The sequence below is a fragment of the Coregonus clupeaformis genome, chromosome 29, assembly GCF_020615455.1.
Source record: "Coregonus clupeaformis isolate EN_2021a chromosome 29, ASM2061545v1, whole genome shotgun sequence".
NCBI classification, from domain to species: Eukaryota; Metazoa; Chordata; class Actinopteri; order Salmoniformes; family Salmonidae; genus Coregonus; species Coregonus clupeaformis.
This window is the reverse complement of record NC_059220.1, coordinates 8467286-8525160: the sequence shown is the minus strand read 5'-3', so window position 1 is coordinate 8525160 and position 57875 is coordinate 8467286. Positions and strand designations below refer to the sequence as shown.

The window sequence follows — 57875 nt, the reverse complement described above, 5'->3', positions numbered from 1 at the left end:
TCTGAAAGTTCATCCTGTACGACTTCTACACAGCTCATCTCCCTCTCCAGATCCAACGACCACCTCAGCTTCTTCTTCTTCTTCTTCTTCTTCGCACCTTCATTGTTTAATGCTACTACTTCCAGAGGGGCAGCGTTGGTCTTGTCCGTTGTTGTCTTCTTGTGTACAGTCTTCTTCACGGTAGCCCTCTCCTCTTCCTGTGCCATCTGCAGCTGATACTCATGGAGTAACTCGTCCTCAGCTTCCACTGCAGCCCCACTCTGGTCCCCAGACACCTCCTCCTCTCCTCTTTTACTCTTCCCTTTATTACCCTTTCTCCTATGTATATTCCCAGGGTCTTCCGACTCCAAAGAGGCCTTGGATTTGGGTATTTTGGCATTTCAGCAGTATTGTCAGTCTGGTCGATCTGAATTATAGAACTGTCCTCCTGCTGCACTGAGGCCACACCCTTTTACTCTTCCTCTTTCCTTTGATTGGTTGCTACTGGTTGGTTGCTCCTGGTTGGTTGCTCCTGGTTCGATGCTCCTCCTCCTCGTCCTGGTTCCCGTTGTTGTTGTTGACCTTCTCTGCTACCTCCCTCTCCCTGCGCTTGTTCTTGGTGAAACGAGGGCTGCCCTGGTCGGTGTCATAAGTGTTCTGGAGGATAGTCTCATCGTCGTCCTCTGTGTCTTTCACGAGGTCAAGGTTTTGTTTCAAAGTCTGGAGCTGAAAGATAAGAGTGGGGATGCAAAGGTGAGAAGAGACATTTATGTGCATGGAAGTTAATTCACAGGTACCATGCACAACAAATATTGTAGACTACAACATTATCCAATTTAAAGGGATTTCAGCCCCCAAGCCTTCTTGATCTGACCTATTCTAACGTGCCTCTCCTGCTCTGGCTGAGCCGGACTCTTCTTCTCTGATGAAGACCTCGTCAAATCTGGCCCTGGTTTTAGCTCGGGCTTCACTTTCACCTGGATAAAAAAATATATAGTCTGTTACTATGTTTCCTTTATTCATAATCGATTGAGTTATTAACCTAGCTTCGTACCCACAATACAATCAATGTTTGGCAAAGACTGGGATTGTGTGTATTCACCTGCTGGCATTCTGAAGTGACACTCATTCTGCTTGCAAAAGACCCAATGGAGATTTTCCTCCTGAAAAATGTATGGCAGCAGATTAATCAGATACATTCATGTGGTAGTTAACGTACTGTAATAAGTTAGCTAGCTAATTAGCTAACAGGGTACAATACAATGTTATGGGTCTGACTGCAAGCAACAGACGTTTTCTAACTTTGTATTTGAACAGTCTGCAAGCTAGCTTGCCTAGCCAGTCCATCTTGACCACATAGGTTAGGCCTACTCAACTGATGAAAGACAAAACATAGCTAGCTAGCTAGTTATCTGCTTTGCAAAAAGCTGTAGCTAGCTGGCTGGCTAGCTGACCGTTACAGTATAGCTAGCTGCTAACGTTAGCTAATGCTAGCTACAAGGGTCACCACAATGATGCCAAGCTTTACAGTGTCTTAAAATATTGTTTATTTAGGTGAATTGACATGCAAACTAACATCGACAACCTGGTAAACATACAATTTACCACCATATGTGAGTAAACGACAATGATTGTGACCACCCCGCCACCCACCGGTTCGGTTCCGTTGCGTTGGTTGTTGTTGTTGTTGTTGTTGTTCTCCTTCTTCTTCTTGTTCTTGTTCTTGTTCTTGTGCTTGTTCTTCTTCTTCTGTAGGTTTTATGGCGGACTACGTCCAAACGTTATATTGCCGCCCCAACTGGAGGGTTAGAGAAGGAAAAAAGTAATGTGGATGACGTTTCAGTTATGGTCTTAGATTTGATTTCACTTTTTTTTTTTTTATGTGTATATTGTTACTTTTTTTCAGATATAATGTTTCCCTGGAGTTTACATTTTAAAATGTATCCAAGACATTGCATATATGTTTTTTGTTTTGTTGTAATATTATTATTATTTTTTACAATAGACAGAAACATACATAAACAAAAAACAATAGACAACTTAACATTTACATACAAACATTTCAACAAAAATTGCACATATGTTTTCATCAGCCATTATTACCCATATCTGAATCTACTCTACTTTTGGATAGCAATTAATTAATAGCCAAACTTATATGCATTTATATTTTATGTATTCATACGTTTGTATTTCAAGGAACGTTGAATCATATTTCGTTGTATATACACGCTCAGAATGACACAAAGGAACACGCGGTCCAGTGGGCGAGAACAATTATGTCACGTGGCGTCTTAAACTCTCCATTCACATTACAGGTAATGCTTTGGCGCTGTCAGGCAGGTGCATGTCTTTCTTTGTTCTACCAGACACACACAAAAGATGGCTTGCGAAGAAACTACTACTTGAGCACTGCTACTAGAATTCAACGAATAAGTAACACAGCCTATTTAAAAATTTATTTTAACAATATGTATGTTTTACTATAGTGAAGGTTGATATCACTTTGCTTTGGAGATGGCCACTGGAATATGTGAAAAGTGTGCACAACTGCTGAAGGACTTCGTTGTTTATGTGAAGAGATTGCCATCTGAATTTGTACAGAAGATAACGGATTGTATAAAGGACCTGTCAAGATGCAGCTGTCTGCGGAAGAAGAGAGCAACTTCTGCATCCTATATCTCAGAGCAGCACGAGAGACAGGCTGCTCGTGCACTACTGAACCACCTGGACACAGGTATTGGTATTCTAAATGGATGTGTAGTTGTGCACACTAGTCTAATCAAAGTTTTAACTCCACTGCTCAATCCAATATTGTATTGTCTACAGGCATTAAATACATAGCATCAAGAAGTCATGGGTCAGCATTCATTTATTACACAGCAGTCAAACACACCTCATTCAGTGTACTGTTTAAGGGTAATTCTAAGTAGCTGATTGTGTCATGTTTTATTTGAGACAGATGGTTATTATAAAGCTTGCTATACCATTGTAATATTCGACTGTTTTGTCGCGGCTGTGCAGTACCGGTCTCCCATCAGTTTATCAATGCTGTTGTAGTGATATGCTTTGTGACAGTTGTGACCAGTATTATGAAAATGTCTGACCAAATGTTTTCCATGAGGGCAGGACGATAAAAATGGATTCCCCCTGTTACATGGAGGCAGCCAATAGGTCTGTAGGCAGAAAGATATCCTGTACAGCCTATAACTACCTTTAGAGAGTTGAAAATAAGGGATATGATTGGTGACATGATTGCCTCTCATCCTGTCTTGTTGCAGTGGATTATCCTCTACCTGTTGCTCTCCTGGAGCCATACACAACCCTACTGCTCTCTAATGATCTGGAGGTACAGAGGATCACCACTCGGTCTCTGGTTCATCTGCTAGTGAAGAACAAAGGTATGTACACACAGACACACACACATGCACACGCACTGTCTCAAGGTCTAACACTGTACTATTGTCTTCCAGTGAGTAAGGAGCAGGTGATTGAGACAGGGTTGCTGATGCCCCTGCTAGAGATGCTCCAGTCTGGGGACCCCACTGTCCAGTGTAACTCCTGTCAATGTGTTGCCTCACTGGCCTCCTCAGGTTGGTGGACTAGTGTTTACGTTTGATTTGATTTGAACTATATTGATCCCCAGAGGAAAATTAGATGTCACTGGCTGAGAGGTTACAACACCACTACACACGTCAACATTACAACATTAGTGCAACAAAGTGCTGGTGCTATTGTCAATGCATTTGACAATCGATAGGATCAGGTTTCTCTAAATTTGCTTTCTCTGCAAACTGATCTACTCTCAGATAAGAAACTAAGCACAACATGTATGATATCCCTGCTGAAAGATGATCACGGCTTCATTCTGGCTGGTTAATGAAAGGTGAAAGGCATGGCACATATGTGGGACGTCGTGTTCCATTTGTTCTGTCAACATTCTATTCCAACCCAACATTATTTTCTAACCCAACATTCTTTTCTAACTCAACATTATTTTCTAACTCAACATTATTTTCTAACTCAACATTCTATTCTAACCCAACATTCTATTCTAACCCAACATGACTCTGTTGTCCAAACTAGACATGACATTTAATCTGTTTTTTTGTTTGTTATTGCCTCACATTTATTTAGACTCAAACCGGGAAGCTATCGTGTCAGCTGATGGGGTGATTCCACTACTGGTTTCAGCCAAGTCTTACGATCCTCGAGTCCAACAGAATGCAGTCTGGGCCCTTTTAAACCTCACACAGTCTGGTACGTCTGCAGAGAACTATGTCCACCAGTGCATAATGTACTTTACACCATGTACTATGCACACATCTCAGGTTGCTGCCACATTCTGGGTTGTTGCTGTGTGGATATGAACACAATGGGTGGTGTTCAAATGACACATTAGCTGGTTTGTTGACATTTCAAAACAAGTGACGCGTGTCAATGTTAACCATAGAGATCAATCAAGAATAGATGGATAGATTTATTCATGTGGTCCCAACATTAATTCATAACCCTCATAACTAATTCCTAGACAAACTGTACGTCTCCATATCTGGCCATTCTTTTGTCTGCCTTCTTTTACCTTTCCATTAATCTTGCATTACATTAGCCTTCATTGCTGTACTTCTTTCTAGAGAGGACGATGAGAGTGTTATGTCAAGAAGGAGCCATTCCTTTACTGGCACTTCTGTTGCAGTCCTCCAACTATGAGGTCCAGGTAAAACATCCACTGTCACTGTCACTGTCTCCTGCCCTCTAGCCAAATATTGCTGCTTTTAAACCACATCAAAGTATCTATGTGCTGCAGTTTTTTAGTATTTATGTATTTATTTAAAACCGTTATAGCATGATGACCAAGCGTGTACTTTTTTTGTCCCAGTGGTCTTCAGTCTGAACTTCTGTTATGCTCTGAACTAAACTGATATTCTGTCTGTACTTTAGTTCTACAGCTGCTCTGCCCTGAGCAATATAGCCACTGTCCCGGACCATCATCCAAAGATGTTGGGCATTGGAGACCGTTTTCTGTTGAAGTCTCTACTGACACTCATGTCCTCATCAGTGCAGAAGGTAATGGCTGGTCTTAAAGGGATACTTCAAGATTTTGGCAATCAGGCCCTGTATATACTTACCCAGAGTCAGATTAACTCGTGGATACCATTTCTATGTCTCTGTGTCCAGTATGAAGGAAGTTAGAGGTCGTTTCACGAGCCAACGCTAACTAGAGTTAGCACAATGACTGGAAGTCTATGGATATCTACTAGCATGTCCAACAGATGTTACACTCTTTCACAGTGAAATGTTTTCTTACTCAACCTCAGCCCAAATGTTTTATATTTTATTTACAGAATGCATCCCAAGCTTGCAGATGCCTCCAAATCCTTTCAGGGAATGGTAATTATAACGTTTAACCGCAGAACACACTCTGTTTAACATTTTAGGCACATATTCAACCCAGATTGTACAGAGCCTTGTGGATTGGATGCAGTGTTGTGCTTTGTTTTGTAGTTGTGACCCAGGAGCAGCTGATGCACTTGGACTGTGTGTTGCCTCTGAAAGCCCTGCTGTGTTCCCCTACTCCCCCTCTGACTGAGTCTGCCATAGCTCTACTGTCTGGGCTAGCCACACACCAACCCAATAGAGTAAGACTTTTAAAACTAGATGTTGATTTGTTGCAGCAGTAGCCTCAAGGTGGTAGGAAGTAAGAGGTGGACTAGTAACTGGAGGGTTGTTGGTTCAAATTCCAGGTTTGACATATCTGACAAGATTCGATCTATTATATAATGATGATAATGGTGGTGATTACAATGGATGTGTTAGCAATCAGTAGTCCTTGTGTTTCCCTCTAGGAGGGCCTGGTGAGTGAGGGCCTGGTTCAGGTGATAGGGCAGCTGCTCCTCTGTCACAGATCCAGCTCCATCATCAACCACAGTGTTGTTATCATCACCAACCTGAGCAGCACCAGCGAGGGACAGCAGGTAATAACAGCTGCCATGTCACTCACTCATTCACTCACTAGAATATGAGGCGCTGTTCCAATGTCCATATTATGTAGAATGCATGTCCATAACATTGCTTCATTCTTACTGGTCTGCTAGTATGGACATTGGAATGTAGATGTGGTTTCCATCTATATGTTCAGTCACATGTTAACTTTTAGCATCCCTAGAATGGTCCTTTTTAAGATGATTATCCAGACTCTGACCTGGTCATGTGATGTCATTGTAAAAACATCAAATGAATGCAGTGATTATTGGAAGCCATATTAAATGAATTTTCATTCATATGGACATGTGATGATCAAGCCTTCTTGTGTTGTCTACAGGCTGTTATGGACAGTGAGTGTTTAACAGGACTTCTCAAGGCCCTTGTGTCCAGTGTGACCTCAGAGGAGACCGTTCTGTGCGTCACTTCCTGTTTACATCACCTGACAAGCTGGGGTGAGAATACAATTCATAAGCCAGTTTAATTTATCTTATGTCACCTCACCTCTATTACAACTTTTGTCTTCCCTTTTCAGACTTACTTCAATCTCATTTGGCCACAAAGATTACTCCTGAACATGTTTCAAGTCTGGTGAAGTTCTCTGCACAAATGGACAATCCAGAGTTGTCCTATAGGTCTGCTTCCATCATCAGCAAACTAAAGATGAACGGTAATATGCATGTATTTTGTTTGTTGTCTAGTCCCTTTATTTTATCTGTGACTAGCACAAATATTGATAGTGTAATACTATCAATAATACATATATTTTCTCTTAAATGCTATACTGTGTCTGTATAAGCAAGATTGTTCCATATGTGCTCATACAGATGTAAGATCTTGATTTGATCACTCTTTTGTTGCTGGAAATGCAGATGAGCTTTGTGATGTACATAAATTCCCTGAAAGCCCACACTTACACATGGTTATATTAACAGTATTGCACTTTTCATGTAATTGCTAAAAGCCTAACCACCGATCAAGTAACATTATGGACTAAGCATTCAAATCCTGTTGCTGCAGGATTATTTTGCTTTGACAATATAGGTCACATTAAGATCCTACATCTGTACATGCGTTTTTCTTGTTGCTCATATACAGTGAGGGAAAAAAGTATTTGATCCCCTGCTGATTTTGTACATTTGCCCACTGACAAAGACATGATCAGTCTATAATTTAATGGTAGGTTTATTTGAACAGTGAGAGACAGAATAACAACAAAAAAATCCAGAAAAACGCATGTAAGAAATGTTATAAATTGATTTGCATTTTAATGAGGGAAATAAGTATTTGACCCCTCTGCAAAACATGACTTAGTACTTGGTGGCAAAACCCTTGTTGGCAATCACAGAGGTCAGACGTTTCTTGTAGTTGGCCACCAGGTTTGCACACATCTCAGGAGGGATTTTGTTCCACTCCTCTTTGCAGATCTTCTCCAAGTCATTAAGGTTTCGAGGCTGACGTTTGGCAACTCGAACCTTCAGCTCCATCCACAGATTTTCTATGGGTTTAAGGTCTGGAGACTGGCTAGGCCACTCCAGGACCTTAATGTGCTTCTTCTTGAGCCACTCCTTTGTTGCCTTGGCCGTGTGTTTTGGGTCATTGTCATGCTGGAATACCCATCCACGACCCATTTTCAATGCCCTGGCTGCGGGAAGGAGGTTCTCACCCAAGATTTGACGGTACATGGTCCCGTCCATCGTCCCTTTGATGCGGTGAAGTTGTCCTGTCCCCTTAGCAGAAAAACACCCCCAAAGCATAATGTTTCCACCTCCATTTTTGACGGTGGGGATGGTGTTCTTGGGGTCATAGGCAGCATTCCTCCTCCTCCAAACACGGCGAGTTGAGTTGATGCCAAAGAGCTCCATTTTGGTCTCATCTGACCACAACACTTTCACCCAGTTCTCCTCTGAATCATTCAGATGTTCATTGGCAAACTTCAGACGGGCCTGTATATGTGCTTTCTTGAGCAGGGGGACCTTGCGGGTGCTACAGGATTTCAGTCCTTCACGGCGTAGTGTGTTACCAATTGTTTTCTTGGTGACTATGGTCCCAGCTGCCTTGAGATCATTGACAAGATCCTCCCGTGTAGTTCTGTGCTGATTCCTCACCGTTCTCATGATCATTGCAACTCCACGAGGTGAGATCTTGCATGGAGCCCCAGGCCGAGGGAGATTGACAGTTCTTTTGTGTTTCTTCCATTTGCGAATAATCGCACCAACTACTGTCACCTTCTCACCAAGCTGCTTGCCGATGGTTTTGTAGCCCATTCCAGCCTTGTGTAGGTCTACAATCTTGTCCCTGACATCCTTGGAGAGCTCTTTGGTCTTGGCCATGGTGGAGAGTTTGGAATCTGATTGATTGATTGATTGATTGCTTCTGTGGACAGGTGTCTTTTATACAGGTAACAAGCTGAGATTAGGAGCACTCCCTTTAAGAGTGTGCTCCTAATCTTAGCTCATTACCTGTATAAAAGACACCTGGGAGCCAGAAATCTTTCTGATTGAGAGGGGGTCAAATACTTATTTCCCTCATTTAAAATGCAAATCAGTTTATAACATTTTTGACATGCGTTTTTCTGGATTGTTGTGTTGTTATTCTGTCTCTCACTGTTCAAATAAACCTACCATTAAAATTATAGACTGATAATTTCTTTGTCAGTGGGCAAACGTACAAAATCAGCAGGGGATCAAATACTTTTTTCCCTCACTGTATCAAACAGACCATGTCATCCAACTACTGAAACCACACTATGCTGCCATCTCTGAATATATCCTGATGTACCTCAAGAACCAGGAAGTGAGATTCCAACAGCTGAGTATTGTTACTCTATGCAACCTCAAGAAAGGTTGGTCATGGTTTTGTAACAACACTTTTACCAGTCATGCTGTCTATGCCTAAAATAACACATTTCTGTGCTTAACGTCAATAACACTACTTTCTAGTTATTTTGTCCTGATAAACTTAATAAACTGAAGTGCATTAACGGAAGGGCAGGTACATGAAGTTATAGTCAATGGCTTGTTGTTGTGTTATGCAATGTAATGCTATGTTATGCTATGCTATGTCATGTTATTCTTCAGACGGAGAGTTTTCAGTGGTGATGAGTGGTGGTGTGCTGGAGGAGCAGCTGAAGAGGGTGCATGCACAGACTGAGCAGACCAGGCAGTTACTGCAGATGATTCAGATACCTCCATCCTCCTGACCTGTCCACTGGGGCCCTCTCTGCTTCAGGACACGGACTGACACCTCTCTGCTTCAGGACACGGACTGACACCTCTCTGTCTCAGGACACAGACTGACACCTCTCTGTCTCAGGACACAGACTGACACCTCTCTGTCTCAGGACACAGACTGACACCTCTCTGTCTCAGGACACAGACTGACACCTCTCTGTCTCAGGACACAGACTGACACCTCTCTGTCTCAGGACACAGACTGACACCTCTGTCTCAGGACACAGACTGACACCTCTCTGTCTCAGGACACAGACTGACACCTCTCTGTCTCAGGACACGGACTGACACCTCTCTGTCTCAGGACACAGACTGACACCTCTCTGCTTCAGAACACAGACTGACACCTCTCTGTCTCAAGACACAGACTGACACCTCTCTGCTTCAGAACACAGACTGACACCTCTCTGTCTCAGGACACAGACTGACACCTCTCTGTCTCAGGACACAGACTGACACCTCTCTGTCTCAGGACACAGACTGACACCTCTCTGTCTCAGGACACAGACTGACACCTCTCTGTCTCAGGACACAGACTGACACCTCTCTGTCTCAGGACACAGACTGACACCTCTCTGTCTCAGGACACAGACTGACACCTCTCTGTCTCAGGACACAGACTGACACCTCTCTGTCTCAAGACACAGACTGACACCTCTCTGTCTCAGGACACGGACTGACACCTCTCTGTCTCAGGACACAGACTGACACCTCTCTGTCTCAAGACACAGACTGACACCTCTCTGTCTCAGGACACGGACTGACACCTCTCTGTCTCAGGACACAGACTGACACCTCTCTGCTTCAGAACACAGACTGACACCTCTCTGTCTCAAGACACAGACTGACACCTCTCTGCTTCAGAACACAGACTGACACCTCTCTGTCTCAGGACACAGACTGACACCTCTCTGTCTCAGGACACAGACTGACACCTCTCTGTCTCAGGACACAGACTGACACCTCTCTGTCTCAGGACACAGACTGACACCTCTCTGTCTCAGGACACAGACTGACACCTCTCTGCTTCAGAACACAGACTGACACCTCTCTGCTTCAGGACACAGACTGACACCTCTCTGCTTCAGGACACGGACTGACACCTCTCTGCTTCAGGACACGGACTGACACCTCTCTGCTTCAGGACACAGACTGAGATGTGGGACATGCATATCACTGTTTGAACTGACTTGCTATTATCTTTGAACCTGACAATGATTATTGCTACTGTGTCATGATTATGTTTGTAATGATATTGAGGCGTTTTATTTTCTGAGTGATTACACTGTTGTGTTCTAAGCGTTTACATCCATATTGCACTTGTGAACAGGGGGAAAAGAGGTGTATTATATTTTCAAATTTTTATACAGATTCAATGCTTTTACAGTTGACAAACCATTATTTAACGCCACATTCAGGTGCTAGTCGGAACTAGGAAACTCGTTCATTTTAGACTTGCTTACTGGTTGTAGTTATACACATGCCGCGTTCAACCAGTTAGCAAGTTGGACATTTCAGAGTTTCCTAGTGCATTCGGAAAGTACTCAGACCCCTTTACCTTTTCCACATTTTGTTACGTTACAGCCTTATGCTAAAATGGATTTAAAAAATAATAATCCTCATCAATCTACACACAATACCCCATAATGACAAAGCAAAAACAGTTTTTTAGAAATGTTTGCAATTAAAAATAAACTGAAATATAACATTTACGTAAGTATTCAGACCCTTTACTCAGTACTTTGTTGAAGCACCTTTGGCAGTGATTACAGCCTTGAGTCTTCTTGGGTATGACGCTATAAGCTTGGCACACCTGTATTTGGGGAGTTTCTCCCATTCTTCTCTGCAGGTCCTCTCAAGCTCTGTCAGGTTGGATGGGGAGCGTCACTGCACAGCTATTTTCAGGTCTCTCCAGAGATGTTCGATTGGGTTCAAGTCCGGGCTCTGGCTGGGCCACTCAAGGACATTCAGAGACTTGTCCCGAAGCCACTCCTGCGTTGTCTTGGCTTTGTGCTTAGGGTCGTTGTCCTGTTGGAAGGTGAACCTTTGCTCAGTCTGAGGTCCTGAGCGCTCTGGAGCAGGTTTTCATCAAGGATCTCTCTGTACTTTTCTCTGTTCATCTTTCCCTCGATCCTGACTAATCTCCCAGTCCCTGCCGCTGAAAAACATCCCCACAGCATGATGCTGCCACCCCCATGCTTCACCGTAGGGATGGTGCCAGGTTTCCTCCAGACGTGACGCTTGGCATTCAGGCCAAAGAGTTCAATCTTGATTCCATCAGACCAGAGAATCTTGTTTCTCGGAGCTGGTTGTCCTTCTGGAAGGTTCTCCCATCTCCACAGAGGGACTCTGGAGCTCTGTCACAGTGACCATCGGGTTCTTGGTCACCTCCCTGACCAAGGCCCTTCTCCCCCGATTGCTCAGTTTGGCCGGGCAGCCAGCTCTAGGAAGAGTCTTGGTGGTTCCAAACTTCTTCCATTTAAGAATGATGGTGGCCACTGTGTTCTTGGGGACCTTCAATGCTGCAGAAATTTTTTGGTACCCTTCCCCAGATCTGTGCCTTGACACAATCCTGTCTCGGAGGACAATTCCTTCGACCTCATGGCTTGGTTTTTGCTCTGACATGCACTGTCAATTGTGGGACCTTATATAGACAGGTGTGTGCCTTTCCAAATCATGACCAATCAATTGAATTTACCACAGGTGGACTCCAATCAAGTTGTAGAAACATCTCAAGGATAATCAATGGAAACCGGATGCACCTGAGCTCAATTTCGAGTCTCATAGCAAAGGGTCTGAATATTTATGCAAATAAGGTATGTTTTTTATTTGTAATAAATGTACAAAAAGTTCTACAAACCTGTTTTCGCTTTGTCATTATGGGGTATTGTGTGTAGATTGAGAATGTTATTTTATTTAATCCATTTTAGAATAAGGCTGTAACGTAACAAAAATTTTAAAAAGTGAAGGGGTCTGAATACTTTCTTAATGCACTGTACATGGACAGGAGGGCAGTGTATGAAACAAATGACAACCTACTCATACCAGATCACAGATTTATCAGTGCATTGCTTTATTTGTTTTTACACCTTCTTAATAAACAGACTTACATTTTACACTTCAGACCCTTTTTATATATAATTTGTTTTCTAAAATGATTGCACAATTTCCAAGTAAGGAACTGCCAAAATACTTTGCAAGTGGTCAACCCTCAAGTGAGTAGAGGACTCTAATACTACAAACCACACAAGTTCCATAGCAGCTTTGAAAAATATTATTAGATTATATCCACAGAAATAGGGAAAGTAAGACAGAAAGTGGCGTTTATTTGAACTAAAAACAAAAGCTTTTGGTCAGAAACTAGCACACCACTATCCTACTAACTGGAAGGCAAAGTGCTCAAATAGCAGCATAGTTAGGAAAAGCTTAGGGAATAAGCTACAGCACATGACTAAAAACATCAGTCAAGATTGTGAGACCTTCAGCACCAATACAGTAAAAAATGTATAGACAGAATACATCTTTACACAATGTATTAATGTATCTAACGCCCACCATATCAAACTATTAATTTAATCACTTTAAATCTACAGCTAGGAGGCATGGACCCTCATTTACAGAGTAGATAAGACATTGTCATTGCAGCAACACTGAACAAGCTCCCCTGTCTAGTGTTTCAGAATGTAGATGGTGATGCCACATGCAGCTCGTGCCATTTTGGATTAAAGAGAAATGTGACCAAACGGTGGTGATCTCCTTTCGAGATAGGAAAGTCCTCCAGAGAAATGTTTGTTTCTTATCACATGCTCTCTCTAAAAGTGCAGGGCAGGAAAAAAATGCTGAAGTTATTGCTTTCTTTGTTGAAAAAGGAAAAAACACCACAGCTGTGGAAAGATTCGTGGATGGGTTGTCTCCCCCCTCTGATCTGTACGATACTCAGATAACTTCTAAGGAGTACGTGATAGAAATGGGTTAATAAGATCAAATCAGTGGATTCAGTTCATACTTAGACTTAGAGGCACATACCAAAAAATGATTGAGAGACCTTAGCTATGTAATCAGCTTCAGGGTTCGAATCACACATTGAATATTGAGAGCCCATAACCTCTTGGCGTTGCCCGAAGTAGAAATCTTGGACTTTTGGGGGGCTCATTCGTTCAGGACTCTAGTGTAATATCTACATAGCATAGAGAGTATAGATGAGCTGATGGAGGATGTGGTGATGAGTTCTCACCTGTACTCTGATGGGACTGGATCTCCTCCATGCCTGTCAGAGTTATCAGGGACCTGAATGAACGAATGAATGAACGAACGAACAAATTAATACATTAATGTCCCATAGAAAGAATAGCTTGACGACATACAAGACATCACTTCAGATAACATTATATATTATATCACAGAACATACATCAAACAGACATAAATATACTGTAGATATACAGTACCTCCGTTCTTTGAAGGCCACGACAGGAACTATGTTGTCTTCCACGCCACTCAGACCTAGATTGGACAGCTTGGTCCCCGTCCCGACCCCTAGGTTGATGACCTCTTCTAAAGTGCCGTTGCCGTTCTTCACAGGCTCAGTGTTCTTTTTTGGTTGGGCTTCCTCTGGAGAGGAGGAGTTCCTGTTTGACTTCCCATTCAGGACAGGCTTCTGCATGAAAACAATCATGTCAATTTGTTTAAGGCAAGGGAAAGTTCTGTTTGTTTTGAAAAAAGTAAAATATGGTTCCGAAGGATGGTATTTGGGGCAGGAAAGTGCAAGGGCTTTTTGTTTAGTTTTAAACTAAAGCCACTGTACCTTTGAGATGGATTTCTGCATGAAAGCAATCACATCATGAAAGCAATCACAGCAATTTGGTGAAGGACAAGTTTGTTTTGTTTTTAAAAAACAAAATATGCTTAACAACGGTGGTAATTAACTTTTTTTTTGCTTAAGAGGTTAACTCTGGTACTTGTGGCAGAAAACCTGAGTGCTTCAGGGCAGTGTACTGTTCCTCTGAACTAGGCTGTTGTACTGACTTTTTTATCTTCAGTTGTGGTCTTCCTAGTCCTCCTCATGATCAACTCCAGTCGCTGAAAACAAAAAGAGGTCTGTGAAAAGTCTTGAAAGCTTTCATTTAAACTATCATAACACCCTTATGAAAACAAATGTTTCATAACATAACATTTCACCCTTATAAAAATAATGTTTTTTTTGTGAAACACAACAACAATTACCCCTAACATCCCTCTACCCCATGTATTGAAGTTAAGCTCCACTGTATAAAGATCCTGGGTGCTCCTTGTTGTCAATTCGACACTATCTGGATCCCCAAGATTATCCTAAAAAGCATTTCAGTATGATAAGAATATGACACATAATGACCCTCATGTTTCTTGTAACTGCCTAGAGTTCAGAGTTCACGTCTTCCCTCCATTATCACCTTTTTCCTCTCCTGTCGTTGTTCCTCCTCCTTCTGGAAGTGCTTCTCTCTCTGCAGCCTCTGCTGCTCTGCCTTGTCCCTGGCCTGGGCCTCCTCCTCCTCTCTCTGGGAAAGGACACAGAGAACCAGAGCCATTACGGAACAAGATGCTGCATTATTAACACTGATACAAACTTTATATACTGTACATAAGTGGACGAAGTTGGGCTTCTACTAAAATTGTATTTATAGACTACATCCCTCACCTGTTTCTGGAGGAGAGCAGCTTCCTGCGTGGCTCTGAGGGCTCTCTCCTCCTCTACATGTCTCTGCTCCTCTTCCTCCCTCCTCTTCCTCTCCTCTGCCAGCCACTGGGCCTCAGCCTCGAGCCGTGCTCGTTCCTCTGCCCTCCTGCACTCCAGCTCCTCTCTGCCTCGCCTGTGATGCCACATAACATGCCATAACATAACACGTGCATAACACCACAGCACATCACCATACAAATTAATCTATCCTCTGAACATGTGAAATGCTCCCTTAGACCAGGGTTTTCCAAACTCGTGCACCCCCCCAGGTGCACGTTTTGGTTTTTGCCCTAGCACTACACAGCTGATTCAGATTTTGCTGATGAGTTGGTTAATTGAAACAGCTGTATAGTGCTAGCGCAAAAATGAATCGTGCACCCAAGGGGGCCCCCAGGACCGAGTTTGGGAAACCCTGCTTTAGACTACTGGTGGTCCTCTGTAGCTCAGCTGGTAGAGCACGGCGCTTGTAACGCCAAGGTAGTGGGTTCGATCCCAGGGACCACACATACACAAAAAATGTATGCACGCATGACTGTAAGTCGCTTTGGATAAAAGCGTCTGCTAAATGGCATATTATTTATTATTATTACTACCTTGGCAGGTCCGTCGTAAAAAAAAAAAAAAATCACAACCACATTTTTGACTTTTAAGCAAAAAGATTACTCAACAGGTTTTATTTTTCTACTGGGAAGATGAATGTTGGGTCAGTAGAAGAGAGATGGGAAGATGTAAGGTGCTCCTCCGTCCGTACCTCTCTACCTCCTCCCTGCGCAGGCATTCCTCCTCCTCTCTCTCTCTCTTCAGATGGGCCTCTCTTCTCTTCTCGGCCAGGAGACGTGAGGCCTCCTCTGGATCCATGGTGCCAGCAGAGGACCTGGGGCAGGAGGGGGCTCCAGGAAGGGGGGCTGAGTAGGTGGACATGTCATAAGAGTCCAAATGCACATTGAACCAAATTTCCTGATTGTTTTTTAATGAGTAGAACTGGACTTCCTGCATTGACTGAACTAAAATGGAATTGACCCCACCCTACACTGTACATTATAATATCTGAAATGTATCTAGGGAATTCCAGAAATAAATAGTAGTTGATGGTGCAGTACCTTGCACTTTTAGATGCTGACTATCACCTGTATCGTCCTCAGGTGAGCCTAGGAATGGTTGGACCTGGTCCCATGCTGCTGCTGAGATCCTGATAGGTCGTGAGTTCCCGGGGGAGAGGGTGTGATTGGGGACTGGAGCCCAAGGAGAGATGGTCTGGCTGGGCCGTGAGTTTCCAGGGGAGAGGGTTTGGTTGGAGACTGGAGGACCATCCTCCTCCGGAACAGGGTCCAGTTCCAGCCCAACCTGCTTTGATGGAGGCTGTCTGATCACAGGTTTGTGTCTGATCACAGGTTTACTGAAAAAAAGAAGAGGAGAATACTTTTGTTGAGATAAATAAGCAAACAATATCAATTTACTGGACAGGTTACAAGTATTCTACAAAAGACGTGTGGTTGGTTAAATTATGCACAACAATTCTCAAGAGAGCTCTCACTGTATGAAATAAATTAGGTACATGATAAGTAGTTTGTGTGACACAACATCCAGACATAGTAGCAGACGGACAGTCACATACCGTTCTGGAGAGGGCACTGCATCTCTGCTCTGTGGGTTTGTGGGTAACACTTTCACGGGAGCATTGGTTATGTAAGGCTGCTGTCTGACCGTCCTCTCACTCTCCTTCTGCTGTGCTGCTTTTAACTTAATAATAAATCAACAGCCATGTTACAAGATCATTTTACTGCAGTCTTTTTGGGACTGCAGAAAGACATCAAAGTGATTTAGGCTTATAACCAATAAATGTTGTATCTTAGAAAATGCATAGAAAATTGTGACTCTCTGGTAGAGTATGACAGTGAATATCGTCCAATAATCCAGTTTACATGATGAATGGATAGAATAGAATATAGAGTTTATTGTCTTCCTCCAAGGAAATCATTTCCCACAAGTTCGTACATTACATGGAGGCAAACCAACACCACCATCCCACCAACCCAGTCGACCCAAGCATTTAGCAATCATTGAGGTTCAACTATCTATCTCTATGTTTACAATTACATTTCCAGAAGGTATTACCTGTGATGTTATATAACCTGTGATGTAATATTACCTGTGCCACGATGATGGGTCTGTTGCCGGTACACTCTTAGAAAAAAAGGTTATTCTAGAACCTAAAAGGTTCTTCAGCTGTCCCCATAGGATAACTATTTGAAGAACCCTTTTCAGTTCCATGTTCAGAGGGTTTTACATGGAACCAAAAAGGGTTCTACCTGGAACCAAATAGGGTTCTCCGAATAGGGTTCTCCTCTTTTTCTAAGAGCGTATGGCTGGGACTGGTGGAGGCGGCTACCTGGTAGTTTGCCCGGATGATAGACCGGTAGTCTGCCCGGAGATTTGCCTGGAAGAGTGACTGTGCCCGGTGGTGATCAGGTGGTCCAGACCGGGAGTCTGCCTGGAGGCCTGACTGCACCCAGTGGTGGTCAGGTGGTCCAGACCGGTAGTCTGCCTGGAGGCCTGACTGCACCCAGTGGTGGTCAGGTGGTCCAGAGCGGTGGGGTGATTTGTGAGAGTTGGTGGCAGTGGCAGACATGGAGTGGCATGAAACTGAACGGGGACAAACATGGACAACTGAACCAGTTTGTTTCATTGTTGTGGAGCAATGGGGTGGACGGTTAGCAAGTGATACAGTGAAAGGATGTAAGTGTGCCCAAAAATGGTTGAAAAAGAAGAGGAAAGGAAGCAAAGAGTTAGTAGATCATTTTAATTTGCTTGCTAGCAACGATACTGAGCTTTTCATTTTGGTGGGAAATCTGGTCATGTAAATAAGTAATTACAGTGGGGGGAAAAGTATTTAGTCAGCCACCAATTGTGCAAGTTCTCCCACTTAAAAAGATGAGTGAGGCCTGTAATTTTCATCATTGGTACACGTCAACTATGACAGATAAATTGAGAGAAAAATTTCCAGAAAATCACATTGTAGGATTTTTAATGAATTTATTTGCCAATTATGGTGGAAAATAAGTATTCGGTCACCTACAAACAAGCAAGATTTCTGGCTCTCACAGACCTGTAACTTCTTCTTTAAGAGGCTCCTCTGTCCTCCACTCGTTACCTGTATTAATGGCACCTGTTTGAACTTGTTATCAGTATAAAAGACACCTGTCCACAACCTCAAACAGTCATACTCCAAACTCCACTATGGCCAAGACCAAAGAGCTGTCAAAGGACACCAGAAACAAAATTGTAGACCTGCACCAGGCTGGGAAGACTGAATCTGCAATAGGTAAGCAGCTTGGTTTGAAGAAATCAACTGTGGGAGCAATTATTAGGAAATGGAAGACATACAAGACCACTGATAATCTCCCTCGATCTGGGGCTCCACGCAAGATCTCACCCCGTGGGGTCCAAATGATCACAAGAACGGTGAGCAAAAATCCCAGAACCACACGGGGGACCTAGTGAATGACCTGCAGAGAGCTGGGACCAAAGTAACAAAGCCTACCATCAGTAACACACTACGCCGCCAGGGACTCAAATCCTGCAGTGCCAGACGTTTCCCCCTGCTTAAGCCAGTACATGTCCAGGCCCGTCTGAAGTTTGCTAGAGTGCATTTGGATGATCCAGAAGAGGATTGGGAGAATGTCATATGGTCAGATGAAACCAAAATAGAACTTTTTTGGTAAAAACTCAACTTGTCGTGTTTGGAGGACAAAGAATGCTGAGTTGCATCCAAAGAACAACATACCTACTGTGAAGCATGGGGGTGGAAACATCATGCTTTGGGGCTGTTTTTTCTGCAAAGGAACCAGGACGACTGATCCGTGTAAAGGAAAGAATGAATGGGGCCATGTATCGTGAGATTTTGAGTGAAAACCTCCTTCCATCAGCAAGGGCATTGAAGATGAAACGTCGCTGGGTCTTTCAGCATGACAATGATCCCAAACACACCGCCCGGGCAACGAAGGAGTGGCTTCGTAAGAAGCATTTCAAGGTCCTGGAGTGGCCTAGCCAGTCTCCAGATCTCAACCCCATAGAAAATCTTTGGAGGGAGTTGAAAGTCCGTGTTGCCCAGCGACAGCCCCAAAACATCACTGCTCTAGAGATCTGCATGGAGGAATGGGCCAAAATACCAGCAACAGTGTGTGAAAACCTTGTGAAGACTTACAGAAAATGTTTGACCTGTGTCATTGCCAACAAAGGGTATATAACAAAGTATTGAGAAACTTTTGTTATTGACCAAATACTTATTTTCCACCATAATTTGCTAATAAATTCATTAGAAATCCTACAATGTGATTTTCTGGAAAAAAAATTCTCATTTTGTCTATCATAGTTGACATGTACCTATGATGAAAATTACAGGCCTCTCTCATCTTCTTAAGTGGGAGAACTTGCACAATTGGTGGCTGACTAAATACTTATTTTCCCCACTGTAAGTAAGCATTGTCCAAATCCATATTGGAACGTCAATGCCCCTAAAATCAATTAATTTAACCAAATACACTTTATTGATGCTATGTCCTTTTTCTTGGATTGAGATCTGGTCTTTATAAATGTCTATATACACTGGGTATACCAAACATTAGGAACACCTTCCTAATATTGAGTTGCACCCCCCCTTTTGCCCTCAGAAAAGCCTCAATTCGTCGGGGGCATTGACTCTACAAGGTGTCGAAAGCGTTCCACAGGGATGCTGGCCCATGTTGACTCCAAGTTGGCTGGATGTCCTTTGGGTGGTGGACAAACTGTTGGTGGACAAACTGTTGAGCGTGAAAAACCCAGCAGTGTTCAGTTCTTGACTCAAACCAGTGCGCCTGTCACCTACTATCATTCCCCGTTCAAAGGTACTTAAATCTTTTGTCTTGCCCATTCACCCTCTGAATGGCACATACACAATCCATGTCTCAATTGTCTTAAGGTTTAAAAATCCTTCTTTAACCTGTCTCCTCCCCTTCATCTACACTGATTGAAGTGGATTTAACATGTGGCATCAATAAGGGATCATAGCTTTCACCTGGATTCACCTGGTCAGTCCATGTCATGGAAAGAGCAGGTGTTCCTAATGTTTTGTACAATCAGTGTATAACTGTTACTCTACAGGCCTTTGGAGAGTACCTTCCTCTTCTCTTGACTGACAACTATGACTCCTGCTCCTGGCTAGGTAGGAGCATGTTGGGGTGAGGAGGCGGCAGACCAGAGCCCTCTCCCAGGCAGTCAGGGGGGAGTGGCGAGGAGCTACAGCAGAGCCAAGCATAGTAGAGAAAAGACAATACACAGGGACAGAGAAAATATAGAAAATACAAGAGAGGTATAAAATACAAGATAGAGATATAAAATACAAGACAGAGATATAAAATATAAGACAGAGATATAAAATACAAGACAGAGATATAAAATACAAGACAGAGATATAAAATACAAGACAGAGAAATAAAATACAAGACAGAGATAGAAAATACAAGAGAGATATAAAATACAAGACAGAGAGAGAAAATACAAGACAGAGATATAAAATACAAGACAGAGATATAAAATACAAGAGAGATAGAAAATACAAGACAGAGATATAAAATACAAGACAGAGAAATAAAATACAAGAGAGAGATAGAAAATACAAGAGAGATAGAAAATATAAGACAGAGATAGAAAATACAAGACAGAGAGAGAAAATACAAGACAGAGAGAGAAAATACAAGACAGAGAGAGAAAATACAAGACAGAGATATAAAATACAAGAGAGATATACAGTGAGGGGGAAAAAGTATTTGATCCCCTGCTGATTTTGTATGTTTGCCCACTGACAAAGACATGATCAGTCTATAATTTTAATGGTAGGTTTATTTGAACAGTGAGAGACAGAATAACAACAAAAAAAATCAGAAAAACGCATGTCAAAAATGTTATAAATTGATTTGCATTTTAATGAGGGAAATAAGTATTTGACCCCTCTGCAAAACATGACTTAGTACTTGGTGGCAAAACCCTTGTTGGCAATCACAGAGGTCAGACGTTTCTTGTAGTTGGCCACCAGGTTTGCACACATCTCAGTAGGGATTTTGTTCCACTCCTCTTTGCAGATCTTCTCCAAGTCATTAAGGTTTCGAGGCTGACGTTTGGCAACTCGAACCTTCAGCTCCCTCCACAGATTTTCTATGGGATTAAGGTCTGGAGACTGGCTAGGCCACTCCAGGACCTTAATGTGCTTCTTCTTGAGCCACTCCTTTGTTGCCTTGGCTGTGTGTTTTGGGTCATTGTCATGCTGGAATACCCATCCACGACCCATTTTCAATACCCTGGCTGAGGGAAGGAGGTTCTCACCCAAAATTTGACGGTACATGGCCCTGTCCATCGTCCCTTTGATGCAGTGAAGTTGTCCTGTCCCCTTAGCAGAAAAACACCCCCAAAGCATAATGTTTCCACCTCCATGTTTGACGGTGGGGATGGTGTTCTTGGGGTCATAGGCAGCATTCCTCCTCCTCCAAACACGGCGAGTTGAGTTGATGCCAAAGAGCTCGGTTTTGGTCTCATCTGACCACAACACTTTCACCCAGTTCTCCTCTGAATCATTCAGATGTTCATTGGCAAACTTCAGACGGGACTGTATATGTGCTTTCTTGAGCAGGGGGACCTTGCGGGCGCTGCAGGATTTCAGTCCTTCACGGCGTAGTGTGTTACCAATTGTTTTCTTGGTGACTATGGTCCCAGCTGCCTTGAGATCATTGACAAGATCCTCCCGTGTAGTTCTGGGCTGATTCCTCACCGTTCTCATGATCATTGCAACTCCATGAGGTGAGATCTTGCATGGAGCCCCAGGCCGAGGGAGATTGACAGTTCTTTTGTGTTTCTTCCATTTGCGAATAATCGCACCAACTGTTGTCACCTTCTCACCAAGCTACTTGCCGATGGTTTTGTAGCCCATTCCAGCCTTGTGTAGGTCTACAATCTTGTCCCTGACATCCTTGGAGAGCTCTTTGGTCTTGGCCATGGTGGAGAGTTTGGAATCTGATTGATTGATTGCTTCTGTAGACAGGTGTCTTTTATACAGGTAACAAGCTGAAATTAGGAGCACTCCCTTTAAGAGTGTGCTCCTAATCTCAGCTCGTTACCTGTATAAAAGACACCTGGGAACCATGCATCTTTCTGATTGAGAGGGGGTCAAATACTTATTTCCCTCATTAAAATGAAAATCATTTTTTTGTTTTGTTATTCTGTCTCTCACTGTTCAAATAAACCTACCATTACAATTATAGACTGATCATTTCTTTGTCAGTGGGCAAACATACAAAATCAGCAGGGGATCAAATACTTTTTTCCCTCACTGTAAAATACAAGACAGAGATATAAAATACGACAGAGATATAAAATACAAGAGAGATATACAATTCAAGACAGAGATATTAAATACAAGAGAGATATAAAATACAAGACAGAGATATAAAATACAAGAGAGATATAAAATATAAGACAGTGATAAAAAATGCAAGACAGAGATATCAAATACAAGAGAGATATAAAATACAAGACAGAGATATAAAATACAAGACAGAGATATTAAATACAAGAGAGATATAAAATACAAGACAGAGATATAAAATACAAGACAGAGATATAAAATACAAGAGAGATATAAAATACAAGACAGAGAGAAAATACAAGAGAAATAGAAAATACAAGACAGAGATATAAAATACAAGACAGAGATATAAAATACAAGAGAGATATAAATACACGACCAGAGAGAGAAAATACAAGAGAGATATAAAATACCAGACAGAGATATAAAATAGAAGAGAGATATAAAATACAATAGAGATATAAAATACAAGACAAAGATAGAAAATACAAGAGATATAGAAAATACAAGAGAGATAGAAAATACAGGTAAGAAAGGGTAGGAAATAGGAGGAAAGTTAAGAAAGTGAAGGTTAAAAGAATAAGCTGGGAAATAGGGAGCCATTTGAGACACAGCCTTAATTGATTTACCGCTTTTGTTGTCGGTCTTCCTTCCTCGAGAGCCCTGGCTCAGTCTCTGTTTGGCCCTCTGGCTCTTCTCCAAGGTCTTCTTCACCACAGACTCATAGCGCTCCTTCAGACAACAACAAGCCTCAGTGTCAGAGATGCAGTAGTCTCTTCTCACATCCACTGTATGAGTTTGGCAAGCAAGACTAGTGATACAGTAACTTGGTCCAAGATCCATAACATCGTATTGAGCCTTAAAACCGTTTAGCTTCAAATATGTACACAAAATGTGGAAAACAGTATCTGTTTTCTGGAATTACTAGTGTAGGATTATTTCCTGAGTAATAATTTCATTTATATGGCAGTTATAGACATTGCTGATATGTGGTGAATCTGTGTTACAGGAAATAACTGTGTTTACCTATTTCTTTACATGGTAACGAATTATCTGTTTTCCTATTGGCCAATTCTTTAATTGTGTGGGGTTAAGCTTTATTGATACAGGAAGTGACAGACAGTTCTAGTTCCGGTGGCTGGTGATGTTCAATGTGGTTTGACCATTAAAGCTGCTAAATAGTTATCCGTCTCCATCCAGTCCTTGCTCCTACAGAAGGTCATCCATCCACCTGTACTCAGACCCTCAACTTACACTAGTACATTTTATTTTCTGTGGAAAAACTGCTTATATGTAAAAAGCTGTAAAGCAACACTGATGCCCACAATAGACACCTAATCAGAAGCAACTACTGTTCCATCTGACCCCTCAGGCACAAGAACTCACTGTCTCCTCCTTCATCCTCTGCCTCCTTTTCTCCTCCACGGCAGTGCGCCTCTTCTCCTCTTTCTCTCTCTGCTCCTGCAGCCTCCTCTTCCTCTCCTCCAGCTGCTGCTCATAGAGACACCTGGCCCGCTCCTCTCGAGCCAACCGGCCCAGCTCTCTGGAAACTACATACACATTAAGTGGAGTTTAGTTTGGTTTATTTATTTAACTAAATCATAGGTCCGTGGTTCTCAACCTCCTTTGGTTACAGAGCCCTAAATCACATTTAGCTGTTCATTGTGCCTATGTTCTTATGAGTCTTCCCAATTACCCCCTGGGTACAGGCCAGGTACCCCCTGGGTATAGGCCAGTTACCCCCTGGGTACAGGCCAGGTACCCCCTGGGTACAGGCCAGGTACCCCCTGGGTATAGGCCAGGTACCCCCTGGGTACAGGCCAGGTACCCCCAGGGTACAGGCCAGGTACCCCCTGGGTACAGGCCAGGTACCCCCTGGGTACAGGCCAGGTACCCCCTGGGTATAGGCCAGGTACCCCCTGGGTATAGGCCAGGTACCCCCTGGGTACGGGCCAGGTACCCCCTGGGTACGGGCCAGGTACCCCCTGGGTATAGGCCAGGTACCCAGAAGGCCAGGTACCCCCTGGGTACGGGCCAGGTACCCCCAGAGTACAGGCCAGGTACCCCCAGGGTACAGGCCAGGTACCCCCTGGGTACAGGCCAGGTACCCCCTGGGTATAGGCCAGGTACCCCCTGGGTACAGGCCAGGTACCCCCTGGGTATAGGCCAGGTACCCCCTGGGTATAGGCCAGGTACCGCCTGGGGGGACTAGTACCTCAGGTTGAGAACCACCATCATCATGGGTGGTGGCTACATACTAAGCTGTTTTTTAAGCTCCTCCCTCCGCTCAAGAGCTGTCCTTCGCTTCTCCTCCTTCTCTCTCTGCTCCTGCAGCCTCCTCTTCCTCTCCTCCAGCCGCTGCTCATAGAGACGCCTGGCCCGCTCCTCCCGAGCCAACCAGCTCAGCTCTCTGGACACTGCAAACACATTGTGGGACTTAGTAGCCACCAAAATTCTACCCTGTTACCAGATCTTTGTGCAGTATAGATAACTCCTAATAAACTAATTTGGCATGACAGTGACCATGGGAGCTGGCAAGAAGAAAGCACAAATAGATCTGGGACCAGGCTACCAAAATACTTCAGAGGAATTACTAAAATAAGTGACTGACATTTGAGTGGTCTCATAGGTGTATTAGATGTAGGGTCATCATGTGTGGCTACACATACCAAGCTGATTCTCCTGCTCCTCCCTCCGCTCCTTCGCTAGTCTCAGCCTCTCATCAACCTTCAGCGCCTGTGGCCCTGGAATATTAGAAAAGATGTACCATTCACTCTACGTCACGGTACATACAGTATGGGTTGGTGACATCAGTGATCAACATCAGTGATGATGACAGGGGATTTAAGATGGGTTGACTGTAGCTAGCTGCTCCATAAACTCAATTTCATTCAGTCTGGCCAGAATAACATTAGGTTAACAATTGGGGGACATTTTTTAAGTTTCAATAAAGAGTTAAGACAATAAATAACATTGGAAAGGTTTGTATGAAGGCACAATGACAGCTTATACTCAAACTGTTCCATGATAATAAAGCATGAAATTCATGTTTTGATAACAGTGGTGAACCTCAGAGGAAGAGAACTCATGATGACTGACCCACAAAGAACAAACAGTACCCCAGGCACAGAGAGAGAGAGAGACAGATAGAGATACACTTAGAAAAAAAAGGTGCTATCTAGAAACTGAAAGGGTTCTTTGGCTGGCCCCATAGGAGAACCCTTTGAATAACCTTTTATGGTTCCAGGTAGAACCCTTTTGGGTTCCATCTAGAACCCTTTCCACAGAGGGTTCTACATGGAACCCAAAAGCGTTCTACCTGGAACCAAAAAGCGTTCTACCTGGAATCAAAAATGTTTGTCCTATGGAGACAGCCGAAGAACCCCTATGGAATACTTTTTTTCTCAGTGTAGAGATAGAGAGGGAGAGGGAGAGCACTGGTGTAAGACCTGCTGGGTTTCCAGGACTGGTTGTGTTGTTACTGATCACAGCTGATTTGATGGAGGCAGGGACACAGATGACTGCTCTTCTCTTCTCTGAATTATTGGGCTTTATGTCTTCATTGCCTTTTTCTGGTATGAAAGAAAGAATTAAAGAGAACATCATGTTCAGGTCTCTCTGACATTCAGCTGACAAAAAATGACTCTTATTTAGTCAGGATCATTGTGAGATGTTATAAGACATTATAAGGTGGACTTATAGTTCATGACAGGTTTTACATTATAACAGCATCATTATGGTTTATACCTGCTGGCAAAATCTGAGACACAACCTTAGACAAATATGTCTTAGAATCAGATAGGTCATATCGTTCCAGTTTCTAGAAAATCTACTGGTTGTACTTGATACAGGCCTTAAGCCATGACAGCCTCTAGCCTTATCAACATGTTGATAAGATAACAGACCAGTGATAAGTCTCAACATGTTGATAAGATAACAGACCAGTGATAAGTCTCAACATGTTGATAAGATAACAGACCAGTGATAAGTCTCAACATGTTGATAAGATAACAGACCAGTGATAAGTCTCAACATGTTGATAAGATAACAGACCGGTGATAAGTCTCAACATGTTGATAAGATAACAGACCAGTTATAAGTCTCAACATGTTGATAAGATAACAGACCAGTGATAAGTCTCAACATGTTGATAAGATAACAGACCAGTAATAAGTCTCAACATGTTGATAAGATAACAGACCGGTGATAAGTCTCAACATGTTGATAAGATAACAGACCGGTGATAAGTCTCAACATGTTGATAAGATAACACACCAGTGATAAGTCTCAACATGTTGATAAGATAACAGACCAGTGATAAGTATCAACATGTTGATAAGATAACAGACCAGTGATAAGTCTCAACATGTTGATAAGATAACAGACCAGTGATAAGTATCAACATGTTGATAAGATAACAGACCAGTGATAAGTCTCAACATGTTGATAAGATAACAGACCAGTGATAAGTCTCAACATGTTGATAAGATAACAGACCAGTGATAAGTCTCAACATGTTGATAAGATAACAGACCGGTGATAAGTCTCAACATGTTGATAAGATAACAGACCAGTGATAAGTCTCAACATGTTGATAAGATAGCAGACCAGTGATAAGTCTCAACATGTTGATAAGATAACAGACCAGTGATAAGTCTCAACATGTTGATAAGATAACAGACCAGTGATAAGTCTCAACATGTTGATAAGATAACAGACCAGTGATAAGTATCAACATGTTGATAAGATAACAGACCAGTGATAAGTCTCAACATGTTGATAAGATAACAGACCAGTGATAAGTCTCAACATGTTGATAAGATAACAGACCGGTGATAAGCCTCAACATGTTGGTGCAAGAGACGTACATAAGAAAGTATATTTCTTTTGCTTGAGACAGACACACGAAAATGATCTTCCCTGACACTCAATGTTATAATAATGGATGTTATAATAATGGATGTTATAATAATGGATGTTTTAATAATGGATATTATAATAATGGGCTTCAGTCTTATGATGCGTGTTGATGTTTACCACAGCAGAGAAAGAGTGTGATTCAATAAGCTACTTCATTACCTCACTGTTTACAAAACAAAATGGCAGTAGAGAATATGATGAAAGTCTATCTACAGATATGAGGCAATATCAGATCATCTGATCCATTGGTACATGTCAGGCAGACATTCTACGGAATAAATCTAAGGTAAGATAACTTTATTATGTGGCCTAGATACATGATGGTTATATAAACAAATAAAGAGAGTCGCACACTCTATGTATAAACTCCCAGTCATTTATTGGATGAGAAACCACCTAGTTTACCCAATCAATTACTGGGAGATATAGATAGAGTGTGCAACTCTCTTCATTTGTTTTTACAGTTTATTCTCCGTTGGTCAGCACCTCTACACTAAATAATGTTCTCTGGGTGTGTGCCAGCTCATGCTTTTACTAGATACATGATGGAACATATCCTCACTGATGATGAACTAGAGAGGCTGATTCTGTCTGATTCTGCTTTAGACAGCCTGCCCTGTATATAAACACAGTAAACAGCACGGCAAAGCTACGATACCAACCTCACGTCAATGACCTCCATGTCATTCTATAAACACAGTGAACACCCCACAGCAAAGCTATCATCCTCACCATAGCAAAGCTACAGCTACCCACCACCCTGTACCCCCTGCAGTAAGAAACAACCATATCAACGCTACAGTACTCACCTCCCTGTCTCCCGGCTCTGCTGTCCTTTTTCTGGTTGTCTTGAGTATCTCTGGTAGAAACACCCTTTCTGTCTTCTTGGGGTGCTGTCTTCTTGCTGGGGGTCTCTCTCTGTTCCTTCTTCTGTATCACGGCCATGTTACTGCTAGGCACTGAGCAGGGCATACCACAGCTCTGCCACACAACACACTCTCCTCCTCCTCCTCCTCCTCCTCCTCCTCCTCCTCTTCCTCTCCTCCTTTTATATTTCTATTTCCAGATGCCTGTACTGTTCTGTATGTCCTCCTGGTCCCCTGTGCTCACTGTGCCGCTGACCGACTGCCTCTTGCTCATCTGCGCATTTCAAGCGAATAGAAGAGAAAAGGGAGTAAAAAGCAATTTGGGGTAAACTGATAAAACCAGCTGTCTTGCTGCAGTTCTGGGCTGGCTAGATCCTGCATCCAGATCCAGTGAAGTGGAAAGCACTGATGTGCACAATCCAAATAACACAGTTAAATCTGTGAGAATATAAAACACATTTCTCTTTCCCAGTTCCTATCAGGGTCCTTTACAAGCTAGATTAGAAACATGGATGTTCTACGGCATACTGAGAAGCTCTATCCTCCTCTCTCTCTCTGTGGCTCGCTGCTGTACTGAAACGGCTACTTCCCTTTTAAATGTCTCTCACAGCTCACAGACCCTGGAGTACTACTCTGCTCTCTTTAGCTACTGAGTGTCACGTACTGCAGTTGTGTCACTTTAATTATACCCACCCCACTACCACACTACACAATGCTGAATGCAAGCAGCCAGTCTGAGTCCCAAATGGCACCCAATTCCCTATGTAGTTCACTACATTTTACCTGGGCCCATAGGGCTCTGGTCAGCACTATTGTACTATATAGGGAATAGGGTGCCATTTTGGGCCAGAGCAAGCTAAATGGATAAGAAATATTCAGTGCAGGAGAAATAGGGGACGGAGGGAAAGAGGGAGGCAAAGACAGTCACTGGCAGGCAAACTAATCTATCTGGCCTTGTTCTGTGAATCGTTGCCAGGACAACAGTGGTACAGTGCTGTACTGTATGCCTTTGTGGCATCCTATTCCCTATACAGTGCACTGTAGGTCTCTGGGCTCACCCGTAGGGCTCTGGTCAAAAGTAGTGCACTACATAGGGAATAGGGTGCCATTTGGGACGTAGCCTATACAACAGAATGACATGATGGACATTAACTCACTCTGTCTCCAGTAAGAATCTGAGACAAGGGATGGAGGGATATTTATACCCTGCAATCCCACAATGCTTCACTCTAGTCTGGGTGAGTCACTGACATCATCAGCCACTAGATGGAGGTCTTTCCTTATTGGCTAGTGATTGGCTAGGCTCAAACCCAGCAATTCTAGAGAAGAATAGTGAATTTGATGACTGGAAGCCAGCGAGAGAGACTACACGACAGTAGCTTAGCTTTCAGCCTCTAGGACAGTAGCTTAGCATTTAGCCTCTAGGATAGTAGCTTAGAATTTAGCCTCTAGGACAGTAGCTTAGCGTTCAGCCTCTAGGACAGTAGCTTAGCATTTAGACTCTAGGACATTAGTTTAGCATTTAGCCTCTAGGACAGTAGCTTAGCATTTAGCCTGAAGGACAGGAGCTTAGCTTTCACCCTCCTTACATCCAGGGGGATGTTTCAATACTCTACTTTGGTTTCCTTTCTTCGTTTCCTTTCTTTCACAATCACTGATTAAAGGACTGGATAAGATCCCTCTTATGTCATGCAGGATCAGTCATCATGGAGGAAAGGAATCAATCTCAATTGAGGTATCCATTTATCTTGTTCCATCTGGACCGTGGACCGTTGTCCCACTCCTCTTCAATGGCTGTGCAAAGTTGCTGGATATTGGCGGGAACTGGAACACGCTGTCGTACAAGTCGATCCAGAGCATCCCAAACATGCTCAATGGGTGACATGTCTGGTGAGTATGCAGGCCATGGAAGAACTGGAACATTTTCAGCTTCCAGGAATTGTGTCCTGATGGCAGCGGATGAATGGCACGACAATGGGCCTCAGGATCTCGTCACGGTATCTCTGTGCATTCAAATTGCCATCGATAAAATGCAATTGTGTTGGTTGTCCGTATCTTATGCCTGCCCATACCATAACCCCACCCCCACCATGGGGCACTCTGTTCACAATGTTAACATCAGCAAACCGCTTGCCCACACGACGCCAAACACGCTGTCTGACATCTGCCCGGTACAGTTGAAACCGTGATTCATCCGTGAAGAGCACACTTCTCCAACGTGCCAGTGGCCATTGAAGGTGAGCATTTGCCCACTGAAGACGGTTACGATGCCGAACTGCAGTCAGGTCAAGACCCTGGTGAGGACAACGAGCATGCAGATGAGCTTCCCTGAGACGGTTTCTGACAGTTTATGCAAAAATTATTCAGTTGTGCAAACCCACAGTTTCATCAGCTGTCCAGGTGGCTGGTCTCAGACAGTCCCGCAGGTGAAGAAGCCGGATGTGGAGGTCGTGGCTGGCGTGGTTACACGTGGTCTGCGGTTGTGAGGCCGGTTGGATGTACTGCCAAATTCTCGAAAACGACATTGGAGGCGGTTTATGGTAGAGAAATGAACATTCAATTCTCTGGCAACAGCTCTGGTGGACATTCCTGCAGTCAGCATGCCAATTGCACGCTCCCTCAAAACTTCAGACATCTGTGGCATTGTGTTGTGTGACAAAACTGCACATTCTAGAGTGGCCTTTTATTGTCCCCAGCACAAGGTGCACCTGTGTAATGATCATGCAGTTTAATCAGCCACACCTGTCAGGTGGCAAAGGAGAAATGCTCACTAACAAGGATGCAAACAAATTTGTGCACAACATTTTAGATAAATAGGCTTTTTGTGTGTATGGAATATTTCTGGAATGTTTTATTTCAGCTCATGAATCATGGGACCAACACTTTACATGTTGCATTTATATTTTTATTCAGTGTAAATGCAGGGCCGTGCACAGACCTTTCATGGGGCAGGTGCTCAAAATGAAAGGGGGCAGGTATTTCTGCAAGAACACACTCACTCACCACAAACTGTAAGCAAGCTAGTTACAGTGACTCATAAAGATATGATTGAATTTGGGAAAATTGATTGATCATCCTTGAGATGTTTCTACAACTTGATTGGAGTCCACCTGTGGTAAATTCAATTGATTGGACATGATTTGGAAAGGCACACACCTGTCTACATAAGGTCCCACAGTTGACAGTGCATGTCAGATCAAAATATGGCTGTAACGTAACAAAATGTGGAAAAAGTCAAGGGGTCTGAATACTTTCCGAATGCACTGAATGTCTTTTTTGTAGCATTGTACAGATAAGCCGGAGTCAGACCTAACTCAAATTGAAATATCTGGTTGTGTCATTATGACTTTTGAGAATCAGTTATGACACACTGAACTTATATCATTTGAACACGAAGACAAAAGGGTTGAATAAAGACAGATTGGATCCTGAAAAATAACTGCCGCAATAACTGGTGAGTAGGTTTTTGTTCATTGACTGCAAATGAGCATTTGACAGTGTGCAGGTATTGTCTTGATTTAAAAAAATAAAATAACTAATGACTCATGGCATGCTAACTTCAATCATCTCCAAACTGCATACAAAGAAAAACTGGTATTAATGAATTCATCTGACTCTGGGTAAGTGGAAAAACTTCCAAGAATCTCCAAGAATTTCTCAGTATCACTTTAAAAATGAACACCCCATAACAGGGTTGGGGTCAATTTCAATTGAATAAATTGAAGATGTTAAAGGGATAGTTCACTTTTTTACACCTTTTTAAAAAAAACACTAAGTGGGTCATGGGGGCAATTAGACAAAGTTCAATGTTTGTGGCCAAATCCCTTGAAGTTAATAGTGGTTATTTAAATAACTCTGAACCATGGATTACAGTTTCTCCTGGTCCATCGACTACCTTCAGGGTAAGGAACCATCTGACTGGCTATAAACTGTAAAATTAATTGAATTTATAAATCAATCATTGCACATAGGGCATTAATAGTCATGGATTTCTTATTAAACTGAATCTGATAAGCTTTTCACATAAACGTTTTTTCATCAAATAAAAAAAAGTGTATTTATGAGCCCAAACCCAACCCTAACTGTACTATGTGCTCTTTATGTTCTATTTGTAGCTTTCTCCCCACATCGTGAAGTGCTTCCCAGGTGCAACAAAGGGACAAGTGGGAACGGCTTAAAACAGTAAAATGGTTGAATGGAGAAGCGATGAGAGTAAAAAATATATATGAATTAAATTACGTTTTTTCTGTTTTGTGTCCTTTGTTCTAATGTTTTATTACCATGACTACAAATATCACTGAAATAATACTTCGGTAACATACACTACCAGTCAAAAGTTTGGACACACCTACTCATTCAAGGGTTTTTCTTTATTAGTAAAACATTTTACATTATAGAATAATAGTGAAGACATCAAAACTATGAAATAACACATATATAATCATGTAGTAACCAAAAAACTGTTAAACAATCAAAATATATTTTGTATTTGAGATTCTTCAAATAGCCACCCTTTGCCTTGATGACAGCTTTGCACACTCTTTGCATTCTCTCAACCAGCTTCATGAGGTAGTCACCTGGAATGTATTTCAATGAACAGGTGTGCCTTGTTCATTTGTGGAATTTCTTTCCTTCTTAATGCGTTTGAGCCAATCAGTTGTGTTGTGACAAGGTAGGCGGTGTATACAGAAGATAGCCCTATTAGGTAAAAGACCAAGTCCATATTATGGCAAGAACAGCTAAAATAAGCAAAGAGAAACGACAGTCCATCATTCAAATCAAATTAAATCAAATCAAATTGTATTTGTCACATGCGCCGAATACAACAGGTGTAGACCTTACAGTGAAATGCCTACTTACAAGCCCTTAACCAAAAATGCAGTTTTAAGAAAGAATACCAAAAGAAAATCACAAAAAAATACAATATAAAATAATACTAAATAAAAGTAACAAATAATTAAAGAGCAGCAGTAAAAATAAAAATAGCGAGGCTATATACAGGGGGTACTGGTACCGAGTCAATGTGCGGGGGCACCGGTTAGTCGAGGTAATTGAGGTAATATGTATATGTAGGTAGAGTTATTAAAGTGACTACGCATAGATAATAAACAGAGAGTAGCAGCAACGTAAAAGGGGGGGGCAATGCAAATAGTCTGGTAGCCATTTGATCACATTTTCAGGAGTCTTATGGCTTGGGGTTAGAAGCTGTTTAGAAGCCACTTGGACCTAGACTTGGCGCTCCAGTACCGCTTGCCGTGCAGTAGAAGAGAGAACAGTCTATGACTAGGGTGGCTGGAGTCTTTGACAATTCTTACACCGCCTGGTATAGAGGTCCTGGATGGCAGCAAGCTTGGCCCCAGTGATGTACTGGGCCGTACGCACTACCCTCTGTAGTGCCTTGTGGTTGGAGGCTGAGCAGTTGCCATACCAGGCAGTGATGCAACCAGTCAGGATGCTCTCGATGGTGCAGCTGTATAACCTTTTGAGGATCTGAGGAGCCATGCCAAATTTGTCAGTCTCCTTAGGGGGAATAGGTTTTGTTGGGCCCTCTTCACGACTGTCTTGGTGTGCTTGGACCATGTTAGTTTGTTGGTGATGTGGACACCAAGGAACTTGAAGCTCTCAACCTGCTCCACTACAGCCCTGTAGATGAGAATGGGGGCGTGCCCGGTCCTCTTCTTTTTCCTGTAGTCCACAATCATCTCCTTTGTCTTGATCACGTTGAGGGAGAGGTTGTTGACCTGGCAACACACGGCCAGGTCTCTGACCTCCTCCCTATAGGCTGTCTCGTCGTTGTCGGTGATCAGGCCTACCACTGTCAGCAAACTTAATGATGGTGTTGGAGTCATGCCTGGCCATGCAGTCATGAGTGAACAGGGAGTACAGGATGGGAATGAGCACGCACCCCTGAGGGGGCCTCGTGTTGAGGATCAGCGTGGTAGATGTGTTGTTACCTACCCTTCCCACCTGGGGGCGGCCCGTCAGGAAGTCCAGGATCCAGTTGCAGAGGGAGGTGTTTAGTCCCAGGGTCCTTAGCTTAATGATGAGCTTTGAGGGCACTATGGTGTTGAACGCTGAGCTGTAGTCAATGAATAGCATTCTCACATAGGTGTTCGTTTTGTCCAGGTGTGAAAGGGCAGTGTGGAGCGCAATAGAGATTGCATCATCTGTGGATCTTTTGGGGCGGTATGCAAATTGAGTGCGTCTAGGGTTTCTTGGATAATGGTGTTGATGTGAGCCATGACCAGCCTTTCAAAGCACTTCATGGCTACAGACGTGAGTGCTACGGGTCGGTAGTCATTTAGGTAGGTTACCTTAGTGTTCTTGGGCACAGGGACTATGGTGGTCTGCTTGAAACATGTTGGTATTACAGACTCAGACAGGGAGAGGTTGAAAATGTCAGTGAAGACACTTGCCAGTTGGTCAGCGCATGCTCGGAGTACACGTCCTGGTAATCCATCTGGCCATGAGGCCTTGTGAATGTTGACCTGTTTAAAGGTCTTACTCACATCGGCTATGGAGAGCGTGATCACACAGTCGTCCGAAACAGCTGATGCTCTCATGCATGTTTCAGTGTTACTCGAAGCGAGCATAGAATACATTTAGCTCGTCTGGTAGGCTCTTGTCACTGGGCAGTTTGCGGCTGTGCTTCCCTTTTTAGTCTCTAATAGTTTGCAAGCCCTGCCACATCCGATGAGCGTCGGAGCCTGTGTGGTACGATTCGATCTTAGTCCTGTATTGACGCTTTGCCTGTTTGATGGTTCGTCGGAGGGCATAGCAGGATTTCTTATAAGCTTCCAGGTTAGAGTCCCGCTCCTTGAAAGCGGCGGCTCTACCCTTTAGCTCAGTGCGGATGTTGCCATGGCTTCTGGTTGGGCTATGTACATGCAGTCACAGTGGGGACGACGTCATTGATGCACTTATTTATGAAGCCAGTGACTAATGTGGTGTACTCCTCAATGCCATCGGAAGAATCCCGGAACATATTCAAGTCTGTGCTAGCAAAACAGTCCTGTAGCTTAGCATCTGCTTCATCTGACCACTTTTTTATTGACCGAGTCACTGGTGCTTCCTGCTTTAGTTTTTGCTTGTAAGCAGGAATCAGGATGATAGAATTATGGTCAGATTTGCCAAATGGAGGGCGAGGGAGAGCTTTGTACGCATCTCTGTGTGTGGAGTAAAGGTGGTCTAGAGGTTTTTTCCCTCTGGTTGCACATTTAACATGCTGGTAGAAATGAGGTAAAACGCATTTAAGTTTCCCTGCATTAAAGTCCCCGGCCACTAGGAGCACCGCCTCTGGATGAGCGTTTTCCTGTTTGCTTATGGCCGTATACAGTTCATTGAGTGCGGTCTTAGTGCCAGCATCGGTTTGTGGTGGTAAATAAACAGCTACGAAGAATATAGATGAAAACTCTCTCTGTAAATAGTGTGGTCTACAGCTTATCATGAGATACTCTACCTCAGGCGAGCAAAACCTTGAGACTTCCTTAGATATCGTGCACCAGCTGTTGTTTACAAATAAAAATAGACCGCCACCCCTTGTCTTACCAGAGGCTGCTGTTCTATCCTGCCGATACAGTGTATAACCCGCCAGCTGTATGTTATTCATGTCTTCGTTCAGCCACGACTCGGTGAAACATAAGATATTACAGTTTTTAATGTCCCGTTGGTAGGATATTCATGCCTGTAGTTCGTCCACTTTATTATCAAGTGATTGTAAGTTGGCCAATAGTATCGATGGCAAATGCAGAATAGCCACTCGTCGCTTGCTCCTTACCAAGCACCCCAATCTCCTTCCGCAATATCTCCTTTTCTTTCTACTGCGAATGACAGGGTTGAGGGCCCTGTCGGGTGTCTGGAGCAAATCCCTCTCGTCCGACTCAACATCATCTGTTCAGAGGGGACTGTGTGAATCAGGCCTTCATGGTCGAATTGCTGCAAAGAAACCACTACTAAAGGACACCAATAAGAAGAAGAGACCTGCTTGGGACAAGAAACATGAGCAATGGACATTAGACCGGTGGAAATGTGTCCTTTGGTCTGGAGTCTAAATTGGAGATTTTTGGTTCAAACCGCTGTGTCTTTGTGAGACGCGGTGTGGGTGAACGGATGATCTCTGCATGTGTAGTTCCCACCGTAAAGCATGGAGGAGGAGTTGTTATGGTGTGGGGGTGCATTGCTGGTGACACTGTCTGTTATTTATTTAGAATTCAAGGCACACTTAACCAGCATGGCTACCACAGCATTCTGCAGCAATATGCCATCCCATCTGGTTTGGGCTTAGTTGGACTATCATTTGTTTTTCAACAGGACAATGACCCAACACACCTCCAGGCTGTGTAAGGGCTATTTTACCAAGGAGAGTGATGGAGTGCTGCATCAGATGACCTGGCCTCCACAATCCCCCGACCTCAACCCAATTGACAAGTGCTCAGCATATGTGGGAACTCTTTCAAGATTGTTGGAAAAGCATTCCAGGTGAAGCTGGCTGAGAGAATACCAAGAGTGTGCAAAGCTGTCATCAAGGCAATTTGAAGAATATAAAATATAAAATCTATTTTGATTTGTTTAACACTTCTGTCACGGATTCTGCCGAGGCTGCTCCTCCTCCTGGTTCGGGCAGGCTTCGGCGTTCGTCGTCCCCGGAGTACTAGCTGCCACCGTTGAATGTTTCTATGTGTGATTGCTTTTGTCTGTCTGTCACACCTGTGTCCGTTGTGTCTGATTACGTGTTCTATAAGTTGCCTGTGTTGTATTGGTTAGGTTGTGTGTTGTTTTCCGCCTGTCCGTAGTGCTGCGTGTTTTGTATTTGTTTTCTTGTTTGTTTGTTATACGCATGGTTTGCGTATTGCTCGCCTCGGTTTTGTTGTTGAGGCCGTTTACTGTATTTTTGCCCAGTGGTTTTCACAGTAAACTTTGTTGGACTAAACTTCGGTGTCCTGCGCCTGACTTCCACGCTCCATACACCTCAGCCCTTGACAGAACAACACACCTCGTTCAATCTTCTCAGGACTTTAAAGGGCCCCACAAACCGCCGACCCAGCTTCCGGCAGGGCAGGCAGAGGGGCAGGTTTCGAGTCGAGAGCCAGACTCGATCTCCCGGTGCGTATACCGGTCCCTCACTGCGGTGGCGATCAGCGCTCGCCTTTTGTTGACGGATGGCCCGCTGCAGATGGACATGGGCAGCGTCCCACGTCTCCTCCGAGCGCCGAATCCACTCATCCACCGCAGGGGCCTCGATCTGGCTCTCGTGCCATGGTGCCAGGACCGGCTGATAACCTAAAACACACTGGAAAGGTGTTAAATTGGTGGAGGAGTGGCGGAGAGAGTTCTGGGCCATCTCTGCCCAGGGGATATACCTAGACCACTCCTCCGGCCGGTCCTGGCAATAGGACCTCAGAAACCTACCCACATCCTGGTTGACTCCTTCAACCTGCCCATTGCTTTCTGGGTGGTACCCCGAGGTAAGGCTCACCGAGACCCCCAAGCGTTCCATGAATGCCCCCCAGACTCTGGAGGTGAACTGGGGACCTCGGTCAGACACTATATCCTCGGGGACCCCATAGTGCCGGAACACGTGGGTAAATAGGGCCTCAGCGGTCTGTAGGGCAGTAGGGAGACCCGGCATTGGGAGGAGACGACAGGCCTTGGGAAAACCGATCCACAACGACCAAAATGGTGGTATTCCCCTGGGAGGGGGGTAGGTCGGTCACAAAATCCACCGAGAGGTGGGACCATGGTCGTTGTGGAACGGGCAGGGGATGTAACTTTCCCCTGGGCAAATGTCTAGGCGCCTTACACTGGGCGCACACCGAGCAGGAGGAGACATAAACCCTCACATCCCTAGCTAACGTTGGCCACCAGTATTTCACGCTAAGGCAGTGCACTGTCCGGCCAATACCTGGATGTCCAGAGGAGGGTGATGTATGAGCCCAATAAATAAGGCGATCACGAACCTCGAGCGGAACGTACGTCCGCCCTACCGGACACTCGGGGGAGTAGGGTCGGTACGCAGTGCCCGCTCGATCTCCGCATCGACCTCCCACACCACCGGAGCCACCAGACAAGACTCCGGCAGTATGGGAGTAGGCTCAATGGACCTCTCCTCTGTGTCATACCGCCGGGACAGGGCGTCTGCCTTACCGTTCTGGGACCCTGGGATGTATGTGATCTTAAAAACAAACCGGGTCAGGAACATGTTCCACCTAGCCTGACGAGGGTTCAATCTCCTAGCTGCCCGGATGTACTCCAGGTTACGGTGATCAGTCAGAATGAGGAAAGGGTGTTGAGCCCCCTCAAGCCAATGCCTCCACACCTTTAGGGCCTGGACTACAGCTAACAGCTCCCTGTCCCCAACGTCATAATTACGCTCCGCCGAGCTGAGCTTCTTAGAGTAGAACGCACAGGGGCGGAGCTTAGGTGGCGTGCCGGACCGTTGCGACAGGACTGCCCCTATGCCGGCCTCGGACGCGTCTACCTCTACTTGGAATGGTAAAGAGGGATCCGGATGCGCCAGCACCGGGGCCGAGGTGAACAGGTTCTTCAGTTTGACAAATGCCCTGTCCGCCTCAGCTGACCACTGCAAACGAACCGGACCCCCTTTAGCAGGGACGTAATGGGAGCTGCAACCTGTCCAAAGCCCCGGATAAACCTCCGGTAGTAATTAGCAAAACCCAAGAACTGCTGCACCTCTTTTACAGTGGTTGGAGTTTGCCAATTACGCACGGCCGACACACGGTCTACCTCTATCTCCCACACCAGACGCGGACAACCGATAACCCAAAAAGGAGACGGACTCCTGGAAGAACAGGCATTTCTCTGCCTTGACATACAAGTCATGCTCCAACAGTCTTCTCAACACTCGGCGCACCAGGGCTACATGCTCGGCTCGTGTAGAAGAGTACACTAGGATGTCGTCGATGTATACTACCACACCCTGCCCATGCATGTCCCGGAAAATCTCATCAACAAAGGATTGGAAGACTGAAGGAGCATTCATTAACCCGTAAGGCATGACGAGATACTCGTAATGACCCGAGGTGGTGCTAAATGCAGTTTTCCATTCATCCCCCTCCCTAATGCGCACCAGATTGTACGCGCTCCTGAGATCCAACTTTGTGAAGAACCGCGCTCCGCATAATGATTCTGTCATAGTCGCAATCAGTGGAAGAGGGTAACTGTACTTAACCGTGATCTGATTGAGACTACGGTAATCAATACACGGGCGCAAACCCCCGTCCTTCTTCTTCACAAAGAAGAAACTTGGTGAAACCGGGGAAGTGGAGGACCGTATGTATCCCTGTGCCAAGGACTCGGCTATGTAAGTCTCCATAGCCGCTGTCTCCTCTTGAGACAGGGGATACACACGGCTCCGCGGAAGTGCCGCTCCTGTTTGGAGATTTATCGCACAATCCCCCTGTCTATGAGGTGGTAGCCGTGTTGCCCTCGTTTTGCTGAACACAAGTGCTAAATCCTCATACTCAGGGGGAATGCGCATTGCGGGCACTTGGTTCGGACTCTCTACCGAGGTCGCCCCTAAGGAAACACCTAGACATCTCCCTACACACTGGGCAGACCACTCCATAAGAGCCCTCTGTTGCCACGCAATGGTAGGATCATGGGCGCTTAACCAGGGAAGCCCCAACACCACGGGATACGCAGGAGAGTCAATCAGATAAAACTGAATGATCTCCTCATGACCCCCCTGCATCGTCATCTTAAGTGGTGCTGTGACTTCTCTGATCAGCCCCGACCCCAACGGCCGGCTGTCTAGGGCGTGAACAGGAAAGGGGGCTTCTACCGGCCGAAGGGGAATTCCTAACCTAATACAAAATGCACAATCAACAAAATTCCCAGCTGCGCCTGAATCTACTAGCGCCTTATGCTGGGAATGAGGTGCCACCTGTGGAAATCTCACAGGTATACTCATGTGACCAACAGAGAGCTCTGGGTAAGTGGGGCGCCTACTCACCTGAAATGACTCCCCCAGTGCGTGACCTGTTGTCCACTCTCCCAGGAGACCCTCCCCAGCACCTGGCCGCGGTGTGTCCTCCACGGCCACAGTTGGTGCAGGGGATGGCCCCCTCGGGTTCTCTCTCCTCCTCTCTCTAGCGCCAGCACCCCCGAGCCCATGGGAATCGGCTCGGAGGTGCTGGAGGGTGGAATGGACGACCCCCACTCGGGACGTCCGTGGGTAGCCAGCAGGGTGTCGAGCCGGATGGAGATGTCCACCAACTGGTCGAAGGCTAGGTTGGTGTCCCTGTAGGCCAGCTCACGACGAACGTCCTCTCGTAGGCTACACCGGTAATGGTCGATGAGGGCCCTCGCATTCCACCCCGTATCCGCCGCTAGAGTCCGGAACTCCAGGGCGAACTCCTGTGCGCTCCTCTTCCCCTGTCGGAGGTGGAACAGACGCTCCCCCGCCGCCTTCCCCTCAGGTGGGTGATCGAAGACAGCCCTGAAGCGGCGGGAGAACTCCGCGCGTCAAGGGGGGGGTACTGTCACGGATTCTGCCGAGGCTGCTCCTCCTCCTGGTTCGGGCAGGCTTCGGCGTTCGTCGTCCCCGGAGTACTAGCTGCCACCGTTGAATGTTTCTATGTGTGATTGCTTTTGTCTGTCTGTCACACCTGTGTCCGTTTGTGTCTGATTACGTGTTCTATAAGTTGCCTGTGTTGTATTGGTTAGGTTGTGTGTTGTTTTCCGCCTGTCCGTAGTGCTGCGTGTTTTGTATTTGTTTTCTTGTTTGTTTGTTATACGCATGGTTTGCGTATTGCTCGCCTCGGTTTTGTTGTTGAGGCCGTTTACTGTATTTTTGCCCAGTGGTTTTCACAGTAAACTTTGTTGGACTAAACTTCAGTGTCCTGCGCCTGACTTCCACACTCCATACACCTCAGCCCTTGACAACTTCTTTGGTTACTACATGATTCCATATGTGTTATTTCATAGTTTTGATGTCTTCACTATTATTCAACAATTAAAACAAATATTAAAATAAAGAAAAACCCTTGAATGAGTAGGTGTGTCCAAACTTTTGACTGGTACTGCATATGTTAACACATATTTTTAACATGTATTGTGACATATAAGGGACATATATGTAATACAATGTTAATACTACATGGTCACATATATGAGCATATAAGTATTATACATATATCTGTATATAAGACAGAAATATATGAAAACGGCCAATTGTATATTTCAACATATATGTGACATACTGTATGTACTTATATGTGTGGATACATATATAAGCATATATGGGCATATATGTTTCCACCACATAAAACATATAAGTAATATACATATATTGCCATATATTATTTTTCCATATGGAAAGACTTCTGAAGCTAGCATGTGCTCCATATCAGCGTCTCTGCTTACACAGGTAATTGTTTCACAGCTGGAAAGGCACAATCTACTATATATTTGTATTAATTTCCATCAAAGTTGTTAAGGGATATCATGTCACTACCATGAGGGACCCTTACTAACACCAGGTATTAACATTAAGTCCTATGACAATAGACCGTGTCTCTCTCTATCTCTTTCTAAGCAAGGTAACTTTAGAAACATGGACTCCTAATGACAATGATTCTGTCTCGCTCTGCCTTTACTAAACCAGGTAGAACCCCCCAGAAGACAGGATGACGCAGTACACCCCAGTCATCAGATGGCATACCTACAAAGCCACTAGAGCACAAACATATCTCCAACCACCACCCGTCTACCCGACAGCCAAATAAGGGCTGTGGACATGGATAAGATTGCATCGTTGGTATCAAGTCATTCTGTTGTTCCCCCTAGACTGCATTGGGAAAGGTGTCGTTTGTGAGGACTCAGTTGCAACCTCATGCATTTCCATTGATGTAATCTAAGAACTCCTGGTCCTCGCTCTAACACAGCAACACACATACTGAAGCTGTCAGAACATGAAAATTACCAAGTGTGGTATTTGAAATGAAAACTTTGACATACTGTATACCTAGATTACTATTTATTTACCACTGACCAAAGTACAGACCTATTTACCCAAACCAAGTTTTAAAAAAAACACAACAACAGTTAAATCACCCCTGTCTATGTCTGTTTTCATATATCCTCTGTGGTGCTCTGGTGGATAAGGTTTATACACATACTGACAAAAATGTTTCATTCATATTCTTCATGGAAGAGAAGAGACATAAATAGCATGAATCAATCAATCAATCAATCAAATGTTATTGATAAAGCCCTTTTTACATCAGCAGATGACACAATGTGCTATACAGAAACCCAGCCTAAAACCCCAAACAGCAAGCAATGCAGATATAGAAGCACGGTGGCTAGGAAAAACTCCCTAGAAAAGCAGAAGCCTAGGAAGAAACCTAGAGAGGAACCAGGCTCTGAGGGGTGGCCAGTCCCCTTCTGGCTGTGCCAGGTGGAGATTATAACAGTACATGGCCATTAAGGCCAGATTTTTCTCCAAGATGTTCAAACGTTCATAGATGACCAGCTGGGTCAAAAAATAATCACAGTGGTTGTAGAGGTTGCAACAGGTCAATACATCAGGAGTAAATGTCACTTGGCTTTTCATAGCCGGGCATTTAGAGGTTGAAATAGCAGGTGCGGTAGAGAGAGAGAGTTGAAAACAGCAGGTCTGGGACAAGGTAGCGCGTCCGGTGAACAGGTTAGGGTTCCATAGCCGCAGGCAGAAGAGTTGAAACTGGAGCAGCAGCATGACCAGGTGGACTGGGGACAGCAAGGAGTCATCAGGCCAGGTAGTCCTGAGGCATGGTCCTAGGGCTCAGGTCCTCTGGGAGGGCAGAGAGAGAGGGAGAGAGAGAGTATTAGAGGGAGCATACTTAAATTCACACAGGACACCGGATAAGACAGGAGAATAACACCAGATATAGCAGACTGACCCTAGCCCCCCGGCACATTGACTATTGCAGCATAGATACTGGAGGCTGAGACGGGGGGGGTTGGGAGACACTGTGGCCCCGTCCAACGATACCCCCGGACAGGGCCAACCAGGCAGGATATAACCCCACCCACTTGGAAAGACAGGAACCGGCCAGGCAGAGACAGCAAGGGCGGTTTGTCGCTCCAGTGCCTTTCCATTCACCTTCGCACCCCTGGGCCAGACTACACTCAATCATAGGGCCCACTGAAGAGATGAGTCTTCAGTAAAGACTTAAAGGTTGAGACCGAGTCTGCGTCTCTCACATGGATAGGCAGACCATTCCATAAAAATGGAGCTCTATGGGAGAAAGCCCTGCCTCCAGCTGTTTGCTTAGAAATTCTAGGGACAATAAGGAGGCCTGCGTCTTGTGACCGTAGCATACGTGTAGGTATGTACGGCAGGACCAAATCAGAGAGATAGGTAGGAGCAAGCCCATGTAGGTTAGCAGTAAAACCTTGAAATCAGCCCTAGCCTTAACAGGAAGCCAGTGTAGAGAGGCTAGCACTGGAGTAATATGATCACATTTTTTGGTTCTAGTCAAGATTCTAGCAACTGTGTTTAGCACTAACTGAAGTTTATTTAGTGCTTTATCCGGAGACTAGAGCATTGCAGTAATCTAATCTAGAAGTGACAAAAGCATGGATTAGCTTTTCTGCATCATTTTTGGACAAAAGTTTTCTGATTTTTGCAATGTTACAAAGATGGAAAAAAGCTGTCCTTTAAATATTCTTTATGTTTGTCAAAAGAGAGATCAGGGTCCAGAGTAACGCCGAGGTCCTTCACTGTTTTTTTTTTGACGACTGTACAACCATCAAGATTAATTGTCAGATCCAACAGAATATTTATTTGTTTCTTGGGACCTAGAACTAGCATCTCTGTTTTGTCCGAGTTTAAAAGTAAAAAATGTGCCGCCATCCACTTCCTTATGTCTGAAACACAGGCTTCCAGGGTAGGCAATTTTGGGGCTTCACCATGTTTCATCGAAATGTACAGCTGTGTGTCGTCCGCATAGCATTGAAAGTTAACATTGTGTTTCCGAATGACATCACCAAGAGGTAAAACATATAATGAAAACAATGGTGGTCCTAAAACGGAACCTTGAGGAACACCGAAACTTACAAATGATTTGTCAGAGGACAAACCATCCACAGAGACAAACTGATAGAGTTGAAGTCGGAAGTTTACATACACCTTAGCCAAATACATTTGATGATGCTGCCACCCCCGTGCTTCACGGTTGTGATGGTGTTCTTCAGCTTGCAAGTGACCCCCTTATTCCTCCAAACATAACGATGGTCATTATGGCCAAACAGTTATATTTTTGTTTCATTCGACCAGAGGACATTTCTCCAAAAACTATGATCTTTGTCCGCATGTGCAGTTGCAAACTGTAGTCTTGCTTTTTTATGGTGGTTTTGGAGCAGTGGCTTCTTCCTTGCTGAGTGGCCTTTCAGGTTATGTCGATATATGACTCGTTTTACTGTGGATATAGATACTTTTGTACCTGTTTACTCCAGCATCTTCATAAGGTCCTTTGCTGTTGTTCTGGGATTGATTTGCACTTTTCGCACCAAAGTACGTTCATCTCTAGGAGACAGAACATGTCCCCTTCCTGAGCGGTATGACGGCTGCGTGGTCCCATGGTGTTTATACTTGCGTACTATTGTTTGTACAGATGAACGTGGTACCTTCAGGCGTTTGGAAATTGCTCCCAAGGATGAACCAGAGTTGTGGAGGTCTACAATTCTTTTTTCTGAGGTCTTGGCTGATTTCTTTTGATTTTCCCATGATGTCAAGCAAAGAGGCACTGTGTTTGAAGGTAGGCCTTGAAATACATCCACAGGTACACCTCCAATTGACTCAAATGATGTCAATTACCCTATCAGAAGCTTCTAAAGCCATTTTCTGGAATTTTCCAAGCTATTTAAAGGCAATGTCAACTTAGTGTATGTAAACTTCTGACCCACTAGAATTGTGATACAGTGAATTATAAGTGAAATAATCTGTCTGTAAACAATTGTTGGAGAAATTACTTGTGTCATGCACAAAGTAGATGTCCTAACCGACTTGCCAAAACTGTAGTTTGTTAACAAGACATTTGTGGAGTGGTTGAAAAACGAGTTTTAATGACTCCAACCTAAGTGTATGTAAACTTCCGACTTCAACTGTATCTTTCCAACAGATAAGATCTAAACCAGGCAAGATCTTGTCCGTGTAGACCAATTAAGGTTTCCAATCTCTCCAAAAGAATGTGGTGATCGATGGTGTCAAAAGCAGCATTAAGGTCTAGGAGCACGAGGACAGATGCAGAGCCTTGGTCTGACGCCATTAAAAGGTAATTTACCACCTTCACGAGTGCGGTCTCAGTGCTATGATGGGGTCTAAAACCAGACTGAAGCATTTCGTATACATTTTTTGTCTTCAGGAAGGCAGTGAGTTGCTGCACAACAGCTTTTTCTAAAATTTCTGAGAGGAATGGGAGATTCAATATAGGCCGATAGATTTTTACATTTTCTGGGTCAAGGTTTGGCTTTCTCAAGACAGGCTTTATTACTGCCACTTTTAGTGAGTTTGGTACACATCCGGTGGATAGGGAGCCGTTTATTATGTTCAACATAGGAAGTCCAAGCACAGGAAGTAGCTCTTTCAGTGCTTTAGTTGGAATAGGGTCCAGTATACAGCTTGAAGGTTTAGAGGCCATGACTATTTTCATGAATGTGTCAAGAGATATAGGATTTTTTTTTAAATGAGCGTCTCCATTGATCCTAGGTCCAGGCAGTTTTGTGCAGACTCAGGACAGCTGAGCTTTGGAAGAATACGCAGATTCAAAGAAGAGTCCGTAATTTGCTTTCTAATGACCATGATCTTTTCGTCGAAGAAGTTCATGAATTCATCACTGCTGAAGTGAAAGGCATCCTCTCTTGGGGAATGCTGCTTTTTAGTTAGCTTTGCGACAGTATCAAATATACACTTTGGATTGTTCTTATTCTCCTCATTTAGGTTGGAAAAATAGGATGATCGAGCAGGAGTGAGGGCTCTTCGATATTGCTCTGTACATTCTTTCCAAGCTAGTAGGAAGACTTCCAGTTTGGTGGAGCACCATTTCTGTTCCAATTTTCTGGAGGCTTGCTTCAGGGCTCGGGTATTTTCTGTATACCAGGGAGCTAGTTTCTTGTGACAAATGTTTTTTGTTTTTAGGGGTGCGACTGCATCTAGGGTATTACGCAAGGTTACATTTAGATCCTCAGTTAGGTCGTTAACTGATATTTGTATTCCGATATCCTTGAGTAGGTGGAGGGAGTCTGGAAGGGACTCTAGGAATCTTTGGGTTGTCCGAGAATTTATAGCACAGCTTTTGATAGTCCTTGGTTGGGGTCTGAGCAGATTATTTGTTGCGATTGCAAAAGTAATAAGATGGTGGTCCGATATGATAAGATGGTGGTCCAGTGTATGACTGTGGCAATGAGTAGGTCCGGAGACATGTTGGACAAAACCCACTGAGTCGATGATGGCTCCCAAAGCCTTTTGGAGTGGGTCTGTGGACTTTTCCATGTGAATATTAAAGTCACCAAAAATTTGAATATTATCTGCCATGACTACAAGGTCCGAGGAATTCAGGGAACTCAGTGAGGAACTCTGTATACGGCCCAGGAGGCCTGTAAACAGTAGCTATAAAAAGTGATTGAGTAGGCTGCATAGAAGACGAAAACGCAGTCATTTTTGGGGGGGTAAATTGACATTTGCTATCTTAAATGTTAGCAACACCTCCGCCTTTGCGGGATGCGCGGGGGATATGGTCACTAGTGTAACCTGGAGGAGAGGCCTCATTTAACACAGTAAATTCATCAGGCTTAAGCCATGTTTCAGTCAGGCCCATCACATCAAGATTATGATCAGTGATTAGTTCATTGACCCTAACTGCCTTGGAAGTGAGGGATCTAACATTAAGTAGCCCTATTTTGAGATGTGAGATATCACAATCTCTTTCAATAATGACAGGAATGGAGGAGGTCTTTATTCCAGTGAGATTGCTAAGGGAAACACAGCCATGTTTAGTTTTGCTCAACCTAGATCGAGGCACAGACACGGTCTCAGTGGGGATAGCTGAGCTGACTACACTGACTGTGCTAGTGGCAGATTCCACTAAGCTGGCAGGCTGGCTAAAAGCCTGCTGCCTGGCCTGCACACTATCTCATTGTGGAGCTAGAGGAGTTAGAGCCCTGTCTATGTTGGTAGATAAGATGAGAGCCCCCTCCAGCTAGGATGGAGTCCGTCACTCCTCAGCAGGCCAGGCTTGGTTCTGTTTGTGGGTGAGTCCCAGAAAGAGGGCCAATGATCTACAAATTCCATCTTTTGGGAGGGGCAGAAAACAGTTTTCAACCAGCAATTGAGTTGTGAGATTCTGCTGTAGAGCTCATCACTCGCCCTAACTGGGAGGGGGTGTTAGGTGAACTGGCTGATGTGGATGTGGTGGAGGAGTCACACGCAGGACACAGAAGCTAAGTCCAACCGACTTTACTGAATACAAACAAAATAAACAGGATACTGGCCTCGACCAAGCAGGAGGCGGACGATACGCAACAATGCGCAAAAACACAATCGTCCAATACGCACAAAACACAATACAGTGCGATGACTGGAAAATACAAGGTACAAAACACGAGCCGCACCAGTGACAGGCGGAACAATAACACACAACACACGACTAACAAAACGAGAAACTTATAGGGGACATAATTAACGCAAATGGAAACAGGTGTACAATAAAGACAAAACCAAACGAACATCGATAACATACAACGGTGGCAGCTAGTACTCCGGGGACGACGACCGCCGAAGCCTGCCCGAGCAAGGAGGAGGAGCAGCCTCGGCCGAAACCGTGACAGTACCCCCCCCTTGACGCGCGGCTCCAGCCGTGCGCCGACCCCGGCCTCGGGGACGACCAGGAGGACGCGGAGCAGGGCGCGTGGGTTGACCACGGTGGAACTCTGTCAGGAGAGACGGGTCTAGGATGTCCCTCCTCGGCACCCAGCACCGTTCCTCCGGGCCGTACCCCTCCCACTCCACGAGATATTGGAGACCCCCCATCCGACGTCTCAAATCCAAAATGGACCGAACTGTGTACGCCGGAGCCCCCTCGATGTCCAGTGGGGGCGGAGGAGTCTCTCTGATCTCATCGTCCTGGAGTGGACCAGCTACCACCGGCCTGAGAAGAGACACATGGAACGAGGGGTTAATACGATAATCACTAGGCAGTTGTAACCTGTAACACACCTCGTTCAATCTTCTCAGGACTTTAAAAGGCCCCACAAACCGCCGACCCAGTTTCCGGCAGGGCAGGCGGAGGGGTAGGTTTCTGGTAGAGAGCCAGACTCGATCACCAGGTGCGTACACCGGCCCCTCACTGCGGTGGAGATCGGCGCTCGCTTTCTGACGACGGATGGCCCGCTGCAGGTGGACGTGTGCAGCGTTCCACGTCTCCTCCGAGCGCCGCACCCACTCATCCACTGCAGGAGCCTCGATCTGGCTCTGCTGCCACGGTGCCAGAACCGGCTGGTAACCTAACACACATTGGAAAGGGGTTAGATTGGTTGAGGAGTGGCGGAGAGAGTTCTGGGCCATCTCTGCCCAGGGGACATACCTCGCCCACTCCTCCGGCCGGCCCTGGCAATACGATCTAAGAAACCTACCCACATCCTGGTTCACACGTTCCACCTGCCCATTACTCTCCGGGTGGTAACCCGAGGTCAGGCTCATCGAGACCCCCAAACGCTCCATAAACGCTCTCCAGACTCTGGAGGTGAACTGGGGACCTCGATCAGACACTATATCCTCGGGTACCCCGTAGTGCCGAAAAACGTGGGTGAATAGTGCTTCGGCGGTCTGTAGGGCAGTAGGAAGACCCAGCATTGGGAGCAGACGACAGGCCTTAGAGAACCGATCCACAACGACCAGTATAGTAGTATTCCCCTGCGAGGGGGGAAGGTCTGTGACGAAATCCACCGAGAGGTGAGACCATGGTCGTTGTGGAACGGGCAGGGGTTGTAACTTTCCCCTGGGCAGGTGTCTAGGCGCCTTACACTGGGCGCACACCGAGCAGGAAGAGACATAAACCCTCACATCCCTGGCTAACGTTGGCCACCAGTACTTAGCGCTAAGGCAGTGCACAGTCCGGCCAATACCAGGATGTCCAGAGGAGGGTGACGTGTGAGCCCAATATATCAGTCGATCCCGAACCTCGAGCGGAACGTACGTCCGACCCACCGGGCACTGTGGAGGACTAGGGTCGGTACGCAACGCCCGCTCGATTTCAGCATCGACCTCCCACACTACCGGTGCCACCAGACAAGACTCTGGCAGTATGGGAGTGGGCTCAACGGACCTCTCCTCCGTGTCATACCGCCGAGACAGTGCGTCTGCCTTACCGTTCTGGGACCCAGGGATGTACGTGATCTTAAATACGAACCGGGCTAAAAACATGTTCCACCGCGCCTGGCGAGGGTTCAATCTCCTAGCTGCCCGGATGTACTCCAGGTTACGGTGGTCAGTCAAAATGAGAAAAGGGTGTTGAGCCCCCTCAAGCCAATGCCTCCACACCTTTAGGGCCTGTACCACGGCTAACAGCTCCCTGTCCCCTACGTCATAATTTCGGTCCGCCGGGCTGAGCTTTTTGGAGTAAAAAGCACAGGGGCGGAGTTTAGGTGGCGTGCCGGACCGTTGCGAAAGTACGGCCCCAATACCGGCCTCTGACGCGTCAACCTCTACCTGAAATGGTAAAGCGGGATCCGGATGCGCCAGCACCGGAGCCGAAGTAAACAGGTCCTTCAGTCTCACAAAAGCCCTGTCCGCCTCGGCTGACCACTGCAAACGCACCGGACCCCCCTTCAACAGAGACGTTATGGGAGCTGCCACCTGTCCAAAACCCCGGATAAACCTCCGGTAGTAATTTGCAAACCCCAAAAACTGCTGCACCTCTTTAACAGTGGTTGGAGTTTGCCAATTACGCACGGCTGACACCCGGTCAACCTCCATCTTCACCCCTGACGCAGACAACTGATAACCCAAAAAGGAGATCGACTCCTGGAAAAACAGACATTTCTCTGCCTTGACATACAGGTCGTGCTCCAACAGCCTCCTCAACACTCGGCGCACCAGGGCTACATGCTCAGCTCGGGTAGAAGAGTACACAAGAATGTCATCAATGTACACGACCACACCCTGCTCCTGCATGTCCCTGAAGATCTCATCCACGAAGGATTGGAAGACTGAAGGAGCGTTCATCAACCCGTATGGCATGACGAGATACTCGTAATGACCTGAGGTGGTACTAAATGCTGTCTTCCATTCATCGCCCTCTCTAATGCGCACCAAGTTGTATGCGCTCCTGAGATCTAGTTTTGTGAAGAAACACGCCCCGTGCAATGACTCCGTCATAGTCGCAATCAGAGGGAGTGGATAACTGTATTTCACAGTGATCTGATTGAGACTACGGTAATCAATGCACGGGCGCAAACCTCCATCCTTCTTCTTCACAAAAAAGAAGCTCGAGGACGCAGGGGAAGTGGATGGCCGTATGTATCCTTGTCTCAGAGATTCGGCTATGTAAGTCTCCATAGCTCTCTTCTCCTCTTGAGACAGAGGATACACATGGCTCCGTGGAAGCGCTGCTCCTGCCTGGAGGTCTATCGCACAATCTCCCTGCCTATGAGGAGGCAACTGCGTCGCCCTCGATTTACTGAACACGATTGCCAAATCCTCATACTCAGGGGGAACGTGCAGTGCGGGCACCTGGTTTGGACTCTCCACCGAGGTCGCCCCCACGGAAACACCTAGACATCGCCCCACACACTGGGCCGACCACTCCTTAAGAGCCCTCTGTTGCCACGAAATAGAAGGATTATGGGTAATCAACCAGGGAAGCCCCAACACCACCGGATACGCAGGAGAGTCAATCAGATATAGCTGAATAGTTTCCTCATGACCCCCCTGCGTCCTCATCCTAAGTGGCGCTGTGACCTCCCTAATCAACCCCGATCCCAATGGACGGCTGTCTAAAGCATGGACAGGAAATGGGGCGTCGACAGGAAGAAGGGGAATTCCTAGTTTTAAACAAAAATTTCGATCAACAAAATTCCCAGCTGCGCCTGAATCTACTAGCGCCTTATGCTGGGAATGAGGTGCAACCTGAGGAAAATGTACAGGTAAACAGACGTGCACAACAGAGAGCTCTGGGTAAGTGGGACGCCTTCTCACCTGGAATGACTCCCCAGTGCGTGGCCTGTTGTCCTCTCCCCTAGGAGACCCTCCCCAGCACCTAGCCGCAGTGTGCCCTCCATGGCCACAGTTGGTGCAGGGGACAGACCCCCCTCGGGCTCCTCCTCCTTCTCTCTCTAGCGCCAGCACCTCCGAGCTCCATAGGGCTCGGCTCGGAGGTGCTGAAGGGTGGAATGGACGACCCCCACTCGGAACGTCCGCGGGTAGCCAGCAGGGTGTCAAGCCGGATGGACATGTCCACCAGCTGGTCGAAGGTGAGGTGGGCATCCCTGCAGGCCAGCTCTCGACGGACGTCCTCCCGTAGACTACATCGGTAGTGGTCGATGAGGGCCCGCTCATTCCACCCTGCATCCGCCGCTAGAGTCCGGAACTCCAGGGCGAACTCCTGTGCGCTCCTCTTCCCCTGTCGGAGGTATAATAGACGCTCCTCCGCCGCTTTCCCCTCAGGTGGATGGTCAAACACGGCCCTGAAGCGGCGAGAGAACTCTGCGTAGGTGATCGTAGCAGCGTCTATCCTCCTCCATTCGGCGTTGGCCCACTCCAACGCCTTGCCGGTGAGACAGGAGATGAGGGCGGAGACGCTCTCGTGTCCCGAGGGCGCCGGGTGTACGGTGGCCAGGTAGAGTTCCACCTGCAGGAGGAACCCCTGACACCCGGCAGCGGTGCCATCATAAGCCCTCGGGAGCGAGAGCCGAATGCCACTGGGTTCCGGAACACCGATGGGAGGACTGACCGATGGTGATGGTAGGGTAGGCGGAGGCGTGGGTACCCCTCTGGTCTCCCATCGGTGCAGAGTGTTAATAACGTCCTGCAGGGCGGTCCCGAGTTGAAGGATCCGATCGTCCTGCCCGCGGACGCGCTCCTCCAACGATTCGGGAGCTGATGCTGCTCCTGCTGACTCCTTAATGGTGTGTTATTCTGTCAGGTGAACTGGCTGATGTGGATGTGGTGGAGGAGTCACACGCAGGACACAGAAGCTAAGTCCAACCGACTTTACTGAATACAAACAAAATAAACAGGATACTGGCCTCGACCAAGCAGGAGGCGGACGATACGCAACAATGCGCAAAAACACAATCATCCAATATGCACGAAACACAATACAGTGCGATGACTGGAAAATACAAGGTACAAAACACGAGCCGCACCAGTGACAGGCGGAACAATAACACACAACACACGACTAACAAAACGAGAAACTTATAGGGGACATAATTAACCCAAATGGAAACAGGTGTACAATAAAGACAAAACCAAACTAACATCGATAACATACAACGGTGGCAGCTAGTACTCCGGGGACGATGACCGCCGAAGCCTGCCCGAGCAAGGAGGAGGAGCAGCCTCGGCTGAAACCGTGACAGGGGGCCAGAGACAATTACTCGATGCCGACACATCTTTCTAGCTAATTTACACGCTGAAGCTATGTTGCTCTTAGTTTCATCCTAACATCGTTGGTGCCGACGTGGAGACACTCGCCAGATTTTGCCTTAGCCAGCACCATCTTCAGATTTGCCTTTACGTCGGTAGCCCTTCCCCCTGGTAAACAGTCGCTGGATGATTCTTTTTAAGTCTAATATTGCGGGTAATGGAGTCGCCAATGTCTAGGGTTTTCAATTTGTCCGAGCTAATTGTGGGAGGCTTCGGTGACTCAGACCCCATAACGGATGGAGGAGAGACCTGAGAAGGCTCGGCCTCTGACTCCGACTCGTTGCTTAATGGGGAGAACTGGTTGAAAGTTTCTGTCGGCTGAATGAGCGACACCGGTTGAGCATGCCAACAGCATTTCTTTCCAGAAGCCTTGAGAAAATTGTCCGGCTGCGGGGACTGTGCGAGGGGATTTATACTACTATCTGTACTTACTGCTGGCACAGACTCTTTTTCATCCTTTCCTACACTTACATTGCCCTTGCCTAACGATTTCGTCTGAATCTGTGCTTGCAGCACGGCTATCCTCACCGTAAGGCGATTGTTCTCCTTTATATTATGAGTACAGCGACTGCAATTAGATGGCATAGTGTTAATGTTACTACTTAGCTTCTGCTGAAGAGGAAGAAACCCACAACAGAATAGCTCGCTGGCATGAGCCTTCAGTGTCAACTCCTGCAGACAACAATGTCTCCCGGCCTCCTCCTTAACCACACATTAGAGAATTAGTTACAGATAGGTCAGTAATCTGAAGGGCTCTGCTGTGGTGGCCCTTAGTGACAGTTAGGTCAGTAATCTGAATACTCTTAGGAACAGGTATATCAGTAATCTGAAGGGCCATGCAGGAGAGAGAATAGGGTGCCATTTGGGACACAATAACAGCCCTGAGTCTAAGGCCTGGTACTAAATCATGTAATTAAAAGCCCATTCTCTCAACAAGGACTGGCGTGTTGATGTCACCACGGCTATCACCCAGTCACACACACCACCTGCTGATGTGAACCCTCTGAAGAGATGGGCACCATTAGACTAAAGGGAAACTATAGAATAAAATGACTGGATAGAGGAACTACTGAAAGTATTTGAATGATAAACAACTCATAATATAGTACTATAATTTGCCACTTAGCAGATGCTTGTCTCCAAGACGACCACCAGTACAATGAGTGTACACAGTACATGTGTATTTGACATTTTAGTCATTTAGCAGAGCTCTTATCCAGAGCGACTTACAGTTAGTGAGTGCATACATTTTCATACTGGCCCCCCGTGGGAAACGAACCCACAACCCTGGCGTTGCAAGCGCCATTCTCTACCAACTGAGCTACAGGGGACTATGTATGTGATCCCTATGGGAATTGAACCCACAAACTTAGCCTGGCAAGTGCCCCGCCAACGGAGCAACATAGGACAGTATTGTATACAAAGTATTAACACTCATTATACAACAAACCTTTGGTATTAAGCTTGGTACTGTAGCTTTCAGTTGAAAGGGAGACCAGTACCAATTCGTTACGACTCATATTACACATGTATTGTAGATGCATTCTTTGTATGCAAACCGGAATCCATTTCTTTTCTCTTGATGTGGGCGATACCTTCACACAATGAGGATGACACATGCAACACTGGCTGGAACCAAAGCCTAAATAATTGACAGACTTGTTTCGTCAGATACAGGCAACATTAGACGTATGGCTTTCAGAGTATGTGTTATTGATGAGCTGGTGAATTGTACTTTAGTTTTCAGTGGAACTTGTATTGAAGCTGCTAAAGTGTGCTTTAACTGAGTAACCAATGCTTTTTGCTCAATGCCCATTTAATTTATTGTAGAAGAAAGAGCTAGGTAATTTCCCCCAACAAGTCCTTGCTGTACTATGTGGTTCGATTTTGGTTGGATTTCCACCACATTCCCGCTTTGAAATGTGTGCTAGATCACTTGAAACGTAGTCAGAAACCTTGAAAGTTAAAAGTAATGTTAAACTCAGATGAATATGATAACACAACACAGTGGTGTTTGTTGAGCATAGAGCTTGATGCCTTTTGATGGTGCATAGTAGACCAAGACGTCTACCAAGACATGAGCTCATCACCCTATTGAAGCAGTACCCCATGAATGATTTAAGGAAGATCATTCTTCCTACAGTAGTGACTGAGACGCTCTGACTTTTTGTTGTGTGGCACGTAATTCTATCACAGGTCACTTTATTGATTCGCTTCCTGTTGTCTCGTACATACAGTGGGGGGAAAAAGTATTTAGTCAGCCACCAATTGTGCAAGTTCTCCCACTTAAAAAGATGAGAGAGGCCTGTAATTTTCATCATAGGTACATGTCAAATATGACAGACAAAATGAGAAAAAAATATCCAACTCCCTCCAAAGATTTTCTATGGGGTTGAGATCTGGAGACTGGCTAGGCCACTCCAGGACCTTGAAATGCTTCTTACGAAGCCACCGCTCGGCCGGTGTGTTTGGGATCATTGTCATGCTGAAAGACCCAGCCACGTTTCATCTTCAATGCCCTTGCTGATGGAAGGAGGTTTTCACTCAAAATCTCACGATACATGGCCCCATTCATTCTTTCCTTTACACGGATCAGTCGTCCTGGTCCCTTTGCAGAAAAAACAGCCCCAAAGCATGATGTTTCCACCCCCATGCTTCACAGTAGGTATGGTGTTCTTTGGATGCAACTCAGCATTCTTTGTCCTCCAAACACGACGAGTTGAGTTTTTACCAAAAAGTTCTATTTTGGTTTCATCTGACCATATGACATTCTCCCAATCCTCTTCTGGATCATCCAAATGCACTCTAGCAAACTTCAGACGGGCCTGGACATGTACTGGCTTAAGCAGGAGGACACGTCTGGCACTGCAGGATTTGAGTCCCTGGCGGCGTAGTGTGTTACTGATGGTAGGCTTTGTTACTTTGGTCCCAGCTCTCTGCAGGTCATTCACTAGGTCCCCCGTGTGGTTCTGGGATTTTTGCTCACCGTTCTTGTGATCATTTTGACCCCACGGGGTGAGATCTTGCGTGGAGCCCCAGATCGAGGGAGATTATCAGTGGTCTTGTATGTCTTCCATTTCCTAATAATTGCTCCCACAGTTGATTTCTTCAAACCAAGCTGCTTACCTATTGCAGATTCAGTCTTCCCAGCCTGGTGCAGGTCTACAATTTTGTTTCTGGTGTCCTTTGACAGCTCTTTGGTCTTGGCCATAGTGGAGTTTGGAGTGTGTCTGTTTGAGGTTGTGGACAGGTGTCTTTTATACTGATAACAAGTTCAAACAGGTGCCATTAATACAGGTAACGAGTGGAGGACAGAGGAGCCTCTTAAAGAAGAAGTTACAGGTCTGTGAGAGCCAGAAATCTTGCTTGTTTGTAGGTGACCAAATACTTATTTTCCACCATAATTTGCAAATAAATTCATTAAAAATCCTACAATGTGATTTTCTGGAATGTTTTTTCTCAATTTGTCTGTCATAGTTGATGTGTACCTATGATAAAAATTACAGGCCTCTCTCATCTTTTTAAGTGGGAGAACTTGCACAATTGGTGGCTGACTAAATACTTTTTTTCCCCCACTGTACACACATCTGACCTCACAAATATCAACAGATGTCTTTGGTTGTCGACAAAGAAAATACCTTTTCTACAAACCCAAGTTTTGTCACAATTCCCAAAGCTACATTGAGTTTCTTTCCCAATGTAAAGTGAATTGAGAATTCTGAGTCATAGACACATTTCATTAGTATAATTCATACATTATCAGACAAATTGGATTCATATAATGTGCTGTATATGTTTGCATATCTGAACTTTAATGTCTTATAAAAAAAAAGTTGCAGTGACTTGCTGGAACAAGTCTTGTTGGCTAGTCTGGCTTAGCAGACTTAGTTTGCGGTGACGTCTCTCTCTCACCAATCTAGCTAGTTATAGTCGCCTGCCTGTCTCAAGTTCAACACTCATACACTATTCATTGACATATCACATCACTCCAGCCCAACTCCTGCCCTGGTCAAACCTTATTGTTTTTAGCGCAACTTTACTTTTTTGGTCTTTCTGTTTCTGCAATGTAAATGTCTAAAATGGCTATGTAGAATAACTATTTTGGAGAAAACTCAATCACTCAGAGTTTTTTTTTCTTTCTTTCACCAGGAACCATTGGGAGTTGGTTTGAAGAAAAGGAAAGTGTGACGTTTTGTTTAATGGTATGTATACAAATTATTCTATACATATTTTGATAGAATTCATGGAGAGCAATGCTGTTGTATATAGCATAGCCACAGCATAGTCTAAAGCATGATTTATATATAACATTGATTCGAATAGTAAGTGATGAATCCAACATATCTCTTCTCAATGGGTTTTTCTCTCTGGTGTAAACTGTAGTTGTTTTTTTTCTCTGATGTAAACTGTAGTTGGCTTTTCTCTGGTGTAAACTGTAGTTGGCTTTTCTCTCTGGTGTAAACTGTAGTTGGCATTTCTCTCTGGTGTAAACTGTAGTTGGCTTTTCTCTCTGGTGTAAACTGTAGTTGGCTTTTCTCTCTGGTGTAAACTGTAGTTGGCTTTTCTCTCTGGTGTAAACTGTAGTTGGCTTTTCTTTCTGGTGTAAACTGGTATGTTTCTATAGTATGTTTCCTAACCTATGGTAATACTGGTATGTTTCTATAGTATGTTTCCTAAACTATGGTAATACTGGTATGTTTCTATAGTATGTTTCCAAAACTATGGTAATACTGGTATGTTTCTATAGTATGTTGGCTTTTCTCTCTGGTGTAAACTGTAGTTGGCTTTTCTTTGGTCAAATCTATTCTGTTATCATACTGAGGAAGCATTCAGGCTCTAGATACTCCAAGTAACAAAAAAAGCTATAAAGTATAACATTTATTTAAAAAAAATAACACATACAGTACAATTTGGGAGGAATTATTTCAGGATTGATTTCATGATAGATCTCTGATCAGTTGGCTATAATTTAAAGATTTAGCTTCAGGGGTGAATCATTCTGCATTGTGTACATTCAGTAAAGCTATGGTCCTTTATTTAGAATGACTTGTTTTGGGCACTGTGTGTCATTAGTTGCATACCTGTTAATTGGAATACAGCATACATTTAACAAATTGTGAAGTAGGACTAGATGTTATGTG

The 57875-nt window shown here is 44.9% G+C and overlaps 2 protein-coding genes across 5 annotated transcripts; one reads left to right on the top strand and one right to left on the bottom strand.

The window, feature by feature from the left end:
• The first annotated feature begins 2310 nt into the window (after positions 1-2310).
• LOC121544295 (vacuolar protein 8-like) lies at positions 2311-9165 on the top strand. 2 transcript variants are annotated; one of them, XM_041854207.2, is made up of 13 exons: positions 2311-2716; positions 3261-3380; positions 3453-3572; positions 4117-4239; positions 4614-4696; positions 4921-5046; positions 5325-5370; positions 5485-5618; positions 5826-5954; positions 6302-6416; positions 6497-6631; positions 8681-8806; positions 9042-9165. In XM_041854207.2, the coding sequence occupies exons 1-13, from the start codon at positions 2497-2499 to the stop codon at positions 9161-9163; spliced, it is 1599 nt and encodes a 532-aa protein (XP_041710141.2). In that variant the 5' UTR covers positions 2311-2496; the 3' UTR covers positions 9164-9165. The 2 variants fall into 2 exon arrangements, with proteins under 2 accessions (XP_041710141.2, XP_041710142.2); XM_041854208.2 differs by lacking the exon at positions 8681-8806.
• Positions 9166-12137: 2972 nt separating this feature from the next.
• Positions 12138-28188, bottom strand: LOC121544648 (ensconsin). 3 transcript variants are annotated; one of them, XM_041854659.2, is made up of 17 exons: positions 28029-28188; positions 25749-25871; positions 24969-25043; positions 24558-24716; positions 23686-23849; positions 22929-23031; positions 20061-20180; positions 17296-17573; positions 16522-16646; positions 16007-16302; positions 15658-15811; positions 14868-15039; positions 14623-14727; positions 14219-14272; positions 13642-13850; positions 13429-13481; positions 12138-13141 (listed from the first exon to the last, which is right to left on the bottom strand). In XM_041854659.2, exons 1-17 carry the CDS (start codon positions 28162-28164, stop codon positions 13131-13133), a joined length of 2337 nt encoding a protein of 778 aa, XP_041710593.2. In that variant the 5' UTR covers positions 28165-28188; the 3' UTR covers positions 12138-13130. The 3 variants fall into 3 exon arrangements, with proteins under 3 accessions (XP_041710593.2, XP_041710590.2, XP_041710592.2); XM_041854656.2 differs by having other exon boundaries at positions 12138-13481; XM_041854658.2 differs by having other exon boundaries at positions 12138-13481; positions 16034-16302.
• Between the last annotated feature and the right edge of the window lie 29687 nt (positions 28189-57875).

Coding starts and splice junctions, on each gene's coding strand:
- LOC121544295 (XM_041854207.2), top strand. CDS start 2,497: ATGGCCACTGGAATATGTGAAAAGTGTGCACAACTGCTGAAGGACTTC. Junction 5,619..5,825: donor CCACACACCAACCCAATAGA/GTAAGACTTTTA, acceptor GTTTCCCTCTAG/GAGGGCCTGGTGAGTGAGGG. Junction 6,417..6,496: donor ACATCACCTGACAAGCTGGG/GTGAGAATACAA, acceptor TTCCCTTTTCAG/ACTTACTTCAATCTCATTTG.
- LOC121544648 (XM_041854656.2), bottom strand. CDS start 28,164: ATGGCCGTGATACAGAAGAAGGAACAGAGAGAGACCCCCAGCAAGAAG. Junction 23,032..23,685: donor AGAGGATGAAGGAGGAGACA/GTGAGTTCTTGT, acceptor TGTTGTCTGAAG/GAGCGCTATGAGTCTGTGGT. Junction 16,303..16,521: donor GCAGTGCCCTCTCCAGAACG/GTATGTGACTGT, acceptor TCTTTTTTTCAG/TAAACCTGTGATCAGACACA.